A 70,602-nucleotide genomic window follows, 5' to 3' on the forward strand; every position below is an offset into this window, starting at 1 on the left:
CTCACCTCCCCCTGCTGGATAGAGGCAGAGAGCAGAGACCTGGTTGAGCAGACATAGATTTCCTTGTGATTCAGGCAGGTGCAAACCCCTGGAGTATCTGCTCATTGGAGGCAACTGTGTCACAGCCCTGCGGGGTTATCAGTGACTGGAGGTGTAATGTGGGGAAGGAGGCATCAACCTCCCCAGACTAATCTATTTGCTGGGTGGGTCCTCCTGACTTCACAGAGCACCGGAGCAAGTAATATCTAAGTTCTCACCAGACCCCTGCGATCCAGTTGCCAGAGACCTCTTAAACTCTCCCACCTGAGACAGGTGCTAACTGAGACAATTGACTTGGACCTTTTGAACTGAGTCAATTGCGAGGACTATTCAAGTGGTGCCCTGGGTGTGTGGTTGTAAGAAGGTTTGATTTTCCTTTTCCAATTGTTACCTGTGAGGGGTGGGGTGATTAATTGCTGATATTTCTCCACAGCTGAGACTTCAGGACAGAGTAACTGTTTCAATAGGGTTGGACAGAGACCAGCTAAAAACAAGACAGAGAGGGGAGACAAGATGGCGGACTGAAGCCAGCTTTCAACAAAGGCTCCCGTCCAGAAGGAGAGTTAAGGGACAGGAATTTAGTAAGTATCCTGGTGGACTTGAGCCTCACCAAGAGAGAAGGCTGAAGAACGCACATCAACACCGCTGAGGCAAGTTGTGATCACAAGGACGCAAACAAAAGGTACAAAATCCACCACCAAGCGGACGGGAGTCCCCCTCCCCCATGAGACCGGCTCTGTAGCCCCACAATTGAACAAGTGGGCAAAAATTAAAGCCCCTCCCACTACACTCCACGGGAGAGACCTTCTAAAAACTGGACCTACCTCCCCTACTGGGGTGCCGTGGCGTTCTCCTGCCGGACATAGGGCTGAATAAAACTTTGGGAATCCTTTGCCGGCAACCCTGAATCCCCGGCGCTCCCCTCCCGCCCACTGAGGTCCGGAGGCCTGTCCCCCAGGACTTCGGATCCTTGGGTGATTTCTCAAGGGGAGTGGACAGTCCCCGAGTGGCGACTGGTCAGCATTGACTCTGAGGCGCGCCGAGTGAGGAGAGGACACCGGGCTGAGGGGGAGTCACGCCTCGGGGCACTTCCCTGCGGTGCAGTGCACCAACCCTCCCCGGGCATACGGGGCCCAAGACTGAATAAGACTCTGGCCTCCCCGCTGAGAGCTGAGAACCCCTACTCTCACTCGGGGTCTGAGGGCCTATCCCCCAGGAGTTCGGCTCCTTGGGTGATTTCTCGAGGGGAGTGCACAGTGCCTGAGCTGCGTCAGGTCAGCGCTGACTCTGGGATACGTGAGCAAGGAGAGGGCACTCCGCTGAGGGGAAATCAAGCCTTGGCGGCACTTCCCTGCGGTGCAGTGCAGGAGCCCTCCCCGGGCACAAGACTGAATAAGACTCTGGCCTCCCCACTGAGAGCTGAGAGCCCCTACTCTCACTCGGGGTCTGAGGGCCTATCCCTCCGGAGTTCGGCTCCTTGGGTGATTTCTCGAGGGGAGTGCACAGTGCCTGAGCTGCGTCAGGTCAGCGCTGACTCTGGGATACGTGAGCGAGGAGAGGGCACTCTGCTGAGGGAAAATCAAGCCTTGGCGGCACTTCCCTGCGGTGCAGTGCAGGAGCCCTCCCCGGACCGTAGTATTGCGTGAAACTGAATGAAACTCTAGCTTCCCCCCGCCCCACTCCCAATCGGGGTCTGGGGGCCCATCCCCCAAGAGTTCTGATTCTTGGGGGATCTCTTAAGGGGTGTGGACCCAGCACAAACTGCGGCCGCTCAGTGCTGACTCTGGGGCGCGGGACAGAGGAGAAAAGGGTCGCCTGAGTGCCCACACCAGAGCAGCAGTTCCCTGGAGGTAGATCAACAGCCATTTTTTCTTTAACGGCAGAACGCTCACTTCTGGATATTCTGAGGCCACACCCCCTGTCTCCCTGGGCAACCAGAGGAGGCCACCGGTGTCACGGCTCACAAACCCAGAAGCCTCCAGGGCGGGGCCGACCCAGAGAGGTGTTCAGACGCAATTCTCCAGCAGCAAAGACGTTTGAACTCAAAACAGCCCGTCTCCTGTAGGCGACGACAGGAGCAGAGACAGAACCTCACAAAGTTGTCTGTTCTGTTCTGTTCTGTTAGCAGCATCCATCAGGGACGGGGCTAAGCCTGAGTGAACACCTCCTTCCCATCACCTGCATCAAACACTCAAAGATGTCAGGCCCCATCTCCTCCTGCTAGATAGCGGCAGTCTGCGGGGGCCTGGCAGACTTCCTCGCGATTCAGGCAGGTGCAAACCCCTGGAGTGTCTGTTCACTGCAGGCAACTGGGTTAGCCATCTGCAGAGATACCAGTGACTGGGTCCGACGGAGGGGCAAAGTGGGGAAGGAGACGTCAACCTTCCCAGACTACTCTGTTTGCGGGGTGGCTCCTCCTGACTCCACGCTGCACTGGGGTGAGCTGTCTCAGAGGAGTCACCAGGCCCCTGTGATCCAGTTCCCAGAGACCTCTTGAACCCTTCCACCTGAGACAAGTGCCGATTGAGACAGTTGATTCGGACCTTTTGAACTGGGCTAATAGACTGAGGACTTTTCAGGTGGTGCCCTGGGTGTGCGATTGTAGGAAGGTTTGATTCTCCTTTTCCAACTGGGGCCAGAGGTGGGCAGGCGGGGTGACTTAATTGCTGATTTTTCCACACAGCTGAGACTTCAAGCCAGAGTAGAAGTTGCAATAGGATCGAACAGAAACCAGCTGAAAACAAGACAGAAACACTTTGCTCCACCACACCAGACAGGGCCCCAGTTTCTCAGGCCACAACACTGTACGGGCCCTCGATAAAACCCCAGGGGAAAAACCAAAGGGAGTAAACCATGGGGCGGAATCAGCGGAAAAACTCTGGTAACATGAATAACCAGAATAGATCAACCCCCCCAAGAAAAGATACGGCAGATGTGATTGAAGATCCCATTCATAAACAACTGGCTGAGATGTCAGAAGTCGAATTCAGAATTTGGTTTGCAGACAAGATTAATAAAATGGAATTAGGAATTCGAGGAGAAATTCAAAAACTGTCTCAAGAATTTAACGAATTTAAAGACAAAACCACCAAAGACTTAGACACACTGAAACAAGAACTTACAGCCCTCAAAGATATGAAAAATACAGTAGAATCCCTCAGTAACAGAATGGAACAAGCAGAAGAAAGGATTTCTGACATTGAAGATAAAGTCTTCGAACGCTCCCAATCTCTCAAAGAGGAAGAGAAATGGAGAGCAAAAACGGATCACTCACTCAGAGAGCTCTCAGATAATTCGAAAAAAAATAACATAAGGGTTATAGGAATTTCGGAGGCTGATGACGTGGCAGCCAAGGGCACAGAGGCCCTTCTACATGAAATTATGAAAGAAAATTTTCCAGACATGCCTAGAGAATCTGAAATCCAGATAGCAGACAGCTTCAGAACCCCAGCACGATTCAACCCCAAAAAGCCATCTCCCAGACATATCATAATTAGCTTCACTAAAGTTAACATGAAAGAGAAGATTCTCAAAGCAGCCCGGCGAAAGAAAACTATAACGTACAAAGGTAAGAATATTAGAATAACTGCAGATCTCTCTGCTGAAACTTTTCAAGCAAGAAGAGGCTGGTCATCAACTTTTAATCTCCTAAAGCAAAAAAACTTTCAACCCAGGATCTTGTATCCAGCTAAACTGAGTTTCATCTATGATGGAGAAATTAAATACTTCAATGACATTCATATGTTGAAAAAATTTGCCATAAGTAAACCAGCTCTTCAGGATGTTCTCAGACCTATCCTCCACAATGACCAACCCAATCCTATACCACAAAAGTAAACTCACTCAGAAACTTCGGATCAAACTCCAACTTCCACACTGGCGAAAGGATTAAAAATGTCCACTGGACCTTTGAAAAACTCGATACCCAAAATTCCACCAGACTTATCCTTACTCTCCATCAATGTGAATGGCTTAAACTGTCCTCTAAAGAGGCATAGGTTAGCTGACTGGATACAAAAACTTAAGCCAGATATTTGTTGCATACAAGAGTCACATCTCAACTTAAAAGACAAATACAGACTCAGGGTGAAAGGATGGTCATCCATATTTCAGGCAAATGGTAATCAGAAAAAAGCAGGTGTTGCAATTTTATTTGCAGATACAGTAGGCTTTAAACCATCAAAAGTAAGGAAGGACAAGAATGGTCACTTCATATTTGTTAAGGGTAATACTCAATATGACGAGATCTCAATTATTAATATCTATGCACCCAACCAGAATGCACCTCAATTTATAAGAGAAACTCTAACAGACATGAGTAACTTGATTTCCTCCAGCTCCATAATCGTTGGAGATTTCAACACTCCCTTGGCAGTGTTGGATCGATCCTCCAGAAAGAAGCTGAGCAAAGAAATCTTAGATTTAAACCTAACCATCCAGTATTTAGATTTAGCAGACATCTACAGAACATTTCATCCCAACAAAACTGAATACACATACTTCTCATCAGCCCACGGAACTTACTCCAAAATTGATCACATTTTAGGTCACAAGTCTAACCTCAGTCAATTTAAAGGAATAGAAATTATTCCATGCATCTTCTCGGACCATCATGGAATAAAACTTGAATTGAGTAACAACAGGAATCTGCATACCCATACAAAAACATGGAAGTTAAATAACCTTATGCTGAATGATAGCTGGGTCAGAGATGAGATTAAGAAAGAAATCACCAATTTTTTGGAACAAAATGACAATGAAGACACAAGCTATCAGAACCTCTGGGACACTGCAAAGGCAGTTCTAAGAGGGAAATTTATAGCACTGCAAGCCTTCCTCAAGAGAACGGAAAGAGAGGAAGTTAACAACTTAATGGGACATCTCACGCAACTGGAAAAGGAAGAACATTCTAACCCCAAACCCAGTAGAAGAAAAGAAATAACCAAAATTAGAGCAGAATTAAATGAAATTGAAAACAAAAGAATAATACAACAGATCAATAAATCAAAAAGCTGGTTTTTTGAAAAGGTCAATAAAATAGATAAACCTCTGGCCAACCTAATCAGGAAAAAAAGAGTAAAATCTCTAATATCATCAATCAGAAACAACAAAGACAAAATAACCACAGACTCATCAGAAATCCAAAAAATCCTTAATGAATATTACAAGAAACTTTATTCTCAGAAATATGAAAATCTGAAGGAAATAGACCGATACTTGGAAGCACGCCACCTTCCAAGACTTAACCAGAATCAAGTGGAAATGTTGAACAGACCCATATCAAGTTCAGAAATAGCATCAACTATACAAAACCTCCCTAAAAAGAAAAGCCCGGGACCAGATGGTTTCACGTCAGAATTCTACCAAACCTTTAAAGAGGAATTAGTACCTATATTACTCAACCTGTTCCAAAATGTAGAAAAAGAAGGAAGACTACCCAACACGTTCTATGAAGCAAATATCACCCTGATCCCCAAACCAGGAAAAGACCCAACAAGAAAAGAAAATTATAGACCAATATCACTAATGAATATAGATGCAAAAATATTCAACAAGATCCTAACAAACAGAATCCAGCAACACATCAAACAAATTATACATCATGACCAAGTTGGTTTTATCCCAGGGTGTCAAGGCTGGTTCAATATACGTAAATCTATAAATGTAATTCAGCACATAAACAAATTAAAAAACAAAGACCATATGATTCTCTCAATTGATGCAGAAAAAGCTTTTGATAATATCCAGCATCCCTTCATGATCAGAACACTCAAAAAAATTGGTCTAGAAGGGACTTTTCTTAAACTGATAGAGGCTATCTACAGCAAACCCACAGCCAATATCATATCGAATGGAGTTAAATTGGAATCATTTCCACTCAGATCAGGAACCAGACAAGGCTGCCCATTGTCTCCATTGCTTTTCAACATTGTAATGGAAGTTTTAGCCACCGCAATTAGGGAAGAAAAGGCGATCAAGGGTATCCATATAGGGTCAGAAGAGATCAAACTCTCACTCTTCGCAGATGATATGATTGTGTATCTGGAAAACACTAGGGACTCTACTACAAAACTCCTAGAAGTGATCAAGGAATACAGAAGCGTCTCAGGTTACAAAATCAACATTCATAAATCGGTAGCCTTTATATACACCAACAACAGTCAAATTGAAAAAGCAGTTAAGGACTCTATCCCATTCACAGTAGTGCCAAAGAAGATGAAATATTTGGGAATTTACCTAACAAAAGACGTGAAAGATCTCTATAAAGAGAACTATGAAACTCTAAGAAAAGAAATAGCTGAAAATGTTAACAAATGGAAAAACATACCATGCTCATGGCTAGGAAGAATCAACATTATCAAAATGTCCATACTACCCAAAGCAATATATACTTTCAACGCACTCCCTATTAAAGCTCCACTGTCATATTTTAAAGATCTTGAAAAAACATTACTTCGTTTTATATGGAATCAGAAAAAACCTCGAATAGCCAAGACATTACTCAGAAATAAAAACAAAACAGGAGGAATCACACTACCAGACCTCAGACTTTACTACAAATTGATAGTGATCAAAACAGCATGGTATTGGCACAAAAACAGAGAAGTAGATATCTGGAATAGAATAGAGAACCAAGAGATGAATCCAGCTACTTACCGCTATTTGATTTTTGACAAGCCAATTAAAAACATTCAGTGGGGAAAAGATTCCCTATTTAACAAATGGTGCTGGGTGAACTGGCTGGCAACCTGCAGAAGACTGAAATTAGACCCACACCTTTCACCATTAACTAAGATAGACTCTCATTGGATTAAAGATTTAAACTTAAGACATGAAACTATAAAAATACTAGAGGAGAATGCAGGGAAAACCCTTGAAGAAATTGGTCTGGGTGAGTATTTCATGAGGAGAACCCCCCGGACAATTGAAGCAGCTTCAAAAATACACTACTGGGACTTGATCAAACTAAAAAGCTTCTGCACAGCTAAGAACACAGTAAGCAGAGCAAGCAGACAGCCCTCAGAATGGGAGAAGATATTTGCAGGGTATAACTCTGACAAAGGTTTAATAACCAGAATCCACAGAGAACTCAAACGCATCAGCAAGAAAAAAACAAGGGATCCCATCGCAGGCTGGGCAAGGGATTTGAAGAGAAACTTCTCTGAAGAAGACAGGAGCACGGCCTTCAGACATATGAAAAAATGCTCATCATCTTTAATCATCAGAGAAATGCAAATCAAAACTACTTTGAGATATCATCTAACTCCAATGAGACTAGCCTATATCACAAAATCTCAAGACCAGAGATGTTGGCGTGGATGCGGAGAAAAGGGAACACTTCTGCACTGCTGGTGGGAATGCAAATTAATACATTCCTTTTGGAGGGATATATGGAGAACACTCAGAGATCTAAAAATAGATCTGCCATTCAATCCTGTAATTCCTCTGCTGGGCATATACCCAGAAGACCAAAAATCACAACATAACAAAGATATTTGTACCAGAATGTTTATTGCAGCCCAATTCATAATTGCTAAGTCATGGAAAAAGCCGAAGTGCCCATCGATCCACGAATGGATTAATAAATTGTGGTATATGTATACCATGGAATACTATGCAGCCTTAAAGAAAGATGGAGACTTTACCTCTTTCATGTTTACATGGATGGAGCTGGAACATATTCTTCTTAGTAAAGTATCCCAAGAATGGAAGAAAAAATATCCAATGTACACAGCCCTACTATGAAACTAATTTGGGACTCTCACATGAAAGCTATAACCCAGCTACAACTTAACAATAGGGGGAAGTGGGAAAGGGGGGGTGGGTAGAGGGAGGGGAATCGGTGGGATCACACCTGTGGTGCATATTACAGGGGTATTTGCGAAACTTGGTAAATGTAGAATATAAATGTTTTGGCACAGTAACTGAGATAACGCCGGAAAGGCTATGTTAACCACTGGGATAAAAATGTGTCAAATGGTTTATGAAGTGAGTGTATGATGCCCCATAATCATATCATTGTATACACTTATGATTTAATAAAAAAAATTAAAAAAAAAAAAAACAAGACAGAGCCACTTAGCCCCACCACACCAAACATGTCCCCAGTTTCTCAGGCTGTGGCACTGTACGGGTCCTCGACAAACCTACAAGGGAAAAGTCAAACAGTGTAAAATAATCATGGGGCAGAATCAGTGGAAAAACTCTGGTAACATGAATAACCAGAATGGATCAACCCACCCAAGGAAAGATATGACAGATGTAACAGAAGATCCTACTCATAAACAGCTGGCTGAGATGTCAAAAATCAATTCAGAAATTGTATTGCAAACAAGATTAATAGAATGAAGGAAAAATTGGAATTAGAAATTCGAGGAGCAAATCAAAAGTTAGAATTAGAAATTCAAGGAGAAATTCAAAAGTTGTCTCAAGAATTTAACAAATTTAAAGACAAAACCACCAAAGATTTTGACACATTGAAGCAAGAATTTGCAGCCCTCAAAGATCTGAAAAATACAGTAGAATCCCTCAGTAACAGAGTAGAGCAAGCAAAAGGAAGGATTTCTGACATTGAAGACAAAGCCTTTGAACACTCCCAAACTCTCAAAGAGGAAGAGAAATGGAGAGCAAAAATGGATCATTCTCTCAGAGAGCTCTGGGATAATTCGAAGAAGGCTAATTATCCGCCTCATTGGAATCCCTGAAAGTGATGAAGTGGCCTCGCAAGGCACAGAGGCCCTTCTCCATGAAATTATGAAAGAGGTGAGGGAGAAAAGATGGCGGACTGAAGCCAGCTTTCAACAGAGGCTCCCATCCAGAAGGAGAGTTAAGGGACAGGAATTTAGTAAGTATCCTGGTGGACTTGAGCCACACCAAGAGAGAAGGTTGAAGAACGCACATCAACACCGCTGAGGCAAGCTGTGATCACAAGGACGCAAACAAAAGGTACAAAATCCACCACCAAGCGGATGGGAGTCCCCCTCCCCCATGAGACCGGCTCAAGAGCCCTACAATTAAACAAACGGGCAGAAATTAAAGGCCCTCCCACTACACTCCACGGAAGATACCTTCTAAAAACTGGACCTACGTCCCCTACTGGGGTGCCGTGGCGTTCTCCTGCCGGGCATAAAACTGAATAAAACTTTAAAAATCCTTTGCCGGCAACCCTGAATCCCCAACACTCCCCTCCCGCCCACTGAGGTCTGGAGGCCTGTCCCCCAGGAGTTCGGATTCTTGAGTGATTTCTCAAGGGGACTGGACAGTCCCCAAGTTGCGACTAGTCAGCATTGACTCTGAGGCACGCGAGTGAGAAGAGGGCACCGGGCTGAGGGGGAGTCATGCCTCGGCGGCACTTCCCTGTGGTGTGGTGCATCAATACGGCCAGGCATAAAACTGAATGAAACTCTAGCTTCCCCCCCACTCTCACTCGGGGTCTGGGGGCCTGTCCCCCAGGAGTTCGGATCCTTGGGTGATTTCTCAAGGGGAGCGCACAGTGCCCGAGCCGCGACTGGTCAGCGCAGACTCTGAGACATGCGAGCGAGGAGAGGGCACCGGGCTGAGGGGGAGTCATGCCTCGGCGGCACTTCCCTGCAGTGCGGTGCAGCAGCCCTCCCTGGGCAACATTACTACACAAAACTGAATAAAACTCTAGCTTCCCCGCTGAGCGCCCCTACTCTCATTGAGGGTCTGGAGGCCTATCCCCCAGGAGTTCGGATCCTTGGGTGATTTCTCGAGGGGCGTGCACAGTGCCCGAGCTGCGTCAGGTCAGCGCTGACTCTGAGACACGTGAGCGAGGAGAGGGCACTCTGCTGAGGGGAAATCAAGCCTTGGTGGCACTTCCCTGCGGTGTGGTGCAGCAGCCCTCCCCGGGCGGGCAACAGTACGGCCAGGCATAAAACTGAATGAAACTCTAGCTTCCCCCCCACTCCCACTCGGGGTCTGGGGGCCTGTCCCCCAAGAGTTCGGATTCTTGGGGGATCTCTCGAGGGGTGTGGACCCAGCATAAACTGCGGCTGCTCAGTGCTGACTCTGGGGCGCGAGACAGAGGAGAAAAGGGTCGGCTGAGTGCCCACACCAGAGCGGCAGTTCCCTGGAGGCAGAGCAACAGCCGTTTTTTCTTTAATGGCAGAACGGCTCACTTCTGGATATTCTGAGGCCACACCCCCTGTCTCCCTGGGCAACCAGAGGAGGCCACCGGTGATTGGGGGATTTCCTGACACTGCTCACAAACCCGGGAAGCTTCCAGGGCGGGGCCGACCCAGAGAGGTGATCGGACGCAAGCCTTCAGCAGCAAAGAGGACACAAACCTCCAGCAGCAAAGACGTTTGAACTCAGAACAGCCCGTCTTCTGTAGGCGATTTCGGCAGGAACAGAGACAGAACCCCACAAAGTTGTCTATTCTGTTCTGTTCTGTTAACAGCACCCATCAGGGACAGCACCCATCAGGGACCCACTAAGCCTGAGTGAACACCTCCTTCCCATCACCTGCATCAAGCACTCAAATATGTCAGGCCCCATCTCCTCCTGCTAAATAGCGGCAGTCTGCGGGGCCCTGGCAGACTTCCTTGCGATTCAGGCAGGTGCAAACCCCTGGAGTGTCTGTTCACTGCAGGCAACTGGGTTAGCCATCTGCAGAGATACCAGTGACTGGGTCCGACGGAGGAGCAAAGTGGGGAAGGAGACGTCAACCTTCCCAGACTGCTCTGTTTGCTGGGTGGCTCCTCCTGACTCCACGCTGCACTGGGATGAGCCGTGTCAGAGGAGTCACCAGGCCCCTGTGATCCAGTTCCCAGAGACCTCTTGAACTATCCCACCCGAGACAGGTGCTGATTGAGACAGTTGATTTGGACCTTTTGAACTGGGCTAATAGACTGAGGACTTCTCAGGTGGTGCCCTGGGTGTGCAGTTGTAGGAAGGTTTGATTCTCCTTTTCCAACTGGGGCCAGAGGGGTGCAGGCGGGGTGACTTAATTGCTGATTTTTCCACACAGCTGAGACTTCAAGCCAGAGTAGAAGTTGCAATAGGATCGAACAGAAACCAGCTGAAAACAAGACAGAAACACTTAACTCCACCACACAAGACAGGGCCCCAGTTTCTCAGGCCACAACACTGTACGGGCCCTTGATAAAGCCCCAGGGGAAAAATCAAAGGGAGTAAAATAACCATGGGGCGGAATCAGTGGAAAAACTCTGGTAACATGAATAACCAGAATAGATCAACCCCCCCAAGAAAAGATACGGCAGATGTGATTGAAGATCTCATTCATAAACAACTGGCTGAGATGTCAGAAATCGAATTCAGAATTTGGATTGCAGACAAGATTAATAAAATGGAATTAGGAATTCGAGGAGAAATTCAAAAGTTGTCTCAAGAATTTAACGAATTTAAAGACAAAACCACCAAAGACTTAGACACACTGAAGCAAGAATTTACAGCCCTCAAAGATATGAAAAATACAGTAGAATCCCTCAGCAACAGAATGGAGCAAGCAGAAGAAAGGATTTCTGACATTGAAGATAAAGTCTTCGAACGCTCCCAATCTCTCAAAGAGGAAGAGAAATGGAGAGCAAAAATGGATCACTCACTCAGAGAGCTCTCATTTAATTTGAAAAAAAGCAATTTACGAATTATTGGGATTTCTGAGAATGATGAAGTGACCTCGAAGGGCACAGAGGCCCTTCTGCATGAAATTATGAAAGAAAATTTGCCAGACATGCCTAGAGAATCTGAAATTCAGATAGCAGACAGCTTCAGAACCCCAGCACGATTCAACCCCAATAAGTCATCCCCCAGACATATCATAATTAGCTTCACTAAAGTTAACATGAAAGAGAAGATTCTCAAAGCAGCCCGGTGAAAGAAAACTATTACGTACAAAGGTAAGAATATTAGAATAACTGCAGATCTCTCTGCTGAAACTTTTCAAGCCAGAAGAGAGTGGTCATCAACTTTTAATCTCCTAAAGCAAAATAACTTTCAACCCAGGATCTTGTATCCAGCTAAACTGAGTTTCATCTATGATGGAGAAATTAAATACTTCAATGACATTCATATGTTGAAAAAATTTGCCATAAGTAAACCAGCTCTTCAGGATATTCTCAGACCTATACTCCACAATGACCAACCCAATCCTATACCACAAAAGTAAACTCACTCAGAAACTTTTGATCAAACTCCAACTTCCACACTGGTGAAAGGATTAAAAATGTCCACTGGACCTTTGAAAAACTCGATACCCAAAATTCCACCAGACTTATCAATACTCTCCATCAATGTGAATGGCTTAAACTGTCCTCTAAAGAGGCATAGGTTAGCTGACTGGATACAAAAACTCAAGCCAGATATTTGTTGCATACAAGAGTCACATCTTAACTTAAAAGACAAATACAGACTCAGGGTGAAAGGATGGTCATTCATATTTCAGGCAAATGGTAATCAGAAAAAAGCAGGTATTGCAATTTTATTTGCAGATACAGTAGGCTTTAAACCATCAAAAGTAAGGAAGGACAAGAATGGTCACTTCATATTTGTTAAGGGTAATACTCAACATGATGAGATCTCAATTATTAATATCTATGCACCCAACCAGAATGCACCTCAATTTGTAAGAGAAACTCTAACAGACATGAGTAACTTGATTTCCTCCAGCTCCATAATCGTCGGAGATTTCAACACTCCTTTGGCAGTGTTGGATCAATCCTCCAGCAAGAAGCTGAGCAAAGAAATCTTAGATTTAAACCTAACCATCCAATATTTAGATTTAGCAGACATCTACAGAACATTTCATCCCAACAAAACTGAATACACATACTTCTCATCAGCCCACGGAACTTACTCCAAAATTGACCACATTTTAGGTCACAAGTCTAACCTCAGTAAATTTAAAGGAATAGAAATTATTCCATGCATCTTCTCGGACCATCATGGAATAAAAGTAACAATTCCTGTTGAATTGAGTAACAACAGGAATCTGCATACTCATACAAAAACATGGAAGTTAAATAACCTTATGCTGAATGATAGCTGGGTCAGAGATGAGATTAAGAAAGAAATCGCCAATTTTTTGGAACAAAACGACAATGAAGACACAAACTATCAGAACCTCTGGGACACCGCTAAGACAGTGCTAAGAGGGAAATTTATAGCACTGCAAGCCTTCCTCAAGAGAACGGAAAGAGAGGAAGTTAACAACTTAATGGGACATCTCAAGCAACTGGAAAAGGAAGAACATTCCAACCTCAAACCCAGTAGAAGAAAAGAAATAACCAAAATTAGAGCAGAATTAAATGAAATTGAAAACAAAAGAATAATACAACAGATCAATAAATCAAAAAGCTGGTTTTTGGAAAAGGTCAATAAAATAGATAAACCTCTGGCCAACCTAATCAAGAAAAAAAAGAGTAAAATCTCTAATATCATCAATCAGAAACAACAAAGATGAAATAACAACAGACTCACCAGAAATCCAAAAAATCCTTAATGAATATTACAAGAAACTTTATTCTCAGAAATATGAAAATCTGAAGGAAATTGACCGATACTTGGAAGCACGCCACCTTCCAAGACTTAACCAGAATCAAGTGGAAATGTTGAACAGACCCATATCAAGTTCAGAAATAGCATCAACTATACAAAACCTCCCTAAAAAGAAAAGCCTGGGACCAGATGGTTTCACGTCAGAATTCTACCAAACCTTTAAAGAGGAATTAGTACCTATATTACTCAACCTGTTCCAAAATGTAGAAAAAGAAGGAAGACTACCCAACACGTTCTATGAAGCAAACCTCACCCTGATCCCCAAACCAGGAAAAGACCCAACAAGAAAAGAAAATTATAGACCAATATCACTAATGAATATAGATGCAAAAATATTCAACAAGATCCTAACAAACAGAATCCAGCAACACATCAAACAAATTATACATCATGACCAAGTTGGTTTTATCCCAGGGTGTCAAGGCTGGTTCAATATACGTAAATCTATAAATGTAATTCAGCACATAAACAAATTAAAAAACAAAGACCATATGATTCTCTCAATTGATGCAGAAAAAGCTTTTGATAATATCCAGCATCCTTCATGATCAGAACACTCAAGAAAATTGGTCTAGAAGGGACTTTTCTTAAACTGATAGAGGCCATCTACAGCAAACCCACAGCCAACATCATATTGAATGGAGTTAAATTGGAATCATTTCCACTCAGATCAGGAACCAGACAAGGCTGCCTATTGTCTCCATTGCTTTTCAACATTGTAATGGAAGTTTTAGCCACCGCAATTAGGGAAGAAAAGGCGATCAAGGGTATCCATATAGGGTCAGAAGAGATCAAACTTTTGCTCTTCGCAGATGATATGATTGTGTATCTGGAAAACACTAGGGACTCTACTACAAAACTCCTAGAAGTGATCAAGGAATACAGCAGCGTCTCAGGTTACAAAATCAACATCCATAAATCGGTAGCCTTTATATACACCAACAACAGTCAAGTTGAAAAAGCAGTTAAGGACTCTATCCCATTCACAGTAGTGCCAAAGAAGATGAAATATTTGGGAATTTACCTAACAAAAGACGTGAAAGATCTCTATAAAGAGAACTATGAAACTCTAAGAAAAGAAATAGCTGAAAATGTTAACAAATGGAAAAACATACCATGCTCATGGCTGGGAAGAATCAACATCGTCAAAATGTCCATACTACCCAAAGCAATATATAATTTCAACGCACTCCCTATTAAAGTTCCACTGTCATATTTTAAAGATCTTGAAAAAACAATACTTCGTTTTATATGGAATCAGAAAAAACCTTGAATAGCCAAGACATTACTCAGAAATAAAAACAAAACAGGAGGAATCATACTACCAGACCTCAGACTTTACTACAAATCGATAGTGATCAAAACAGCATGGTATTGGCACAAAAACAGAGAAGTAGATATCTGGAACAGAATAGAGAACCAAGAGATGAATCCAGCTACTTACCGTTATTTAATTTTTGACAAGCCAATTAAAAACATTCAGTGGGGAAAAGATTCCCTATTTAACAAATGGTGCTGGGTGAACTGGCTGGCAACCTGCAGAAGACTGAAACTGGACCCACACCTTTCACCATTAACTAAGATAGACTCTCATTGGATTAAAGATTTAAACTTAAGACATGAAACTATAAAAATACTAGAGGAGAATGCAGGGAAAACCCTTGAAGAAATTGGTCTGGGTGAGTATTTCATGAGGAGAACCCCCCGGGCAATTGAAGCAGCTTCAAAAATACACTACTGGGACTTGATCAAACTAAAAAGCTTCTGCACAGCTAAGAACACTGTAAGTAAAGCAAGCAAACAGCCCTCAGAATGGGAGAAGATATTTGCAGGGTATATCTCTGACAAAGGTTTAGTAACCGGAATCCACAGAGAACTCAAACGCATCAGCAAGAAAAAAACAAGGGATCCCATCGCAGGCTGGGCAAGGGATTTGAAGAGAAACTTCTCTGAAGAAGACAGGCGCACGGCCTTCAGACATATGAAAAAATGCTCATCATCTTTAATCATCAGAGAAATGCAAATCAAAACTACTTTGAGATATCATCTAACTCCACTGAGACTAGCCTATATCACAAAATCTCAAGACCAGAGATATTGGCGTGGATGCGGAGAAAAGAGAACACTTCTGCACTGCTGGTGGGAAAGCAAATTAATACATTCCTTTTGGAGAGATATATGGAGAACACTCAGAGATCTAAAAATAGATCTGCCATTCAATCCTGTAATTCCTCTGCTGGGCATATACCCAGAAGAACAAAAATCACAACATAACAAAGATATTTGTACCAGAATGTTTATTGCAGCCCAGTTCATAATTGCTAAGTCATGGAAAAAGCCCAAGTGCCCATTGATCCATGAATGGATTAATAAATTGTGGTATATGTACACCATGGAATACTATGCAGCCTTAAAGAAAGATGGAGACTTTACCTCTTTCATGTTTACATGGATGGAGCTGGAACATATTCTTCTTAGTAAAGTATCTCAAGAATGGAAGAAAAAGTACCCAATGTACTCAGCCCTACTATGAAACTAATTTGGGGCTCTCACATGAAAGCTATAACCCAGTTACAACCTAACAATAGGGGGAAGTGGGAAAGTGAGGGGAGGGTGGTGGGTAGAGGGAGGGGGATCGGTGGGATCACACCTGTGGTGCATCTTACAGGGGTATTTGCGAAACTTGGTAAATGTAGAATGTAAATGTTTTGGCACAGTAACTGAGATAACGCCGGAAAGGCTATGTTAACCATTGTGATAAAAATGTGTCAAATGGTCTATGAAGCGAGTGTATGATGCCCCATGATCATATCAATGTATACAGTTATGATTTAATAAAAAAAAAAAAAACAAGGGTACATGTGAAACTTAGTAAATGTAGAATATAAATGTCTTAACACAATAACTAAGAAAATGCCAGGAAGGCTGTTAACCAGTGTGATGAAAATATGTCAAATGGTCTATAAAACCAGTGTATGGTGCCCCATGATCGCATTAATGTACACAGCTATGATTTAATAATAAAATTAAAATAAATAAATAAATAAAAATAAAAAAATAAAAAAAGAAATTATGAAAGAGAATTTTCCAGACATGCCAAGAGATTCTGAAATTAGGATAGCAGACAGTTTCAGAACCCCAGCACGACTCAACCTGAATAAGACATCCCCCAAGCGTATCATAATTAACTTCACTAAAATTAATATGAAGGAGAAAATTCTGAAAGCAGCCAGATGTAAGAAATCCATTACCTACAAAGGGAAGAATATTAGAATGACTGCAGACCTCTCTACTGAAACTTTTTAAGCCAGAAGAGGATGGTCATTGACTTTTAAAGCAAAATATCTTTCAACCCCGGATACTGTATCCAGCTAAACTGAGTTTCATCTATGATGGAGAAATTAAATACTTTAATGACATTCATATGTTGAAGAAATTTGCCATCACCAAACCAGCTCTTCAGGATATCCTCAGACCTATCCTCCATAACGACCAACCCAATCCTCTACCACAAAAGTAAACTCACTCAGAAACTTTTGATCAAACTCCAACTTCCACAGTGGTGAAAGGATTAAAAATGTCCACTGGACTTTTGAAAAACTTGATACCCAAAATTTTACCAGACTTATTAATATTCTCCATTAATGTGAACAGCTTAAACTGTCCTCTAAAGAGGCACAGGTTAGTTGACTGGATATGAAAACTCAGGCTAGATAGTTGCTGCATACAAGAGTCACATCTTACCTTAAAAGATAAATATAGACTCAGGGTGAAAGGAAGGTTGTCCATATTTCAGGCAAATGGTAATCAGAGAAAAGCAGGTGTTGCCATTCTATTTGAAGACACAATAGGCTTTAAACCAACAAGAGTAAGGATGGATAAGAATGGTCACTTCATGTTTATTAAGAGTAATGTTCAATATGATAAGATTTCAATTATTAATATTTATGCACCCAACCAGAATGCACCTCAATTTATAAGAGAAATTCTAACAGACATGAGCAACTTGATTTCCTCCACCTCCATATTAGTCAGAGATTTCAACACTCCTTTGCCAGGGTTGGATAGATCCTCTGATAAGAAACTAAGCAAAGAAATTTTAGATTTAAACCTAACCATCCAACATTGGGATTTAGCAGACATCTACAGAACAATTCATCCCAACAAAACTGAATACACATACTTCTCATCAGCCCATGGAACATACTCCAAAATCAATCACATCTTAGGTCACGAGTCTAACTTCAGTAAATTTAAATAAATAAAAATTATTCCTTGCATCTTCTTGGACCACCATGTAATAAAAGTTGGACTCAGTAACAACAGGACTCTGCATACTCATACAAAAACATGGAAGTTAAATAACCTTATGCTGAATGATAGCTGGGTCAGAGATGAGATTAAGAAGGAAATTGCCAGATTTTTGGAACAAAACAACAATGAAGACACAAATTATCAGAACCTCTGGGATACCACAAAGGCAGTCCTAAGAGGGAAATTTATAGTACTGCAAGCCTTCCTCAAGAGAACGGAAAAAGGAAGTTAACAACTTAATGGGACATCTCAAGCAATTGGAAAAGGAAGAACATTCCAATTCCAAACCCAGTAGAAGAAAAGAAATAACCAAAATTAGAGCAAAATTAAATGAAATTGAAAACAAAAGAATTATAAAAGTTGATTTTTTGAAAAGGTCAATAAAATAGATAAACCTTTGGCTAACCTAACCAGGAAAAAAAGAGTAAAATCTCTAATTTCATCAATCAGAAATGACAAAGACGAAATAACAACAGACTCCTCAGAAATTAATAAAATCCTTAATGAATATTACAAGAAACTTTATTCTCAGAAATATGAAAATCTGAAGGAAATTGACCAATACTTGGAAGTATGTCACCTTCCAAGACTTAGCCAGAATCAAGTGCCAATGTTGAACAGGGCAATATCAAGTTCTGAAATAGCATCAATCATATGAAAATCTCCCTAAAAAGAAAAGTCCGGGACCAGATGGCTTCATGTCAGAATTCTACCAAACCTTTAAAGAGGAATTAGTACCTATATTATTCAACCTGTTCCAAAAGGTAGAAAAAGAAGTAAGACTACCCAACACGTTCTATGAAGCAAACATCACCCTGATCCCCAAACCAGGAAATAGACCCAACAAGAAAAGAAAATTATAGACCAATATCACTAATGAATATAGTTGCAAAAATATTCAACAAGATGCTAACAAACAGAATCCAGCAACACATCAAACAAATTATACATAATGACCAAGTCGGTTTTATTTTTCTCTTCTTTCTCCCTTCTTGCTCTTTACTCTTCTCTTCCTTTTGGCCTTACACCAAAAGGCCATTTTGATATCTAAGCTCTGAGATGAGGTAATTTAAAGTGAAGGAGGTAGTGAGAAGGAAAAAGTAGGGGAAGGAAGTGAATGAGGAGGGAGTTGTGTCCTTAATTAGCTTCTCATCTTGACTGTTATTGGTGTATGCAAAGTCTACTGACTTGTGGACATTAATTTTATATCCTGAAACATTACTGTATTTTTTGATGACTTCTAGGAGTCTTGTGATTGAGTCTTTGGGATTCTCTAAGTATAAGATCATGTCATCAGCAAAGAGGGAGAGTTTGACCTCCTCTGCTCCCATTTGGGTTCCCTTTATTTCCTTGTCTTGCCTAATTGTATTGGCTAAAACTTCCAGCACTATGTTGAATAGTAAAGGTGACAGAGGACAACCTTGTCTGGTTCCAGTTCTAAGAGGAAAAGCTTTCAGTTTTACTCCATTCAGTAAAATATTGGCTGTGGGTTTGTCATAGATAGCTTCAATCAGTTTCAGAAATGTGCCACCTAAGCCTATACTCTTTAGTGTTCTAATTAGAAAAGGATGCTGGATTTTATCAAATGCTTTTTCTGCATCTATTGAGAGGATCATATGATCTTTATTTTTGCCTTTTGTCCATAATGTTTATGGACATGCGTATGTTAAACCAGCCTTGCATCCCTGGGATGAAACCTACTTTTTAGTAATAAAAACAGAGGCATCATTCTGCCAGACAAGGTGATATTACAAGTCCACAATGATCAAAACGGCATGGTGGACGGCGCCTGTGGCACGGTGAGCAGGGCACTGGCCCCATATACCGATGGTGGTGGGTTCAAACCCTGCCCCGGCCAAACTCTAACAACAACAAAAAAAAAATAGCCGGGCATTGTGGCAGATGCCTGTAGTCCCAGCTACTGGGGAGGCTGAGGCAAGAGAATCGCCTAAACCCAGGATTGGAGGTTGCTGTGAGCTGTGATGTCATGGCACTCTACCAAGGGTGATAAAGTGAGACTCTGTCTCTAAAAAAAACAGCATGGTATTGGCACAGTGCCTGCCAAAACCAATGACTTTATCCACAGCCATGCTCACCCTCAAACCTCCTGCTGACTGGTCCAGAGTGGAGCCCTTGCCCCAGGAGCACAAGATCCATAGCCTGACCTGTAACCAGATCACTTTCTTATTAGGGATAATTAAAATTGGCTCAACAGACACAGTACTTTGCCATCAAGAAATGACACACATTTCTATTGTTCTATTGAATAATAATAGTGATGGTGAAGCTGGGCCATTCCCACAGCCTGAACTGCCCTCTCCCCTTTCCTTCTTTCCAAACAGTCCTCTGTCTATGTTTGGGCAAGCATAGTGCACTTCTCTGGGACGTTCCCCACCTTAGGCATTTCTGCATCCCCTTATCTCTGCCTTCTCTAACTCCTCATGCCTTTCCAGTCATCTCCTTGCAATGGAGAACCCCATCTAGGGTCTCTGGGCATAGCTCCCTTTGTGATGATCTTGTTTACACTTTGCTGTATAGTTCTGTTCCCTTGTGGTGCATCATATCACCAAGCTCAGTGGAGAACCAATTCAAAGTGTAGAGAGGTATCCGTAGTTCTGGGGATAACCATGTAACAGATTAAAATAGGGTATCTCATACTGGAGGACAGAGGTAGGCTGAACTTGGCTGGGTTAGGCTCCTGGAAAAAATTCACTAGCCTTGGCAGGCACTGTAGTGACATATCTCCTTGGGGTCCCCTGAAACTGAATTCAAAGATGCTAGCGCTGCAGGGAAGATGGTTCATGACTTTGATTGTCAAAGGAGCCTAGGTCCAGCTGAAGGTCAAGAACTACAGGTTTATAAAACCAATTTATGGTGCCCAATGATCATATTACTGTACACAGCTATGATCTAATACTAATAAAAACAATAAAGAAAGAAAGAAAGAACTACAGGCTGTGACCTCAGTCAAATCAACCTGCTGGCCCTATTCCCCTTGGTGCCTTTGAAATCAGGACAATTCAAGCAGGTTCATGAGGAAGAGAAAACATTTACTTGTTTCCAGAGATTTTCACACTTTGCTCCCTGTTCAGCCTGAGTTCCACATGCTGGTTTCCTGAAAAAAGCAAGTCATGAAATTTTCCTCATTTATAGCAAAATGTAATTTAATTAGTAGGATTATCATTTTTTAAATGTTACTATGTTTGAAAAAGTTACATATGCATATGATAAAACACTACAATGATTGCAATTGTTATTGTAAAACATTAAAATGGCATAATGCTTTTACACTGTCAACAATGATTTTGTTTTAAGTTTTTTGGTAGATATTTTTATGAGAATAAAGAAATTCCCTGCTATCAATAGTTTAAGACTTTCAAGTGCCATAAATGGGAGTTAAATATTATCAAATGTTTTTTCTAAAACAATTGAAATGTTCACATAACCTTTCTCTTTTAATTTGTTGATGAGTATCTTAGTGTTTATACTTTTCTATGTTAACCACCCTTGAGTCCCAGAGTTAAATCCAACTAGGTCAGGGCATATCATCTTTTGATCACTGTTGAATTTGGTTTGCTACTATTTAGTTAGGATTTTTGCTCATGAGTGAGACAACAAATCTACCTTTGTTGACCTGGCTTTTGACTGTTTTAGGGGGTGTGGATGTTGTTCTCATGTGTGATGTCCTCTTTTTCCCATCTCTGGATTGATGTGACACTTGGATTCACCTCTGTAGTATCAGCCTCTAGATGACCCTCAATGGTCCCTGTCATCTAGTCATTATGCCCCTACTTAAGCGCTCTTCTTTCTGGTATTCTAGTAGGCTGGGGCATCTGTATTGTTTAATAGCTGCCCATGAGCGAGGATTGTAAACTTGCATCCTGGTTTGACAGTCACTGGGTGTTCATCCATAGGAACCATGAGAATGCACAAGGGAGACCCTCCCCACAACCTGCCTGCTGAGGCTATGGAGGAAGCTCGTAGGGCAGATGATGGTTGACTCCTGAATGATCTTTACAAATTTATCAGAAGGAATATGGGTTTGGCCTACTCCAAGCTAAAGAACAATCTGTGCTGACAAAAAGAGATATGGGTATGTCACACTTGGGAAGCTTAAGAAGTGGCAAATCATTCCCTTTGTTTAAAATATCATGTACATATGAAGAAGTGGACTGAGACAGGATTGAAGAAGACAGCTGTGGCGGGTCTTGAGTTCTACCCAGAGGCATTGCAATTTTGTCCTGTGGGTGATAGGGGCAGTGGGAGGGATTTCAGAGAAGGAGGACTGTCACAAGGTCCATGTACTCTGTGGCTCTGTCTGGTAACTGGGAAGGGCATTCCCTGGAAAAGACCTGTCCAGGGTCAGGAAAAATAAGATGGGAGATTACTGCAATGATGAGAGTGAGATAGGCATAAACTTTGCTGCCCTATTGCAACACACTTATCTTTATATTTATCTCTTCTTTCAATGATTTTCTATTTCAATTATTCCCTTCTGTGTGGTCTTATGAAACTTTCCTCATATTTTCTGATTTCTCATTTACTTCATTGGTTTTATGACCTTTCAGTTTCTGCTTTCATGGCAACCCAAATGACTCTGATTACAACATGTCAGAACTATTTGCAACATCCCCATTTCTGCTAATAGCACAAATTCAGTGCATATACAAGTAATATGTAGAAGATGTGCATGTTGTTTTTGTCATCACAATCCATTAGATAGCACTTTCTACCTACACTGGCAGCGTGGGAAGGTATGATAGGGAATAGTTACCTTATGTGAGGCTGGCATTACCCATCAATTATTTTAGGAGGCCCCTTGGAATGCAAGCAAGTCTGCCACTGGTACAATCTGGAATCACAACATCTGGCTCCATGCTCTGGTTTCATGCTTTAACCACATGGGTAAATCTCTTCACATCTGTCTGTTTCTGCAACTATAAAGTGGGAATTAAAATCATCCCAGCCCCACTTTTCTCACAGAGCTTTTGTGAGAATCAACTAAGAGACATGGGAAAGAACTGTATGAACCATGAAGTGCCGTGGAGATGTTAGTGGTTAGTTTAGCAAGAAATAGATGCTCTGAAATAGAGTAGAAAGTGAGCAGCCATGACTAAGTCTTCCTCCTCCTCTTTCCTTTGCCTTAAAGTCCAGCAAGATGCTTATACTTCAGGGCCAGAAGGTAGAAAGGACCTTCCTCTGCCTCACCCCAGTGCTCATTGATGGCTTTTCTACAGAGTCTCAGCTTGTCTCTGTGTGGAGGGCAGAGCTCTGATCACTCCCCATGTAGAAGGCCTGGGCTACAGTGCTGGTCCCACAAGAATTCAGTGTGGCCTTGGCCAAAGCTGAGCCTGTGTTGGAGAATAAGGCCTTGGGTTTTAAAGTTGGAGGATTTAAATGTGAATCTTGGTTCTGCTAGTGATGTGATGTAACTTCAGATGGATTAATTAACAATTTGCTCACCTGTAAACTAAGGGTGATAACAATACTTATGTCATAGATTGAACCAGTTAATGTATGAAAAGTACTTAGAATGATATATATTAGCTATCACTAACTAAGGTAAGGTCTACATGTGTGTGTGTGTCAGTGTGTGAGTAGGTGGGTGTATGTGTGAGAAACCCTTTCTCTGCAATCCAGTTGAAAAGCCAGTTTAGAATATATTTCTCAGAGCAAGTTTATGTGTGTCTCTCACTGCACAGGGAAGCTAGAGTCCAGCAAGGGGAGTGGGTGGGTTCCAGCCCACAGCTGGCACAAAACCTACACATGAAATTCACCCATTTTCCTTGTTCACTGCCTGAATGAAGAGCTGGGTTCATATATTAATTAAACTTTATATGGCTCAACTATGGATTTTAACAGGTGTCTCTTGGCAAGCAACCCAAGCTCTCAAACAACAAAAAGAAGGCAGTAGGAGAGTTGTTCCTTAATACATTTTACCAGTGAGATGTCTGTCTGCTCAGGCCAATGTCAAGCTTCTCTGGGGACTTATAGGCCTGAGAGATGGGAAGAGTGGGCAAGGGGTGAGTAGCAGCTCTTGCAGTAGGCCTGAGAGTGGAAAAGGAAAAAACATAAGGAAGTGCACAGGCACAGCTGGAGGGTCTTCTATTTCTGTTGAGTTTTAAGAGCTTTGAGGTTTTATCACTCAATCTGGGATCTTTAGGCCACCTAGATATCAAACGTGGGGCCTTGTAGTGATAATGAACTGATAAATTTCTACAAGCTCATTTCTGATCTCTTCCATCAGGAATGCCTCTGGGGGCTCCGAGGTGGTAGTGACTGTCCGCTATTACAGGCCTCCTCCTTGCCAGTTCCTGGGGCCTGTTCTACTCAATTAGAAAATTCTCCACTCCTCAAAAAAGAGGCCATCTTCTTTGAACACACTGCCCACTTAGAAAGGCTCAGAGCATCTTTCTGGAATCCTAGAAACTGTGTGTACCTGTAGTGATCTCTACCCCATCACTGGTGGTGACAATGCTTGAGGTCCACCTGGCCACTGGGGCTGCTGTTCTCTTCTCTCTCCTCACACCCATTGTTTGCTGACCTGCAATCGGTCCAGAGAGAAGGCCCATTCATTATTCAAGAACCCATTTAGCTTGCTGTCTACTGCAGGGCAGAATTCCTGATGGTTTGCAGGAAGCAGCAGGAATAATGCTGTTTGTGCAGCCATTAACTCCATCTTGCCCACCCCTTCCTTCCTGTAAGAGCCCTCTTGCCTACAGAATCACAGCAGTTCCACATCAATGTGCAGAGATGCAGCTGAGGCACAGCCAAGCCCTCCTGCCATGTTAACAATCCAGGAAGATGGCGTGGTCACCACAGAGTCAGAGGAAGGGACACACAGGGCCCCAGCAGTTTCACCCAGCTCAACTCCGCCAGCCTCTCTGGATGCCCCCTGTATGTGAAGCACTCTGCTAGAGGCTGGGGACACAGGTGTGAATAATATCAGACTGTGCCCTGGAGAAGCTCATGCTCTGGTGAGGGACACAGACCCAGACACACACAGTGGTGACCATGGGTAGAGGAAACAATAGCAGAACTGCAGAATGGGACAGGATTGCCCAGAGAGGAAAGGAGCTATAGCTGTGTGGGGAGGTTGGGGAGGGAGGACTGTAACAGAAGGGCCTGTCTGGATTTAAACCATGAGTAGGAGTCCCCTAGAGGGAACAGGGTTAGTGAAGGCAGGGGAAACCATGTGGATAAGAGCTGTAGTTGTAGCTTGTCTCACATTGGATTTCAAGTATTTAAGAATAACAGCATCCATAGAGATGATAGCAGGTTAGAAGAGATTTTATGTCAATGTCTTGCACATGAGATTGTTTAAAAGCCCATAACCTCTGGACTTACAAATAACACTAATTGCATTGTTAATGATTTCCTAAGGAATATGAACTCAAAAGAGGTCAGTGTAGGAGCATCTGTGATGCTTTGCCAAGTGAGAAGATGGAGAAGGCTCCTCTGATGCAAGTGGGGCACAGGAGGCCCTGCTATTGGCTACAACTCCACATGCCACCTCCTTTCCCAGCCTATAAACATTCCAGCTGGCCTCACTGAATCACCTGGGCAAAGAAGGGAAGCTGCACTTACCAAGTCCAGTAAAGAACAGCACAAGCCAAGATAACAGCTCAGAGGAGAGAACTGAGGAAGCAAAGTGGAGATGGACCTCATCCCAGACTTTGCCATGGAAACCTGGGTTCTCCTGGCTGCTAGCCTAGTGCTGCTCTACCTGTAAGTAAATGTCCCTGCTCCACTCTTCTGTTACCCTGGATGTGTGATGCCAGTCAAGCCCCTCTCTTCCCTGACCATTTTGAAATTGAAAGAGGTATCAAGAGGAAGTGGCTGCTATAAGCACACAGGGGCTGTTGATCTTATCCACATCTGCTGAAGGAGTAAACAATAATCCCTGCACATCAGTATTCCAATATCAGTGACTAGGAGGGTTTATTGACAGTATTTTGTCCTAGTGATGATCTTGTGATTGGAAGTTTTGACCAAGACTAATTAACCAGAACATAGCAGAAAAAATTAGGCACCATGAATTGGGAACCTCACCCCAAATTCTGACGACTCTGAGGTCAAGAGGAGCTGGTTGAGTTTTTGTCGTATTATCTTCACTTTCAGAGTTCTGGGTCTGTTACAGGACATGTGTACAGGGATTATTCTCCGTGGACCTGTGTGGTTCCTGTTCCCCTGCCTTCTGCCCCAGGCATCACTGAGACAGGGCAGCAAAGGCACCTTAGACTTCACAGGAGGCCCTCACTTGGCCCTTTCCTGTTTTATGTGCCCTTCCTCTGGAACTTCTCTTCCTCATATAATTCAATTTATCTGCCCTGTTAGATGCAGAAACATCTAAGAGAAGAATATACAGAGCAGAGAAGATCTGGAGGAAGACTTCAAGTTTTACTCTCTTCTTTCACCTTTTCCTTCCAGGCTCTGGGCATAGAGTTGTTTTTTTTTTCTGCTCTGTATGTTTCTCCTACCAGCATGAGCAGGCCAGAGCTACAAATCCAACTTAAGTGATCTTAATCTCTCAGCACAGATTAGTAAACAAATGTGAACCAATAAGGATATAAAAGGCATCTAGACAGGAGTCAAGATTGAGTCTGAGAATACTCCTCACCACTCAGAAGCTCATAAGTTCTGGTCTGTTATGCAGGTACTTGAGGGCAGAAGGGTGGGTATCTCACCTGCTTGAAGCCTAGGCACAGGGACACATCGTGTCACTCCATGTGTGGTCTGTTTGATAGTAGGACTATCATCAGAGATCTGGGCAGCCAGACAAACAATACCTTAGCTCTAGAAGACACTAGTGCAGCCCAAGAGTCTGTAACTGTAGCACAGATAAGGCCCTTGTTATTTCAACACAATCATGATAGAAATGATTGCCTTCTTTGGTTAGCCTTCATTTTTACAAAAATGGGCATTACTATGCATAAGAGGAGAGCTAGAAGGAAGCTAAAAAATTCACCAAGCCCACCTTCTACCTTTGCAGGATACCATGTGAGTTTAGATGCTAGACTAGATGTTTCCTTGGGGGCCAATGCTATTGACAGATTAACTTCATTTCTTCATTTCATGGCTTCACTTGAGAGTTCCTGTAACATGTTAAAAGCTCAAAAGCAGAATTAGTTTATTGATTTTGCCATGGTTGTAACAACAAAGGAAGGAAGGCACTGAAGTGGGAAAGACTAAGGCTGTCCTGGGTTGGGCAGTTGGTGCACAGGCATCCCACTTGCTGTTCAGAGAAGGATCCAAATGCCAACTTGGGCTTAGACAAACTGCTCTTCTTGAGTCTTTCATTTTATTACATATTATTAGAAGAATTAGATTCGTACAGAATATTTGGAACCTCTAATTGCCTTAAAGTTTAACCTATAAAAAAGATGGGAGAAGTCTTAATTCAACTGTCTGGAACATGTTATTGTTACTTACATTATGTGGCATAATGCATCTTTTGCTATCAACAGGAAAGTACCTGAGGTTTGGAAGGCCCCTCTCTTTGAGCTGAAAGCACATGCAGGACATGTGGTACCATATATGCACACAATACTTTTCAGCCACACTTTCCCTATTTGCCTCTATGGGGCCAACATGGGCCCAACAGCTTCATGGTTAGATGTGTGAGTGGCAGCCCCTCCCCTCAGCCTCTCTTCTTCCTCCCATCTGCCTTCCCTCAGTAGCACTAGAGCAGGAAGGTCTCAGGGATCCATAATGCTCAGTTGGCAGAGTCTGTACATGACACACCAAAGATATCTGCACCAGTCTTTTGGGTTTTCCTACAGAGGGAGCTGATGTGCAGAGGCAGAAAAATGGATGCTTTGTGCCTGACCACTTCGGAAAGATGAGCGAGCCTGGCACTGTACTTCTTAGCATCACCTGTTGGAGGGCCAGATTCCATGAGGGCAGGAATGGCCTGAACATGGATTCCTTAGTCACTGGTCTCCTTGAAAAGTGTCATTATGGGAACATATGGATTAATCACCCTTCCATATAGCTGAAATTATCCAGATGATCTGATGACTGAGACTTGGGGTGAAGGTGAAAAGTGCTCAATTTTCTACAAGTCCAATGAAAGCTTTGAACAGAGTTGTCATTCCATAGAAATAAGAACACTGTGACTCCTCCAAGACCTCCCTGTGAAGGCAGAGTTAAAAAGGGCCAGATCCTAAAACAGGGTCAGTTTCAAGGGAAGGAAATGCATAAAAGCCTCTGAGGAAACTGTAAGAACCTTGTCACCATAGGCTCTCAGTAACCCTCAGTGACTGAGTGGATGCAATGATGCAAAATCTTATGATGGGATTGGAAGAAAAAAAATTTCTTGCCCTTTCCACCTAGAATGAAAGTATCCAAATTATAAATTAGCTAATTTATTAAACAAGCTTAAAAAAACAAAATGGTCTAGAAGAATTCCAGACCAAAGTTGTCAGGAGGACTCAATACATTTATAAAGAATTCACTTTAAAATTGGCACCATGAAAACTTCAGCTGCTTTAGATAATCATTGTGACTTTAGGGGCTGGAACGAGTCTAGAGAAGAAATGAGGAGTGAATGTAATTATTGCTGTTATTATTTGGTCTGCATGTTACCGTCCTCTGTTGTCTGTTCTGGCTCCTCAGTCAGTGACTGGCCCACCTCCAAATCTGTAAAATCACAATCCCTGTGACCTGGCTTTCTCTTTCACTTTATAGATATGGGACCCATTCACATGGACTTTTTAAGAAGCTGGGAATTCCTGGGCCCACACCTCTTCCCTTTTTTGGAACTTTTCTGAGCTACCACAGGGTGAGTGTCCTTTGATTCCCTCCTTATTTCTGATGGTTGCCAACACAGAGTTAGTGCATCAGTGCAAATGTCCCTCTCAAGAGGAAGTTATAAGATTTTACACTTTCAAAAATGATGTGTGTATCTCACCTAGATGGCCATGTTTACCTGGAACTCTCTTTGTTACTCTCAGGAGCCTCAGGTTTGCCCAGCTGAACAGTCCAGATCTCTGGCAGATCAACACTCGATGTTTGGGCTTGATGCCCAGACTTTGTGAGCATCATACTCAGGATTCTCCTTATGCCCAGTGCCAGTTCCCAGGAAGGTCCCATCATGGGACCTTAGTTAGCAATAGAAGAAAAGCAGAAAGTGTTGCCGCGGTAGTGGTCCATTAACCTGCATGTACCAGATTCAAACTTCTGTCTAGAGAGACAGCTCACAAGTAGTATATATTTTCCCCTTTCTTATCAACATCTTTGAAACTTCAGTTTATCAAGCAGCCCAAGAATTCACCACCAGGTAATTTGCACTTACTTGAATTCTCTCAAGAACTATTAAGTTCCCTGGAGGTATTGCCATAGCTGTACCCCCACTTTTGCTCCTCATGACATATTGGGGATCTGGGAGACATTATAAAATAGTTCTGCTTTGCTTCTTTTCCTTCAAAGGCAGCACCTCATAGGTGAGTGTGAGCGGGAATGAGTATAACTGAGACAACACCATAGTCATTTTTTGGCTTAGATCTTAAGCCAAATATGCGTTTTGGGTTTGTTTTTTTTTTTTAACCAAAGGCAGACTCACTGAACAAAATCGCTGAAAGAGGGTGAAGATTTGATGAATTTATCAACAATTTAACTCAAGTGAGTAAAATGACATATACCACACTGGGAATTTTAACCAGCCCAGAATGGCTAACCATGCTTTTCCCTTCATGGACATATACCATATACCAAGATTAAGCCATGAAGAAATATTAAGAATACCCAAATCAGACAAGGACACAACAGAAAAAACTACAGAACAATATTCCTGATGTACAGAGATGCAAAAATCCTCAGTAAAGTATTAGCAAACAGAATCCAAAAACACATTTAAAAGATACATCATGATCAAGTGGGATTTATGCCAGAAAGGCAAGGATGTTTCCACATAAGCAAATCAATAAATGTGATGTATCAAATACATAGAATGAAGGATAAAACCATATGATCATCTCAGTAGATGCAGAAAAATCTTTTAATAAAATTCAACATCCTTTCATGATAGAAACTCTCAACAGTTTAGGCACAGAAGGAAAATACCTCAATATATTAAAGGCCACATATAACAAATCTATATCTCCCACCCTACTGATCAAGGAAAAAGTTGGAAGTCTTCTAAGAACTGGGACAAGACAGGGATGCTCACACTCATCACTCTTATTCAACATAGTATGGCATTCCTAGCCACAGAAATCGAGCAAGAGAAAAAAATATAAGTCACCCACAGTAGAAAAGAAAAAGTCAACTGTCTCTCTTTGCAGATGACATGATCTTACATATTAAAGATATATTTTAAAATCCATCAAAAAACTGTTAGAATTGATAAATCCAGTAAAGTTTAGGGTACATAGTGAAGGTATAAAAATTAGCATTTTATACACCAATAATGAACTAGATGAAAAAGAAATAAAGAAAGTAATCTCATTTATAACATGATTTCCTAGGAAACTGCCTACAAAAATATATCTAGGAATTAATTTAACCAGGAAGTGAAAGACTTATACAACAAAAATCCAAAAACACTTTCATAAAAAAAAAAAAAAATACTAACAAATCGAAAGTCATCTCATGTTCATTAATCAGAAGAATTTCTATTGTTAAAATGATAATACCCAAAGCAATCTAATGATCCAATACAATCCCAATCAAAATACCAATGTCACAGAAATAGGAAAAAACAATCCTAAAATATGTATAGAACCAAAGAAGACTCTGAATAGACAAAGCATACTACAAAGTATAATAACCAAAAGAGTGTGGTAATGGTATTAAAACAGATACATAGACCAATAGAACAGAATTAAAAACCCAAAAATAAATGCATGTATGTGCAGCCAACTGATTTTCAACAATGATTTCAAGAACCTAGAGAAACGAAACCCTCATCAATAAATGATGCTGGGAAACTGAATATTTGTAAGAATAATGAAGCTATCTCTCACCATATACAAAAATCACCTTGATATTGATCCAAGACTTTATCATAAGACTGAAACTATAAAACTACTAGAAGAAAACATAGAGGAAACACTTCAGGACTTTGGTCTAGGCAAAAAAAAAAAAATATGTCTAAGAACACAAAAAACACAGGCAACAAAAATAAAACTAGACAAATGGCATTAAACCAAAAACCTTCACAACAAAGAAAACAATTGGCAGCATGAAGAGACAACTTGTGGAATGGGAAAAAATGCTTTGTAACTATTCATCCAATAAGGGACTAATGTCTGGAATATATAAGGAACTCAAACAAGTCAATAGCAAAAAAAAAGAAGAAGAAGAAACAATCCCATTAAAAATTAGATAAAGTAGCTGAATAAACATTTCCCAAAAGAAGACATAAAATGGGGCAGTGCCTGTGGCTCAGCGGGTAGGGCGCCGGTCCCATATGCCGGAGGTGGCGGGTTCAAACCCAGCCCCGGCCAAATTAAAAAAAAAAAAAAAAAAGAAGACATAAAATGGCCAACAGATATACGAATATATGTCAAGCATTATTAATCATCAGGGAAATGCAAATCAAAACCATGATGAGACACAACTTTACCCCAAGTAGAGCAGTTTTTTTGTTTTTGGGGGGTGGGGGTTTGAGACAGAGTCTCAAGCTATCATCTTGGGTAGAGTACTGTGGTGTCATAGCTCACAGCAACCTCCAACTCTTGGGCTCAAGTGATCCTCTTGCCTCAGATTTTCTATTTTTAGTAGAGATGGGATCTTCCTTTTGCTCAGGCTGGTCCTGAACTCATGAGCTCAAGCAATCTACCCACCTTGGCCTCCCAGACTGCTAGGATTACAGGTGTGAGCCATCATGCACAGCCCCAAGTAGAGCAGTTATTATCATAAAAACAAAACAATAGATGCTGCTAAGGATGCAGAGAAAAAGAAACTTGTATACACTGTTTTTGGCAATGTAAATTAGTGAAGTTATTATGCTAAATACTACAGAAGTTTCTCAGAAAACTAATGACAAAATTGCCATATAATCCAGCAATGTCACTACTGGAAAGAAAATCAGTATATTGTATGGTGCCCCATGATCGCATTAATGTTACAAAGCTATGATTTAATAATAAAAAAAAGAAAACCAGTATATCAAAGTGATACTATATCCCTATGTTAATTGCAATGCTATTTACAATAGCCAAGATATGGAATCAAAATGTTCCTCAGAGGACAAATGGATGGTATACCACAAAAGGTGGTATATATACACAATAGAATACTATTCAAACATAAGAAAGAATAATATCCTGTCATTTGCAGTAACATAGATGGAACTGGATGTTATGTGAAATAAGCCAGACACATCTTCATGTCAGATATCAGATATTCTCATTTATATGTGGGAGCTACAAAAGTGGATTTCATAGAGGTAGAGAGTAGAATGATAGTGACTAGGGGCTGGAAAGGGTTGGGGTGGGGATGAATAAAGAGAATGATAAATGGATACAAACATACAGATAGATAGTTATAATAAGCTCTAGAGTTCAATAAAACTGTAGGGTGACTATAGTTAACAACAATATATTGTATATTTCAAAATGGCTAGGGGAGAATATTTGAAATCTTCCCAACACAAAGTAATAATAAACATTCAAGGTGATTTATATCTTAAGTACCCCAATTTGGTTATTACACATTATATGTATGTATCAAAATATCACATGTATCCTGTGTGTATATGTACAAATATGATGAATCAATTTAAAAATTAGGAAAAGTTATACCGATCTACCCTAATCAAGAGACAACAGTGGATCCCATCATGGATTCCTAAAATTCTAGGGCCTCATGGGCTGATGATATGGTTTAGTAGAGAATACTGAAGCTTTGTTCAGCCTTTCTCTTATTCAGGTACTATGAACATCAGAAAAAATAGATGTTTACTTTAAGTTGGATCAGTTAGAATGTTTGGGCTGAAAGTATAGACAATGCAACTCATAATTACACAAATAACACAGCAAGTCAACTCAGAATTATATACCCGAGAGACATGAAAAAATATGACCATACCAAGACTTGTACATATATGTTCCTAGCAGCATTATTCACAGTAGTCAAAAAGTGGAAACAGCTCAAGCTTCCATCAACTAATGAATGAATAAGCAAAATGTGCTATATCCATATAATGGAATATTATTCAACTACAAAAATGAATGAAGTGCTGATACACACTATAATGTGGATGAACCTTGAAAACATTCTGCTTAACAAAAGACCAATTTATTTTATGGTTCCCTATATTAAATAGCCATCATATGCAATTCCAGAGAGACAGAACTTAAGAGTTTCTAGAGCTGGTATGAATGAGAGAAGTGGAGTAAAAAGAAAAATACAGAGATCCCCAGTGTCTTCAACTTCCTAATTCCGCTAAAATTCAAGAGAGTTTGTGAGATAAAAGTAAAGGATTTTGAAGGAGGAGATAAAAAAATGTGCATCCCCTGAGACACTCACTGACTTTTTTTTTTATTGTTAAATCATAGCTGTATACATTACACTCACTGACTTACTCTCAGCCTCAGTTTCCTCATTTGCCCATGGAGGTGATAACTCAGAAGGTTCAGAGACTTTAGAGACAATGCCTGCAAGAGCAAAAACACTTCAGAAAGATGATGAGTTACCTTATTTTTGCCATGTATAGTACATTCTCATCTGTAATGCACTCCCATGTATAATTCCCACCCACATTTTTGGCCCAAACTTTCAGGAAAAAAACTTTCAATTTAATTTTTTAATTTAAATTTTTGTTTATATTTAGGTACCTGGTTTTTATTCTGTAAAATAATTTTAGCATTTATTTTTAACATAATATGGTACAAGACATTTTATGTATCAAAAACATAAGCTAGACTGCCATCTCCCGTGTAGTAAAGTGTACAAAAAGAAAAGTGTTGTTCTTCATCTGCTGAAAAGGTTTGGTTGCAAGTTCCTCATAAGTTCAACAAAACTGATTACCATATTCCGGGGTATTATTTTGCATATGGATTTTGTTGTTGCTTTCTAGTGTTATACTTTTACCACATAAGCATAAATAAAATAATTTAAAATATTTATTTAGATACAGAATTAGTACTACCCTTTGTATAATGCACGTCTTTATTTTTTCTCTCAAAAATTTGGGCAAAAAGTACATATTATACACAGCAAAATACAGTGCTTAGTATTCACAGACGAGAGGAAGTCATTTGGTATACATGAAACTCAAAGAAAATTACAGAATGACTTTAAATTCTTCATTTCAAATATCTTCTCTATGTTGTTCAATCCTTGCCTGTAAGATATCTTTGAATGAGAGCTTCCCTCTAACTTCCAGGGATAAACAGTAAGCCTGATTTCATTAGACTGAACTCTTTTTCGCCCCCAATTAGAGATTGGGTATGGTACATTTGGAATAATAATCAAATTGTATTTTGTTTCTCTTCTCAGGGTATTTGGGATTCTGACCTAGAATGTTATAAAAAGTATGGAAAAATGTGGGGGTGAGTATTCTGGAAGATTCCATTGCTGCTATGATGATGTACCCCACTGCAGGGAAGACAAGCTCAGTCTAGAGCCTCTTGGAGTTTATCTATTGTAAAGTTTTGGGAAGCTTGTCCCACCTAAGATCCCATAAGACCAGCTGTGAAGGTCTGCAGTCTGAATTGGACTTAGAACTTTGCAGGTTATAACTATTTCTGGAGATTTTGATGTCCTACAGACTCCTAGCCTCACTTTCTATCCAGTGTCTGGCTGTTGCCCTGTTTTCCATTTTTCCTTTCTGAGGTTACTTTTAATTGCATCAAATGCATTATCTCAGACTCTTTTAATATGTGCTCATAAATGCATAGCATAATCTCCTTTCTACATTGATTCACTTTTCATTAGAAGTAAAAATACTTTTTATTTAAATTTTGGCCATAGTATGTGTATTTGAGAACTGTGCTGGGAGATAAATAAACACATTGGGAAACCATTTATGCTCATTATTTTTTACATACTCTGAAAGTGTTGAAGTTTTTCTTTTAAGCTGATTTTCAATAGAAGTACAATATTTCCTTGTCTGCCCAATTCTGTTGACTTTAAAGAAAACATGTAGGATGGTGTAAACTATTGTGTTCCTTGTGCCTTGGTGGACTTTATGATTCTGTAATGTGTGGCCTCAGCCAACTATAGCAGCTGTTCCATTTCAAAAATGCTAGAGGTTTGGTGAGAGCAGCAAAAGAGGCACCATCATGTGGCTTGTATACTACCAGCAAGTAGGAGAAGGGTGTACCTCTTCATACTTGTTCATCTTCTCTCATTAAGTCCTCAAAAACCACAGCACTGGCCACAGTACTCTGCTGACTTGGCGTGGCCCATAAAGGCCACGTGACTGAGTAGAAAGAACACAGAGTGAGGGATCTCAATGGACATGATGCCAAATGCCCTTTACAACATTTAGTACTTGTGAGCACTTGATAATTGACTTGTTTCAATTTTTCATAGATGTAACATTCTTTTTGATAGTAAAATATTCTACACTTATAAAAAAATTGTGGGCTCAGCACCTGTAGCACAGTGGTTACGCTTGGCCACATACACTGAGGCTGGTGGGCTCGAACCCAGCCCATGCCTGCTAAACAACAATGACAACCTCAACAAAAAATAGCCGGGGACGGTGCCTGTGGCTCAGTGAGTAGGGCTCCAGCCCCAGCCAAACTGCAACAACAACAACAAAATAGCCAGGCTTTGTGGTGGGAGCCTGTAGTCCCAGCTACTTGGGAGGCTGAGGCAAGAGAATTGCTTAAGCCCAAGAGTTTGAAGTTGCTGTGAGCACTCTACCTAGGGCGACATAATGACACTCTGTCTCAAAAAAAAAAAAAATTATGGAGAATGGTACAGGAAGTAAGCATGTATTCCCACCTAGACTTAAATGTTTCCTGTTATTTCTAACCATGATCTGTTTGAAGAGCTATTTTGTCCTTAAATGTCTATTTCCTGCTTGAGCCATGTTACCCTTTATTGTATGAAGACTCGCATGACTTTGCTGATCAGAATCTTCTCCGTGTCAGGTCAGTAAGGATTTAATTTTGAACGGACCTAATGTTGCTATGTATTGTACCACTAGGGGTACGGATTGCTTGACATCAGGATCATTGTTTGGAATCCTGGGCGTGGCTCCAGCTGCAGAATCTGTGGGGTTTATTTGGCTCTTTTTTCCTGACACAGGTTGTATGATGGCCGACAGCCTGTGGTGGCGATCACGGATCCCGAAATGATCAAAACAGTGCTAGTGAAAGAATGTCATTCTGTCTTTACTAACCGGCGGGTAGGCATCCATTGCAAAGAATTTAAAGAATGTATATTTATGTTTTATTTTGAAATAATTATATATTCACAGAACATTACCCAAAAAATGTACAGGGAAATTCCATGAACTCTTCATCCTATTTCCCCAGGGGCAGTGTCTTACATAATTATACATACAGCAAAAGAAAATTGATGTTGATGCAATCCACAGAGCTTATTACTATTTCCTCAGTTTTGTGTGCCCTTATTTGTGTGTTGGTGTGTGTACGTCACTCTGTGCAAATTTATCAGATGCAAGAATGTGTATGTCTACTGGCACAATCAAGACTCAGAACAGTTCCATCACCCTGAGACTTCCTTTGGCTGTTTTCCATAGTCATGATGTGTGGCTTGTATATCTGAGCAAACTGTTTTTTTTTTATTTTAAGGAGGCCAGTTTATTAGTTTTTTCTTCCATAGACTGTGCTTTCAATGTCATATCTGGAAATTCTTCCCTAGCCCACTTCCATGTTAATTTTTTTTCTAAGGCAATATATTTGGATGCTTTATATTTAAGTCTATGATCCACTTAGTATTAATTTTTGTATAATGTATGAGGTTTAGGTCAAGGTTCATTTTTTGTGGCCTTTGGCTGTATTACTGTTTTAATACCACTTTTGGAAAGAATACCCTCCTTCCACTGAATTGCTTTTGCACCTCAAAAAACATGTGAGCTTATTTGGGTGCATTTATTTCGTATTGTCTATTCTGTTCTCTGTATCACTGTGCCTGTCCCTTGACCAGTACCACAAGTGCTTTTTTTTAATAAATGGATTTGTTATGTAAAGTTTGGATTCACTTGGGGATCTGGAGGGTCATATGTGGCCCTAAAGCCACAGCTTTCCCATCCCTAGTAGTAGATGTATACTTAAGTCTTAACAGTAATTGTTTTAGCTGTCCTTTGCCTTTTTATACAAATTGAGAATAAGCTTGCTAATGTCTACAAACAAACTTACTGAGATTGTAAATAACTGTCTTAAATCTATAGGTCAATTTGGGGAAAATTCATATCTTTACTATGATGAGTCTTTCTATCCATGAACACAGTATGCCTATCCATTTCTTTGGTTTAGGAATGTGATTAATTTATCTGTGTTGGTCTTCTATCCTACAACCTTGATGAACTCACTTATTTGGCCTTGAGATACTTTTGTATATTCCTTCATATTTTTCACATTGATAATTATGTCACCTGAAAATAGAGACAATTCTGATTTTTCCTTTCCAATCTATGGGCTTTTTATTTCTTGTTCTTCTCTATTGCACTAGGAATTTCAATATGGTGTTTAAAAAGAGTGGTGAGAGTAGACATTTTTTAATTATTCCTGGCCTTTGGGGTAAAGCAGTCATTCACCATTAAGTGTGATTTAGTTGAAGGGTCCTTCTCCTCCTAGTTTGCTGAGTTTTATCACCAGTGAATGCTGGTAGCATCCATTTTAAAACAAAAAGGAGTTTTGGAAGATAGAAGAAAGTTACATGCAGAGTTTTGTTTCTTTTTTAATAGGCCAGTCTCAAGTTGGAAAACTGAGTTTCCTTTTGCCTTCTTTTCTTGGAGGAAAATTTAAAAGAAAAGAACTTTCATGTTATGTCATTTTTTTCAAAATAGATTTCTAATCATTTAAATATTACCTACTATTTAAAAAAAAATTATATCAAGGCATCCTTTTTTCAAGTTGCTCATACTATAGCAAGTTACACTATAGTACAGGTAAAGATGAAACTGGTTAAGGTAGCACACAGTCCACCAAGGCCAACTTTCCATCTGTTATCAGTCCCCTTCTACTCTATGCAAACCTACCAGAGGTAATAGATCTTGTTCCTGTCTATTCCCCTGGAAGAATAGGTCCTCTACCATGTGGAACATTTACATTTAAAAGAAGACTGGAAACCAAACAAGGAGCTGGGTGTTCCCACCCCCATACACATACTCAGAGTAGGGCAGGCATTTGGGATAAATCTTTACTGAGCATCTAGCATAGGGCTTGCTACCTAGTTAAATGTGCAGACTCAAGTCCCAGAATATTTGTTAAATAAGTGATGCCTATTTAACACATTTTCTACACATGTGGAAATCTGCAAAACTTATATACGACAAATGTTTTTGCTTTGGACTCTAGTCTTTTGGTCCAGTGGGATTTATGAAAAGTGCCATCTCTCTATCAGTTGATGATGAGTGGAAGAGAATACGAACGTTGCTGTCTCCAACCTTCAGCAGTGGGAAACTGAAGGAGGTATGAAAAGGACTTTCCAAGGGGTAATCCACTGAGTTTGGACTTCTTAGAAATGCTTTTTTATCTTTATATTTAAAAGAGAAAGTACCAAATTTATTATAAAATATCACTTACTGCTCTATGCTCTAAGAAAGTGATGTTCTTCTGGGACTTGAGTCTGCACATTTAACTACATGTGGTGTTGTTTTATGCTTAGATGTTCCCCATCATGAGCCAGTATGGAGACGTGTTGGTGAGAAACCTGAAGCAGGAGGCCGACAAAGGCAAGACCATCAACTTGAAAGAGTGAGTAGGAGTACAGTCTCTGGGTTCTGAGCTGCCATGAGACACTTTAGCTGTCTGCCACTGAGCTGATGTTACCAGTGTAGAATTTCTCCAGTGACCAGACAGAAGCAGGGTGTGGTGTTACAACTCTAGTGGGACTCCCAGAAGGGGTCAACTAGCACAGAGGCAGGGCAGCTGGGAGGAGAGGGGAGTGCAGGGAAGAGTCTTGTCCATTGTGCTGAGGAGCTGGGATTTACTTACTCTGATAAATTTTTGCCTTGATTATTCTGGAAAACAAAATAAATACTTTAGGAAAAAAGGGGGGGATTGGTTGGATTACACCTGCAGTGCATCTTACAGGGATATATGTGAAACTTAGTAGATGTGGAATGTAAATGTCTTGGCACAATAACTAGGAAAGTGCCAGGAAGGCTATGTTAACCATTGTGATGAAAATATGTCAAACGGTCTATGAAGCTAGTGTATGATGCCCCATGATCATATCTATGTACATAGCTATGATTTAATAAAATAAATAAATAATACAAATGTAAAAAAAAAAAAAAAGAAAAGTTTTGGGTCTAGAGAGCATGGAATGGTGGAGCATAAAAGCTCTTGGTACCAATTGGCTGGAATGAGTGGAGCAGGAATATGACAATGGGAAACTTGGGACAACTTTAATGCCTTCATGATTTAGTAAGAGGATACCACCAAAATGCTATTAAAACTTCCCACCACTTTTCTTTCCTCCACTCTCAAAAAAGAGAGGGCCCTCTAAAGACTATAAGGGTGATTGGTGGGATTACACCTACAGTGCATCTTACAAGGGTACATGTGAAACTTAGTATATGTAGAATATAAATGTCTTAACACAATAACTAAGAAAATGCCAGGAAGGCTATGTTAACCAGTGTGATGAAAATATGTCAAATGGTCTATAAAACCAGTGTATGGTGCCCTGTGATTGCATTAATGTACACAGCTAGGATTTAATAATAAAAAAAAAGTACTGAGACCCCCCAAAAAGGTACTGAGACTCTATAGGTAGAGTACCCCTGTCATTTACTATATAAGCAAGGATATTTTTGAATTACACAAAAACAACAGGTGCACACTGAGCCTTCCTACTGGGACACATGGTGTCTTAGCAATGGGGTCCCCTTATCAATTTTGGAGTGATCTATTTTTTTTTAAATTACTACTGTTCTTGGTTACTACATTTTATAGAGATGATCTGCCCTCAGGTTGATCTCAGATCACAAGAGTTAGGAAAAGTGGATCTTTCTGGAGAATTAGCAGGGAATATAGATGATAACGGGTGATACTTCTGGCAACTCATAACAAGATACTGCTGTTCTGTAAAGTGCAGAAGAGGAACCACCTCTTGGAGTAACTCTGTAGTGAGCCAAGACCTAGATCAAGGTCACCATTTTTGGCACCTGGCAAGAGTGAGTTATTCCACTCACTATTCTGCTGAAACATGGTGCTTACACCTGTGCTGACACCCACACTCAACACATGCTCCTGTATTTTACTTGACTCTCAGTCTCTGAACCCCTCTGAACTCCTTGAGTTTAGAGTTGGGTCTGACTCACCTTAGGGTCCCCATCACCCTCAGCACAGGGCCAGCAGCATCACTGCCACCAGATAACCACATCATGAGTAAGTAGGATGGGAAGTGATCCAGTAAGTAGTTCTGAAAGTCTGCAGTTCCTTACCTGTCCTAACCAGACATATGTATTTACACACACATCTTGCTGCACATGCACCACAAGAATGGTAAAGAAGTGCTAATTTCAGTTTTCACGTCTTTCTCTACTCAGCATCTTTGGGGCCTACAGCATGGATGTGATCACGGGCACCTCATTTGGAGTGAACATTGATTCCCTCAACAACCCACAGGATCCCTTTGTGGAAAACATCAAGAAATTCTTAAAATTTGATTTTGCCACTCCCTTCTTTCTCTCAATTTGTAAGTGGAGTGCTGTGTATCTCTCTTTCTCTCTCTCACTCAAAAAATAACAGATTTATTGAGATATAATTCACATACTATATAATTCCATCACTTAAAATGTACAATTCAGTGGTTATTAATACATTTAAAGATATGCGCAGCCATCACCATTATTAATTTAGAAACATTTTTGTCACCTGAGAAACCCCATACTATTTAACTGTCACTGCCTCTCATCCCCTCTAAGCTTTAAGCAACTACTAATCTACCTTCTATCTCTGTAGACCTGCTAATTCTGGACACATATGAATCGAATCATATATGTGGTTTGTGACTGGCTTCATTCGTTTAGCAATATATTTTCAAAGTTCATTATTGTTGAAGCATGGATCAGTATGTCCTTCTTTTTATAGCAAAATTATTTTCCATTCTATAGACAGCCTGCATTTTTGTTTATCCATCATAGTTGATGCACATTTCAGTTGTTTCCATCTTTTAGCTCTTGTGAATAGTGCTGCTGGGATAGTTGTTTACAACTTTATATTTGAATGTTTCTTTTCAGTTCTTTTGGATATATACTAAGGAGTGGAATTGCTGGGTTATACAGTAATTTTATGTTCAACTTGTTAAGGAACTGACAACTGTTTTCCACAATAGCTGTACCGTTTTATTAATGCATTCTCACCAAACATGCATGATGGTTGCGATTTCTCCACATTTTGACAACACTGGGTTTTAGATAGCTGACATCTTTTTTATTATATCCATCCTTGTGGGTGTGAAGTGGCATGTCATTGTGGTTTTTACCTGTATTTCCCTAATGGCTAATGATATTGACCAACATTGGCCATTTGTGTATCTTCTTTAGATAATTGTGTATTCGTCTATTACTCATAGATAATTGAATTATTTTTCTTTTTGTTGTTGAGTTTTAAGGGTTCTTAATATATTTAGATACAACACTTTATCAGAAATATGATTTGCAAAATTTTTCTCCTGTTCTGTAGGTGTCTTTTTACTTTATTGCTAGTGTTCTTTAACATACAAAATCTTTATTTTGATGATGTTCAACTTCTGTGTTTTGTTTTTGTTGCTTGTGCTTTTGGTATCAAATCTACAAATCCATTGCCAAATCTGTCATCGTGAAGATGTGTTCTCTTGAGTTTTTCTAATGTTTGCATAGTTTAAGCTCTTGAATTCAGGTTTTTGTTGCATCTTGAGTTAGGTTTTGTATACAGTGTTAGGTCCAACTTTATTCTCTTGCATGTGGCTATCCAGTTGTCCCAGCACCATTTGTTGAAAATACTATTTCTTCTTCATTCAGTAATCATGACAGTTTTCACAGAATTCAGAATTCAGTGGAGAGTAAGTATATACGTTATTTCGGGACTCTAAAGTGTATTTCATTGATCTTTGTGTCTATATAAATGTCAATACCATATTGTCTCATTATTTAAGTTTTGAAATTGGTAGTAGAAGTCTTACAACTCTATCCTTCTTTTTCAAGATTGCTGTGGCTATTTTAGGTCCCTTGAAATTCTACATGGTTTTTAAAGTTAACTTGACAGTTTCCACAAGGAAGCTAGCTACGATTCTGGTAAGGTGTTAAATCTGCAGATCAATTTCAGATAGTATTACCATATTGACAATATTAAGTTTTCTGGTCTATGAACATAGGATATTTTTGATTTTATTTAGATCCACTTTATTTCCACAATATTTTGTAGTTTTCAGAGCATAAGTCTGCTCCTAATTTTTTATTCTTTCTGATGCTATAGTAAATGGAAATATTTTCTTAATTTCACTTTTGGATTGTTTATTAAAACATGCAGAAACAGAAATTAATTTTGTATATTAATCTTGTATGTAAAAAGTATGTATATATTGCTAGATTGATACAGTTTGCTGGTATTTTTTTAAAGATTTGTGCATTTATATTTATTAGATATATTATAGTTTTTTTCTTGTGATATCTTTGCCTGGTTTAATATGTATAATACAGGCCTTATAATTAATTTGGAAGTGTTTCCTCATCTTTTACATTTTGAACATGTTTGTGAAGAATTGATATAGTTCTTCTTTAAGTATTTGGCAGAATTTACTATTGGAAACATCTGGGTCTGAGCTTGTCTTTGTGGGTAGTTTGTAGTTACTAATTTAATCTCTTTATATGTTATAGGTCTATTCAGATTGTCTACTTCATTCTGATTAGCTTCTGTAGTTTGTGCCTTTGAAGAAATTTGTACAGTCCATAAGTTATCTAATTTATATAATTTTTCTAATAATACAGTTATTAATAAATTTCTTTATAATACTTTTAATTTTTTAAAATGAGAGTAACATTTTCCTCTCCTTCATTTCTGAGGCTAGTAATGAGTCATCTTTCTTTTTTCTTTGGTCAATCTAGCTAAAATTTTTCTGATTTTAAAGATGTTTTCAAAGAACCAAATTTTGGTTTCACTGCTTTCCTCTATTGTTTTAAAATCTCTATGTCATTAGTTTATACTTTGATTTTATTATCTTCTTTCTGTTTGCCTTAGGCTTAGGTTGTTCTTCCCTTTTCAGTGTGTACAGTGTAAAATTAGACTACTGATTCAAGATCTTTATTTTTTTAATTTAAGCATTTACAACTATAAATTTCCCTCTGCACATGCCTTTGCTACTTCCAAAAAGGTCTGGCATAATGTGTTCTAATTCCTATTCGGCCTGAAACTATTTCTTCTTATTCTTTTGATTTCTTCTTTGACTCATGGGTTATTTAGAAGGGTATTATTTAATTTCCACATATTTGTGAGTTTCCCAGTCTTCTTTCTGTTATTGATTTCTAGGTTCATTCCATGGTAGTTGAAGGACTATGCTGTATTATTTCTATCCTGACTACACTTTCTTGAACAACACGATTGATTACAGCATGAGGCTATGATCTGGTTTGTCCATAAAAATTCTATTTCAATAGATAAAGACTTAAGAGGTTAAGGAATTTAATCCTGTTCCTTTGGTTAGGATTCTTCTGCACTCCAAAGTGAGAAGGGCCCCTGATCTCACAGCTATTGGTGTGGCCCCTAAGTGTGGACCTGCCCTTGATCCAGCATTGACCTAGAACAGAAGCAGAGGCCATAGAGAGAATGGCTCCTTGTTACAATCCTGAAGTCTTTTACTTTTCTGCTTCTTAGAGAAAATTATAATTGCATCAGGTAAATTTTGCATTTTACTGATGCTTTTCTATTTTTTTCTCCCTATAGTACTCTTTCCATTCCTTACCCCAGTTTTTGAAGCATTAAATATATTTGTGTTTCCGAAAGACGTTATGAATTTTTTAAAAAAATCCATTGAAAGGATAAAAGAAAGTCGACTCCAAGATAAACAAAAGGTAAAATCTGGTGGTGGTTACTTAATTCGGGGGTCTGTATACAGATAGTTTGTGAACTTAATCTGTATTTTTAAAGGAAAATAGAGAACTGACGTTTACAGGAGGAGTGTTTTGACACTTTGGCAGGAATGAATAAGGAGGAGGTTGGGAAGAAGATATGAGAATAAGTGAGACAGAGCAATTGAAATTTAATAATAGGTATAAAAATTAGTATATCATGGCATAGTATTGAGAAACACCTTACCACTTCCCCTCACTTCAATAAATTATCACAGGATAAAAATTGCTGTTTAAAAATTACTTTACAAATAATATAATTGCCTCAGATCTTAGATTGAAAAGGAATCATTTAAAGTCAAAGCCTGTTATTTTACTCATCATCTAGTGGAAGGTATTACCACATTACTGAAATATAGTCTATTTTAAATTAGAGCCCTCTCATGGCCAGGAGTGGGCAGGGGTCTTCTCTGGACATAAAGACTTCAAGCTGCCTGACATGGGTTTGCCATCATAAGCCCTGGAAACTACCTCAATGATGCCTACAGGTCAAGGAGGCAGGACTGGGTGTCCACCTGTTACTAAAGATTGTATAGAGTTTGGGGAATGTGGAGCACTTGAAGATGCTGCCACAAAAACTAATAAAAAGTTCTGAAAATGACAGGAGATTAATCTATGTGGCCATTGGTTAAGAATGAAAGCAAGAAGAAAAATAACATTGAAGTCCAGGACTTCTTCCTAAACAAGCAAGTAAGATTGGAAAAGCAGCAGGCAATTCTCAGGCAGAAAGCTGTGTCCAAAACCCAGAGAAGCTAAGGATCAGGGAGGACAATGACCAATACATAATTAGACACATTAGTATAGCTGAATTTCTATCAGGGAAACATCCTGGTCTCCAAGGTCTTACATGGATGCTTTTGTTCACTGGGGACTCAAGCAACACCTGCTAGATTCTGGACTTCAAAGGTCCATATTCTCAGAAGGGAGTTTGGGGATTGCATTCCTAATTTACTTCTGACTTCACAAGTCACTTGCTGTCACTGAAATTTCTCTTTCTGCTTCCAGCACCGAATAGATTTACTTCAGCTGATGATCGACTCCCAAAACTCCAAAGAAACAGAGTCCCATAAAGGTAACCAAGAAGGGTTTCCAGGGACTTCTGATAGGAAAGCCCCAAGGGAGAGGCTTGTTGTGAAAATGCACAGGAAGATGAGAATTTCTGCCACATTGTAGAATGACAAACATTCAGACATGGGCAGAGCCATTTAGCTATATTCAAAGCTAAATGTTTTTGAACAACCCTGAACTATGTTCAGCCCTGAATAAGCCTGTTATGCCCAGAAGTCAGCTGGTTTCTGTGGATCACCTACATGAGAACTAACGTCAGGTCTCAGGCTCCTCCAGATCCACACAGTATCAATAAGGGTGATTTTAACTGGAAATACTGGGTAAAAATGTGTTCACCAACTTAATCTACTATAAAATATTATTTGCTTTTTGTAATAAGTAATTTGTAGGGAAAATATTTGTGTATGCGTGACTATCCTGTTTCTCTTTAATCTAATACCTACTCATTTTATCATCCAGCAATGGTTTTGACTGAAACCATTATTACTAAGATGCTGCAATATGATAACCATGGTCAATTTCAAACCACCAAGTCAGACAACCATCTCACAAAAGTCCTGAATATGTAACAATTTATTCTAGAGCACAGGGGTAGACTAGCTCTAGCACAGCACTCTAAATATGTGTTTGTCTACCTCTATTTCCCTTTCTCTTTGCTATCTATCTATGTATCTATTCTAGTACAACTTTCTGTGATGAAGGAAATTGTCTTTCATTTTCCTCCTCAATATAGTAATCACTACACACATGTGGCTACTCAGCACTGGCATGTGGCTAAGGCCAGTAAAGGAAAATTTAAATTGTATTTAATTATAATTAATTTAAATAAAAATTTAAATAGCCATATGTGGTTAGTTGCTACTGCATTAGACAGCAGAACTCCAATCTCTGAGATTATAGTCCAATTTCAATTCAGTATCATGGGGTTCATTATAACTCAACAAAAGAATTTGATAGTTAAATTGACCCACAGCAGCATCACAGAAATCACTACTCTGTAGACCTGTTCCACACTCATTTTGTATTGTTCTTAGTTATGAATTACATGGATAGCACAGAAACCAAATGTATTATTTCAGTGGTCCAGGTGTCTAAATGTCTTAATTTGGTCTGAATCAAACAGATCAGTGCCTGATCTTGTTCAATTTCTCTCAGGAGAGAAATCAAGAGGGAGGCTTACTTATAATTGCAAGGGCTATTTGATGAGCATGAAGGAGAGCACAGAAAGGGCCATGGACTATGAAGAGGACATCAGGCCATGACTGAATAAGCAATACTAATTCTGCTTACTAGATCCTATTCTTCTATATTTCATGCTGACCAGTGTCCTTCCATAGACGCTTTCTTTCTTTTGCTATTTTAAAGCCATTCATTAGAATATGGTCAGTCACCACCCCTCCAGCTTTCTATCTCTGTAGTTTCTTTATATCCTGAGATCATCCACATGAAGACTTGTGCCCCAGGACTTCTAGTAGCTGATGCCTCTCAGAGGTATAACCATACTCCTCAGGCTGGGGTGTGCACCCAAATCACCATGTCTCCTGAAAGTTCAGATATTCATTCTATAATTCTAGGGTGGTGTTTGAAATTCTGCATTTCTAATAAGCTCCCAGATGCTGCTGGTGCTGCTGGTGCTGCTGATCCATGGACCACACTTTGAGCAGCAAGACTTTATCTGTAGCCCAATATTATTCCCTAAATTCCCTCAGACATGTTCAGAGGAAAGATCCACTCACATTCCCTATAATTTAAGCCTTAATATTGCAAACTCCCTCAAAAATTGAGTTTACGTCTGATTCACTTCTGATTTCACAAGTAGAGAAGAGAGGGAGAATGCTATCCCATATTTTACCCCTAACTAAAGTATTTTTGTGATTATCCAAAGTGCATACCTAGAACCCTGAGTACGTGAGATAGAAATGCTCTCTCTAGAAACTGCACATCTGTATTGGTGACGGGGATGACATAATGAGGAGTGGATAGTCTACAACCATATAGACCTTGGGACAAACCAAATTAAAGCAAGTTTGCCTTTTTTTCTACCTCTATAAGATAGCCATCAGATTAAAACCACCCCCATTGTGACTCAGAGTTACTTTTCCATTTTTGTCTCTAAAAATTTGGAAGCTCATTAGACTTTTCTTCCTCTAAACTGTGATGTTCCACATTAACAGGATTTACCTAAAATGTCTTTCCTTTCAGTTCTGTCTGATCTGGAGCTTGTGGCCCAGTCAATTATCTTCATTTTTGCTGGCTACGAGACCACCAGCAGTGCTCTTTCCTTCCTTATGTATGAACTGGCCACACACCCTGATGTCCAGCAGAAACTGCAGGATGAGATTGATGCAGCTTTGCCCAATAAGGTGAATGGATAAGGAGTGAGAATGTGACGCCTTCTCAAGAATGCCTGCTCACCACTTCCTAGGAGGGGTTTTGCAAAAATGGTTAGCAATGAATGGTTCTTCCATAAGCCCTAATTAAGAAGGATTTCAAGAGGAAAACAAAGGGAGAAACATGCTGCTTGTAGAAATATAAGATCTTTTTAAAACAGTACTCATCCTGGTGCATCCATTATTAGTTACCAAAATAATACCAAGTAAAAAAAATCTATAAAATTTCAGTGACATCTATCAGTAAGCATATACTGCTCATATGTCTGAATAGTTAACTTAGCAGGCAGTGGCTGTGCCTGGCCTTGGGCATGCTGGGCAAGTGGACCCAGCTCTGCCCACAACTGTCTCATGCTGCAGCCATGGGGCTAGTGGTAAAGAATCCAAGTAGAAACCAGGGTGTCTGGCTCCTGGGGAATCTCTTAAACTCTACACAATTGCCTCCAAATACAACACTTAGTGTTAGAGATGTATCCCCCATACTGTTTTCAGATCTCTATGCAGTTGGGATTCTTTATCGTGTGAAGAAACCTTGGCCTCTGTTGCTGGCAAGGCTGGTCTGGGACTGAGGTGAACACAAAGGGATCTTCTTCAGAGCTACAGTGAAGCTCTAACCAATAAGTGGGAGACTATTGGTTCCAGCAGGAGGATGGGGCAGAGTGTGCAATTTCTATCCTCTTCATAACTTTTACTAGAATTGATATTGTTTTCCCTGAAAACATGTAATTGCAACCTTCTTTTATCATATTTGTATTAGAAAGGGACTAATTTATCTCCAAATTATTTATAGTATTAATACTAGTGTTTTTATATAATATAGCATTTCTCGCTACATTATTCATATTTACATTTACACATGTAAAATAAAAAGAGATACCAAGGAGGTCTGCAACAAAAAACTTCATATGGAATAGGGTATTTGCTCTCTTTATGCTCTCATCTCATTTCAGATGTGTGGTCTCTCTTTTGTAAGATAAAAATGACATTGGCATATTTTACTTTATTTTACTGGTTATACTCCATTAATCATATGTCATTCACATGAAACAATAGATAGTATTACATGGTGATGCTCAGGATTTCAGTCCCTGGGTAGGAGATGGCCCTGCAGGTCTCCCACATCCAGAATATCTCCACATGTCTTCATGGGACCCTGAGCAGGACAGACACGATAGTTATTAAAATGCCTGGTAGAGGCAAAAGTCACTTATCAATGTGTTTCTTTCAATCCCCTAACACTTCAGTAGTACTAAATAGACTGCCTTGATGGTCAAGACAAAGTCTCCATGTATTCAAATCTGTTTATTTCTTCCCAGACACCTGCCACCTATGATGCCATGGTACAGATGGAGTATCTTGACATGGTGGTAAATGAAACTCTCAGATTATTCCCAATTGCTGGAAGACTTGAAAGGGCCTGTAAGAAAGACACTGAAATAAATGGGGTATTCATTCCCAAAGGAGCAATTGTGATGATACCAACCTATGCCCTTCACCGAGACCCAAAGCACTGGACAGAGCCTGAGGAGTTCCGCCCTGAAAGGTATGAAGTACTTGGGAGAGGGAGCCCACTCTGACATAGGCTGTTTTCAGCATATTCTGACATCTCTTAATATACATGACATCATATGATTGCACAATGATTTGCTTATAACTCTTTATTTGTATTAATTTTTATCACAAAAGTGACCTTGTCGTTCCAATTTTAGTATATGTGCTGCCAAAGCGAGCTCAGTGACCCTTGTCAATCTCTACAAATCATAGACTAGAAAAAGGAAAACTATAACTACCCACAGTCACAACATTGTAAGATAATCCTCATTAATATATGGTCTTGTATACATTTCTCTATGCCACATATTAAAAAAGAAATTTGAGACAGAATCTCATTCTGTTGCCCAAGCTAGACTACAGTGATGTCATCATAGCTCACTGCAACCACAAACTCCTGATCTCAAGGGATTCTCCTGCCTTGGCCTCCCAAGTAGCTGGAACTATAGCTATGCATCAGCACACCTAGCTAATTTTTATATTTTTGGTAAAGATGGAGTCTTTCTCTTGCTGAGGAAGGTCTCCAACTCCTGGCCTCAAGCAAAACTCCCACCTCAGCTTCCCAAAGTGCTAGGATTACAGATGTGAGTCACTACATCCAGCCAATATATGTTTGTATCTATTTTAAAACTACATTGGCATAAAATTTCATTTGTCTTTGATCTGTTGCTTCCTTTATTTAAGAGTAAACTATAAGCTATCTATTATATTTTTATTATTAATATGTATTTTAGGTATGCATATACTATAACTTGGGCATATTACTGTTTTCAGTTTTTCTGTGCTCTTCCTTTTAGTTATCTGAATTTACCACCAACTTTAGGAATTGTTTTCACATTTCATTTCAGTCAACATTGGTAGTTGTTTCTCAAGGGTGATTGTAAAAGTATAGGCTAAATTCCTGGGAAGTCTTGGTCCTAGATGGTTCAAGTTACCTCATTGAGGACACAGAAGAGCACAGGTCTTGACAGGACAGGATCGGTGTCTACAGTCCTGTGGCAGCTCCCTTATCCTCTTAGTAGTTAGTGATTCTTCCAAAGCAAAGTCATCAGCTCTCTGGGTATCTCAGACATTCTTCTTTCATGGTGTCTTGAGCTTGCTCTTCTTGGAATTCAGAGCCAAAGTCAGGCTTTGGGCACAGTTTATATTCTGCAAGTAGTTGATTCTTTTGCATTATTGCATTGCTAAGCAAAATTTAGAATAAAGTTTTTCAGGCACTGAATGCAGAAGCCTGGGATCTACTTTTATTGACACCCTCACTGCAATCCTGTTGAAGGCAGGGACCTTGTTTTGGTGGCTTTGGTGTCCCTCAGATGAGCATGAAGTCCTAATGCTTGTTGAAAGAGTAGGCCACAATTGACCAAGACTCTGATTTTCTGGATCAAGCTCTTTGCTTTTTCCTCCAGCTCCACCCTTCCATATCTTTTAGCTTCAGGAATATGAAATAAAAGAATTTATAAGATTCTTTTATAAATAAATAAAAGAATATGAAATAAAAGAATTTATAAGATTCTTTTATAAATAAATAAAAGAATATGAAATAAAAGATTTATTCAGTCACCAAGAAGTCTGTATGTCAGAGACTGGGCCAGCCTGTGGGAAATCCAAATGCTTGAAAAAAATCTGTATTATGGAGAATGGTCGCCATATGTACAAGTATTTTCTATAGAAAAAGTCCGTAGAGTACTTTTCATCCAGATTTACGTGTTCTCCCTTGCCCCAAGCACCATCAAACCGTGTCAGCCGCCTAATCCAAACACCAGCTCCCAGGTTCTTTTGAAGCAATCGCCCATGAAAATTTCAGAATATTCTCAAAAACATGATGACTTTTTTCAAAACACACAACCACAAAACAACATTTTGTCTGTAACACAATTAAATATGAAAAAAATATACTTGAAATAAACAGGTGTCTAATGGTACTTCAAGGCTTTTAATGCCTAGTAGGGAAAAATATCCAAGAAATTGATGATATTACAGTAGGGTAGTAACCTATGCCCAAGAAAATTTTGTGACTTAATTAATTATTTTTGGAGGGCAGAGGAAGAGCGGGTAAAAGCAAGACAGAAAAAGTATAGGAAGAGGAGGAAGGGAAGGAAGAGGAAGCAGATAAAAATAGAAGAGAGGAGAAAAGAGAAGAGAAAAAAAAGGAAAGAAAAAAATAACAATTTAAATAGTATGAGGCATATTCTCCTGCTCTTTCCTCAATGTGCCCATGACCAGCATAAGGCAGAGGTGGGGTATGAACCTACTTTCCTTCAATCACTCTTATTTCCTATGTGCCTATTAGAGTGTGAACATATCACAACCCTAAATATAATTTTAGTATTTAAAGATAAATTTTCTTTTACATAATATTCCTCTCATCTCTCCAAGATTGAAAACTTCTACAAGGTAAAGAAGATAGTGAAAAGAATCAGTAGATTATGATTCTCACAGCAAAGTAATAATAGCAAGACTTCAATGACCAGCCACAAATGTGTCCTACATCTACCTGGCTGGAAAGATCTGTGTAAGAACCCTTAAAGTGTAGCTCTTATGGCTGATATGTTTCCTTAGTTTGTTTTTAATCTTCTATGATGGATCCAGGTTCAGCAAGAAGAATAAGGACAGCATAGATCCTTACACATATATGCCCTTTGGATCTGGGCCCCGAAACTGCATTGGCATGAGGTTTGCTCTCATGAACATGAAACTTGCTCTTGTCAGAATCCTGAAGAACTTCTCCTTCAAGCCTTGTAAAGAAACACAGGTCAGTAAAATTATAAATGTTTGACTGAGTATGTTTTGTAACTGAAGGATTGGAAGTAAATATTCTTTCTCATTTATCTTTTAATAATGGGCTCTATGGGCCAAAGAAATACATGGACACATGTGAGCTCTAAGGGTGCTTCATCTCTGCAGGTTTAAACCTGTAGCTTTCTAAATACCAAGCTACAGAAAATCACCTGGACTCAATGCAGATTAGCGTGACATGAGTACATGCAGTCTCTGAACTCCAGCACAGTTTTCAGTCAAGTCTCCTGGAGATGGGAAGGGCTGTTCACAGTCATGCAGGGCAGTACTGACTCCTCATGACTGTCAAGTGCTGCTCCCTCCACCAGAACCACAGCAGCTTTCTAATGACAAGGGTTGTCAGCTAGGGCTCTACATTGGAATCACTGGGGGGATCTAAAACTTCATGATGCCTGAGTCATCTAGAAATTCTATAATAATTTGCACAGAATGTGGCTTTAAATGTCTTCCTACTATTTCTCATGTGAAGCCCAGGTTGAGAATCACTGATTTAAGGCATTTCTGCCAGACAAGAAGGATTCCCTCAGTCCAGGGCCCTCCTGTTTATCCTCACCTCACCCACCCTACCCCAGAATACTTGGGCTCCTTTTGAGCCCAATAACAACTCTGTGACTGTTCTTCTCTCTCTCCTCCTTATTCTGTTCTCATTCCTCCAGGGCCCATGCAGGGCTCTGCTATTGTTTACCACAATAACAGAAATTAGTGTTATTCCCATCTAATTTCATACTTTGCTTTTTAATCATCAAGTTTGTTCTTTATGTTTTTTCTATATGTAAGAATCTCTCCTCCCGGTCCCCTTGAAAATATTACCTCAATGGGGTCTTGTAAGGGACATTGTCCATTGCAAGCATTCAGTAAATGCTTAAGGAATAATTTGGAGATGACTTGGGGGGTTGGGATGTAAATTTTAATCCACTGAATTTTAAAATTTTACATGTGACATTTGTGTGTCTTGTGCATGTGTGTGAGTCTAGGTCTCGTGAAAATATGTTCATGCCATTTGAAATTTTAAAATAATGTCTTACATTTTCATAGAAAGATTTATATCTTTCATCTGAAGACCTTTACAGAAAAGTTGTCATTAATTCATATCAACCAAAGCACAATGAGTCTTATTTATAGGATTCATACCTTAAATACACAGCTCCTCCCCTTAAGTAGGTTTTCAGCATGTGAGAGGAGGAAGATAGACATGGTTTCCATCTTATTTTTGCCTTTGGACTGCTGTGTAGTTGCCCATTAAGTGTGTACTCAGGATGCTCAGGCCTGAGAAAGAACTGGCCTGTTTCTCTCCTGAGATGGAGAAGATACTCCCTGGCAAGTTCCCAGGCATCTGCAGGCTGGCACTTCTCAATCTCCAAGACAATCTTCTTGACTCTCACTCAACTGTGATTAGAAAGTTACTCTGTTGGCGGCTCTCCCAACAATATAGTTATGAAACCAGTGGGAATGGGGCTAAAAGTATTAGTCAAAACATTTTGAGATTTGATAATTTTCCCATTTGCACTACATTTGGAAACCAAGAGATTTAGAAAACCAAAGCATAATGCTTCCTGAAGGCCTTTTCTCATCAGGATATTGGACAGTTTCAGCTGGGAGGAGTTACAAGACTTTTTTCAAAGTCGAGAACTTCCCCTACAATTGAAATGTCTAATGCCTACTCAAGATTACCTTGTAAGTTTCAACATACATAATTAACTTTAGATGGCTTTTTATACCATTATGCTTAAGAAAAAACTCATCCTTTATATTTTAAATTTAAATCATAAAATCCATAGGCCAACAAAAATTTATCTCAGGTCTGGTACAAAATACATGCTCAATAAATATTTTGGGGGATGAACAGATGGATGAATGCTTACTACCCAATATTGACACTGTTGTAGAATAAGCATAAAGAATCCAAAAAATGTGATGTTAACAGAAATTAATTTATGGCTTTCATATGAAAGCTATAACCCAGTTATAACCTAAGAAAATGGGGAAGGGGGGAGGGAGGAAAAGGAGGAGGGAGGATGGGCAGAGGGAGGGTGATTGGTGGGATTATACCTACGGTGCCTCTTACAAGGGTACATGTGAAACTTAGTAAATGTAGAATATAAATGTCTTGGGCGGCGCCTGTGGCTCAAAGGGGTAGGGTGCCGGTCCCATATGCCGGAGGTGGTGGGTTCAAACCCAGCCCTGACCAAAAAAAAAAAAAAGAATATAAATGTCTTAACACAATAACTAAGAAAATGCCAGGAAGACTATGCTAACCAGTGTGATGAAAATATGTCAAATGGTCTATAAAATCAGTGTATGGTGCCCCGTGATTGCATTAATGTACACAGCTATGATTTAATAATAAATTTAAAAATATATATATATTATATATGTTTGCAAAGCATTATTGCCTTTAATTTATATTTTCTACTTTACTTGTGTCTTTTCTTGTTTTACTGCATTTATTGCTTCTCAATACTCTGTTTAACTGTTGCAGATCCCCCTGAAATTAAGCAAAAAAGGAATTCTTCAACCAGAAAAACCCATTGTTCTGAAGATTGAGTCAAGAGATGGGACCACAAAGGGAGCCTGACTTTCCCTTTGAACTTCTGCACTGTTTTTCTAAAAAGCTGTGTCCCAGAAAACAATAGACCCCAATTTTCTTTGATAATAAAACCCAAAAATGAAGATGAGCTTAACCTAGTGGACTTGAAGAATGAAAATGGATTCTGTGTGTTCACTGAGCTCTTTCAGTATCTATGTAGAGGATTGTATATCGTGTAACATAAAGGAAGCATTGAAACCAGTGTCAGATGCGTGGACTTTGCTTCTAGGAGATCTGTCCTCAGAGGATGATTTCCACCCAACCCCAGTTAGTATCATCAATTCCTCAGCTCTGAGCAGAGAATAAACATTTCTCAACAATTTTATAAATAATTTTTGCTGGAAATTAAATTATTTTTGTGACTCTAATAGTAACATTATATCCCATGTTCCATTAGTAATATTCTATACTGTTTTACACTGAGAAGGTCAATAAAAACCTCTTTTAAAAATATTGTCTGACTCCTTCATGTACTTTATCTAAAGTAGTAAATCTAAAGAAGTAAATCATTGAGAACTGGAAAAAATATTTTAGATCATTATAATCACTGGCTCTATGAGACCTTTCTAGGGCTCCAATATGACTATTAAGATAGGTGAGTTATAACTCTACTGTGACTTTGCCCATTGCTTAGAATGTATATTCATAGTTTAATTCTGCTTTTTTTAAAGCACTTTTTTAAATACTTGACTATGGTACTTATATTTATGTTTTTATCCCATCTCCCCTGACAGTTCTGGAAGGCAGTAAGCATACTTTCTTATACCTCTTGTATTACAGCTTCAATTCCCAAAAGTTAAAACAATGAAACTGAATAAAAATAGTCAATTGGTCAATTGACTGAGCAACAAGGCCACAAGTGCTAGTCGGCTTCAGCTGGTATCAGATGCTGCCCAGCAGCCTTCCTTTTCCTTTTCTGCTCCTTCTCAAAGAATTGGATTACATACTTCCAAAATATCAGAGTAGTGTTGATATCTTGATCTCTCATGAATCATAAAAGTTCTAATGGCATAAGGACTGGCAAATCCTTTCAGAAGGTTTCAATTTACTTTGCACAGATCCAGCAAAGGAAGCATCATCCATGGAAGCCGCAGCCATAGGAAATATATTTTGTAGCTAATAAGACTTGAAAGTCACTTATTCCTTGACCTATGGCCCTCAAAGTGGATATAGTCAAAGCAGGCATAAAAAAAAAAAAAAAAAAAAAACATTAATCTCCTCCTACATCTCCATCAGAGCCCTTGGGTGACTAGGTACATTGTCAGTGAGTAGCACCATTTTGAAAGGAATCTTTTTTTTTTTTTTTCTAAGCAATAGTTCTTGACAGTGAATTGTAAACATGCATACTGTCATCCAGGCTTTATTTTTATATTATATTGCACAGACAGAGTAGATTTGTCATAATTCTTCAGGATTCTACTACTTTGGAATTGTAAAAGAACACTGGCTTCAACTTAACATCACCAGCTACATTAGCCCCTATCAAGAGAGTCAGGCTGTCCTTTGAAGCTTTGAAGACAAGTACTGAATTTTCCTCTCTAGCTACAAAAGTCCTAGATGGCACCTTCTTCCAATAGAAGACTGTTTTGTGCATATTGGAAATCTGTGGTTTAGCATAGCCACCTTTATCAATGACCTAAGCTACATCTTCTGGATAACTTCCTGCAGCTTCTACATCAACATTTGCTGGATCATCTTACACTTTTATGCTCTAGACATGGCTTCCTTCCTTAAACCTCTGCTAGCTTTACACTTTTTTTACTTCAGCTTCCTTATCTTTCTCACCTTTCTTGCCTGAGCTCAGGAGTGTGATACAAGCCTGAGTAATAAGGTGACTCTGTCTACTAAAAATGGAAAAACTACCTGGCCTGAGGAAAGAGAATAACTTGAGCCCAAGAGTGTGAGGTTCCTGTGTGCTATGACACCATGGCACTCTACCCAGGCTAGAGTGAGACTATATATATATAGCACACTAACTTTATGGACACCGTATATATTCTCTTATTTATTTATTTATTTTTTTGAGACAGAATCTCACTACGTCACCCTTGGTAGAGTGCCGTGGCATCACAGGTCATAGCAACTTCAAACTCTTGGGCTTAAGCAATTTTCTTTCTTCAGCCTCCCAAGTTAACTGGAACTACAGGCACCCGCCATAACGCCCAGCTATTTTTGTTGTTGTTGTTGCTGTTGTTGGTGATGTTTGGCAGGCCCAGGGCTGGGTTCAAACCCGCCAACCCTGGTATACAGGGCCAGTGCCCTAGCCGCTGAGCTACAGGCGCTGAGCCTCTTATTATCATTTTAATATCAGTAGAATCTATAATGATGCCACCACCTCTCTCATTACTGATATTAGTAATCTGTGTCTTCTCTCTTTTTCCTTGATCATATTGGTTAAAGCTATATCAACTTTATTGATCGTCTCAAAGCACTAGCCTTTGGGTTCACTGGTTTCTCTGTTAATTTTTATTCTATTGCATTGATTTCTGCTCTAATTTTTATCATTTCCATTTTTCTGTTTACTTTGAGCTTTCCTTACTCTCCTTTCTCTAGTGTCTAAAAGTGGAAGCTGAAGTAATCAATTAGAGACTTTTACCTTTCTAATATAGGGAGTTAGAAGAGATAGGACTTAAATCAGCAAGGATATAGTAGACTTGAAAACATTATCAATTAACTTGACCTAACTAATATTTATAGGCCACTCCACCCAATAAAGCAAGCAGACAGCCCTCAGAATGGAGAGGATATTTGCAGGTTGTGCATTTAACAAAGGTTTGATAACCAGAATCCACAGAAAACTCAAACTTACTCATAAAAAAGAACAAGTAATCCCATTTCATTGTGGGCAAAGGACTTGACCAGAAGCTTCTCTGGTCAAGAGAAGAAAGGTATATGGCCTACAGACACCTGAAAAAATGCTCATCATCTTTAATCATCAGAGAAATGCAAACCAAAACCACTTTGAGATATCATCTAACTCCAGTAAGAGTGGCTCACATAACAAAACCCCAAAACTACAGATGCCTCTCTATTGTTAGGAAATGACCTTTATCTCTGCTAATAATCCTTGCTCTGCAATCTATTTTGATACTAATATAGATACTCCAGATTTCTTTTCATCAATATTAACATGATATATAATTTGTGGAGAAAAGGGAACACTTCTGCACTGCTGGTGGGAGTGCAAGCTAATATGTCCCTTTTGGAAAGAAGTATGGAGAATACTCAGGGATCTAAAAGTAGATGTGCCATTTGATCCTGCAATTCTTCTACTAGGTGTATATCCAAATGACCAAAAATCACTTTATAACAAAGATATTTGCACCAGATTGTTCATTGCAGCTCAATTCATAATAGTCAAGTCATGGAAGAAGCCCAAGTGCCCATCGACCCATGAATGGATTAATAAATTGTGGTATATGTATACCATGGACTACTATGCAGCCTTAAAAAATGGAGACTTTACCTCTTTTATGTTTACCTGGATGGAACTGGAACATATACAACTTAGTAAAGTATCTCAAGAATGAAAGAAAAAATATCCAATGTACTCAGTACTATTATGAATCTAATTTACAATCACTCACACTTTCATATGAAGAATAGATCACAACTATAGCCCAGGATGAAGGAGGGAGGAGGGAAGATGGGATGGGAGGGGGGAGGTTAGATTTAGGGAGGGTGAATGGTGAGATCACATCTATGGTGCATAATGCAAGGGTACTTGTTGGATTTACTAAGTATAGAATATAAATGTCTTAATAATTAAGTAAATGACATGAGGTTTATATTAACCAGTATGATCTAAATGCTCCTAATTCTATATGAAATCAACACATTGTACCCCATACATGCATCAATGTATACATAATCTATGCAATGAAGATTTAATAAATAAAAAAATAAAAAATAAAATAAGGTCTTAAAAACTCCCACTGTAATTGTGGTTTTGTCTATTCTGCTTTGCACCTTTACTCGTTCTTGCCTTATACATTTTGAAATTCTGTTATGAGGTACATAAGTATTTAGAATTGTTTACCTCTCTCTATTGTTAGGAAATGACCTTTATCTCTGCTAATAATCCTTGCTCTGCAATCTACTTTGATACTAATATAGATACTCCAGATTTCTTTTCATCAATATTAACATGATATATAATTTTCCATTCTTTTTCTATAATCATGTTCTTTATGTTTAATGTGTTACCTGCAACATATAGCTGAGTTTTGTTTTTTTACCCAATCCAACCAATCTTTGTCTTTTGATTAGAGTATTCAGAACATTTACATTTAATGTGATTATGAATATGATGTGCCTAATTCAGAGGTGCCTAATGCCTGTCAGCATTCCTGATAAGGCATAGCTGTGTGTGCAGGGAGAGACAGAGGAATCAAAGAAAACACCACCTCTCGTCAACTGGAATGTAAGAGGTCAGTCCACATACTTCTTGAACTCTTTTGTCACTCATACCACAAATTCATCCTAAGTCTTCAACCATTTGGGTAATTGAATTGTTGTAGATCTTTACTTCAGGCCATTTCTCCTTTAGGCAAACTGGATAATGAGTTTCACTTTCAGAACTTTTCCCAGTGGGATTTTTTAGTCACTATGCTTGAGGGCTCCCCTAGAGACAAGATAAAGCATTACATTATTTACTTTTGACATGCAAGTATTGCACAAATAATGAAAACTTTTCAAGATTGTTTCCTTCTCAAGTAACTTTATAGCATTCCTGATAAGGCATAGTTGTGTGTGCAGAGAGAGACAGCAATCAAAGAAAACACCACCTCTCTTCAACTGGAATTATGAACTAGCAGTTTATGCAAGTCCCTTTTGCCTTTAGAAACAACCCAGGCACAAAATCTGTAAAAATTAACTCTACTTAATGTTGGAGTGTTTAGAGGGTAAATCCAAGCTTAGGACCAGGAGAGTTGAATGACACCCAACTCATGATGGGTGACTCATCATATACAAAATAACAAAAAGTTATTTCTCATTTCGCCAATGGAAAATGCTTGTCAAAGAAGGCAGAACTTTACTCCCAAATCTTCCTGAAGATGCTCTCAGAGCTTCATGGTTTTTTTAAACTAGTACAGAAGGCAAGATAAAGAATTTGTCCTTTATTATGGAATTCTAAAGACCACTAGACTACACCCAGGAAAGATCACTGACATGTCAGGCCTCTGTGTTTGTATGGGTATAATCTCTGGCTATTTGAGATGAGTAAGTCTTACCAAGGCATTGATACATTATTCCTTTTTATGTTTCTCCCTCTCAAATTAAGTATCATTAATGCCATGTGTGATAATACAGTGATCTAGATCACTTTAATTTATTAATTCATAAGGCAAATAGTTAATGAGCACTTATTCTGTGACTGGCTCTTTTCCTAGCACTGGTGAGACAATAGTAAACAAAGCCAGGGCCTTGCCCTCATGGAGCTTACACTCTAGGAAAATAGACGCTGGCTATAATACAAATAACATAATATTGTACTACATCAAGAAAGTAGTATTAGAAAGGGAAGAATGGACAGATAATGAAGAGTGCTGCTGTAGACACGGTAGTCAGGGAAGCCCATTTTGGCAAGGTAGCATTTCAGAAGCAATCAAAAGGACATGAGAGAGTGTCTAGAAGTTCGAAGGCCTAGAAAACAATATGTGCAAAGATCAAGTGAAAGCTGCCACGTCTAAGAAGTGGCAAGGGGTCAAACGTGACTAGCATAAAGTAAGCAAGGAGTAGGAGATAAAATGGGAGAAATAGACTGGGCATGGTGGCTCACGCCTATAGTCCCAGTGCTGTGGGAGGCTAAGGCGGGTGGATTGCGTAAGCTCAGAGGTTCAAGACCAGTATGAGCAGGAGTGAGCCAGAGTGAAACCCCATCTCTACCAAAAAAAAAAAAAAAAAAAAAGCCAGGCGTTGTGGCAGGCACCTGTAATCCCAGCTACTTGAGAGGCAAAGAGAAGAGAACAGCTAAAGGAAGAACAAAAAAAAAAAAAAAAGAAAGAAAGAAAAAAAAAGTCAAACTGAGAAGATTCTGAAAGCCAGCTGAAATTGAAAGCAAAAATAAAATAAAATAAAAAATTAAAATGGGAGGGAGAGGCGGAGCAAGATGGCAGCTGAGTAACAGCTTCCTTGCATCTGGGCACCGTGAGTCTGGGGAGATAGGACTCCAGGCATCTCTGGCTGGTGGGAACTGCCTATCATCACCCCTGAGAGGATACAGGGAGTCAGCAAGAGACTTCTGGACCCCAAGAGGAGGACTAAAACAGGGGAAAACCAGCAAGTGGTCGCATGTGTTCAAACCGTCTAAACACACCTGCAACTGTAAGTTCAGTAGCAGCAAGACTGCAAACCAGAAAGGCCTTACCTGTGAACTGTTTTGGTGTCTTTGGACTTGGCACTCAGCTGAACTGCCTTGGGGAGAGCCTGAGCGGGAGTGCGGAGAACTTTGGCCTTTGTCTAGGGCCCCCGTCTGAGCCGCTGAGCCAGACGGAGCTAATAGTGTTTGGCTCTGGGTCACAGGCAGCCATTGTGAGCGATCTGCCCCGGCAAGCTCCACCCTCAATGTCGCAGAGCTAGAATTGGGTGGGAGCTGATAACCCAGGGACCAAGTAGCCTAAGGGCGGGGTCGGAGCTGCCTTGCAGCCCTAACCCTCGGGGGCAGAGGGAGACCAGTTTTGGCACACAGGGTAAGTGGATAGCCACTTCAGCAGTGATTCCAGCGACAAGCACTTCCCTGGGAAAGCTTCTGCTCAGCAAGTGAACAAGTTCAAAGTGCCTTTTAAGTGGGCTGAAGAGAGATTTAGGGTGTCTACCTGCTGGGGTTTGAGAAACTAGCAGCCTCCAGTCGTATCAGAACTGTGATTAACATCTCATACCCCAGAAGACCACGTGTTGCCCAGACAATACTCAATGACATATACATACTGCTTTGTTTTTGGTTGTGTTTTTTTTTTTTTTTTGGTTTGGTTGTTTTTTTTGTTTATTTTGTTGTTGTTGATTGTTGTTTTGTTTTTTATGTTCAACCTTTTCCATACAGATCCTTTTTCTTTCTCAATTTTTCTAGTTCAATTATAATTTCCCATTGCTGCCTATTTCAATAATTAGAACTTCATTTTTGTTAGTGTTTCTACCGCTATTATTTGTTTTTCCACCCAATTTTATCCCGTAAAGTTTTCTGTTTGCTTGTTTTGGTTTGATTTACAGCATTTTTGTCTTTCCTCTCTCCTTGGTGGAGGTGGGGTACTGTGTCTGATCAGGTTAGCAAAGAGCTGCTGACCTCAAGGGAACCACGCAACTGGGCACCCCCAGAAGGTGGTTTTATTTTTCAGATTGTATCAAAGTACCCTACTGTACACCTATATTGCTCTGTCTCCCTCTTTCTGTGCCTCTCTTCTTTTTGTCAATATTCCTTTTACCCACCCCCTCTCCTTTCTCTATTTTTCTTTTTTTTTCTTATCACTCGGTCCTCCTTTCTTTCATCCCTTTTTTGCTCCTCAACCTTCTCACCCTTCTGGTCCTGTAACCCTTAGTCCACAGGCACGAGAACATAAAGAGCAAGAGGAAGTGAAAGGAAAATTAGGGCAAGGAAACAGATAAAAGAAATCACTCATGAGGAAGAATCAGCAGAAAACTCCAGGCAACATGAAGAACCAGTCCAGAACAACCCCGCCAAGGGACCATGAGGTAGCTACTGCAGAGGATTCCACCTATAAAGAAATGTTAGGAATGACAGAAAGGGAAATTAGAATACACATGTTGAAAACAATGAAAGAAATGATGGAAACGATGAAGGAAACTGCTAATGAAGTCGAAAGTAACCAAAAGGAAATTCAAAAACAGAATCAAATAAGAGATGAACGATATGAAGAATATAAAAAGGATATAGCAGAGCTGAAGGAAATGAAACAGTCAATTAGGGAACTTAAAGATGCAATGGAAAGTATCAGCAACAGGTTAGACCATGCAGAAGAAAGAATTTCAGAGGTAGAAGACAAAGTTCTTGAGATAACTCAGATAGTAAAAGAGGCAGAAAAGAAGAGAGAAAGCAGAACGTTCACTGTCAGAATTATGGGACTTTATGAAGTGTTCCAACATACGAGTTATAGGAATTCCAGAAGGGGAAGAAGAATGCCCCAGAGGAATGGAAGCCATACTAGAGAATATTATAAAAGAAAATTTCCCAAATATCACCAAAGATTCTGACACACTGCTTTCAGAGGGCTATCGGACCCCAGGTCACCTCAACTCTAACCGAGCTTCTCCAAGACACATTGTGATGAACCTGTCCAAAGTCAAGACAAAAGAAAAGATTCTGCAAGCTGCCAGGAGTAAGCGCCAGTTGACCTACAGGGGCAAATTCATCAGAGTGACCGCAGACTTCTCTAATGAAACTTTCCAAGCAAGAAGACAATGGTCATCTACCTTTAATCTACTTAAACAGAACAATTTCCAGCCCAGAATTCTGTACCCTGCTAAGCTAAGCTTCAAAATTGACGGAGAAATCAAATCATTTATGGATATACAAACATTGAGGAAATTCGCCACAACAAGACCGGCTCTACAGGAAATACTTCAACCTGTTCTGCACACTGACCACCACAATGGATCAGCAGCAAAGTAAGAATTCAGAAATTAAAGGACAGAACCAAACCTCCACACTGATGCAAAAGATAAAACTAAGCAATGGACTCTCACCAAATAAGACGAATAAAATACTACCACACTTATCAATTATCTCAATAAATGTTAATGGCTTGAATTCCCCACTGAAGAGACATAGATTGGTTGACTGGATTAAAAAACACAAGCCATCCATTTGCTGTCTGCAAGAAACACACCTGGCTTCAAAAGACAAATTAAAGCTCCGAGTCAAGGGTTGGAAGACAATTTTTCAGGCAAATGGAATTCAGAAGAAAAGAGGAGTTGCAATCTTATTTTCAGATACATGTGGATTTAAAGCAACTAAAGTCAAAAAAGACAAAGATGGTCACTTTATATTGGTCAAGGGAAAAATACAACAAGAAGACATTTCAATTCTAAATATCTATGCACCCAATTTAAATGCTCCCAGATTCTTGAAACAGACCTTACTCAGTCTGAGCAATATGATATCTGATAATACCATCATAACAGGGGACCTTAACACTCCTCTTACAGAGCTGGACAGATCCTCTAAACAGAAATTAAACAAGGATGTAAGAGACTTAAATGAGACCCTAGAACAACTGTGCTTGATAGACGCATATAGAACACTCCATCCCAAAGATAAAGAATATACATTCTTCTCATCACCCCATGGAACATTCTCCAAAATTGATCATATCCTGGGACACAAAACAAATATCAACAGAATCAAAAGAATTGAAATTTTACCTTGTATCTTCTCAGACCATAAGGCACTAAAGGTGGAACTCAACTCTAACAAAAATGCTCGACCCCACCCAAAGGCATGGAAACTAAACAACCTTCTGTTGAATAACAGATGGGTGAAGGAAGAAATAAAACAGGAAATCATTAACTTCCTTGAACATAATAACAATGAAGACACAAGCTACCAAAACCTGTGGGATACTGCAAAAGCAGTTTTGAGAGGAAAATTCATCACTTTAGATGCCTACATTCGAAAAACAGAAAGAGAGCACATCAATAATCTCACAAGAGATCTTATGGAATTGGAAAAAGAAGAACAATCTAAGCCTAAACTCAGTAGAAGAAAAGAAATATCCAAAATCAAATCAGAGATCAATGAAATTGAAAACAAAAGAATCATTCAGAAAATTAATGAAACAAGCCGTTGGTTTTTTGAAAAAATAAATAAAATAGATAAACCATTGGCCAGACTAACGAGGAATAGAAAAGTAAAATCTCTAGTAACCTCAATCAGAAATGATAAAGGGGAAATAACAACTGATCCCACAGAGATACAAGAGATCATCTCTGAATACTACCAGAAACTCTATGCCCAGAAATTTGACAATGTGAAGGAAATGGATCAATATTTGGAATCACACCCTATCCCTAGACTCAGCCAGGAAGAAATAGAGCTTCTGAACAGACCAATTTTAAGCACTGAGATCAAAGAAACAATAAAAAATCCTCCAACCAAAAAATGCCCTGGTCCAGATGGCTTCACTCCAGAATTCTATCAAACCTTCAAGGAAGAGCTTATTCCTGTACTGCAGAAATTTTTCCAAAAAATTGAGGAAGAAGGAATCTTCCCCAACACATTCTATGAAGCAAACATCACCCTGATACCAAAACCAGGAAAAGACCCAAACAAAAAAGAGAATTTCAGACCAATCTCACTCATGAATATGGATGCAAAAATTCTCAACAAAATCCTAGCCAATAGATTACAGCTTATCATCAAAAAAGTCATTCATCGACCTCCTGGTACTTACCACAGGCTGTGTTCTTACACTGACTGTATAGAAAGAGGAGGCAGAATAAACCTACCCTATGTACACCCCAGCCCAGGCCCCATGCCTGGTCTGTATTGTGAATGGGGGAACATGGAGAAAAAAAAAAAAAAAAAAGTCATTCATCATGATCAAGTAGCTTCATCCCAGGGATGCAAGGCTGGTTTAACATACGCAAGTCTATAAACGTTATCCACTATATTAACAGAGGCAAAAATAAAGATCACATGATCCTCTCAATAGATGCAGAAAAAGCATTTGATAAAATCCAGCATCCTTTTCTAATTAGAACACTGAAGAGTATAGGCATAGGTGGCACATTTCTAAAACTGATTGAAGCTATCTATGACAAACCCACACCAATATTTTACTGAGTGGAGTAAAACTGAAAGCTTTTCCTCTTAGAACTGGAACCAGACAAGGTTGTCCTCTGTCACCTTTACTATTCAACATAGTGCTGGAAGTTTTAGCCAATACAATTAGGCAAGACAAGGAAATCAAGGGAATCCAAATGGGAGCAGAGGAGGTCAAACTCTCCCTCTTTGCTGATGACATGATCTTATACTTAGAGAACCCCAACGACTCAACCACAAGACTCCTAGAAGTGATCAAAAAATACAGTAATGTTTCAGGATATAAAATCAATGTCCACAAGTCAGTAGCCTTTGTGTACACCAATAACAGTCAAGATGAGAAGCTAATTAAGGACACAACTCCCTTCACCATAGTCTCAAAGAAAATGAAATACCTAGGAATATACCTAACGAAGGAGGTGAAGGACCTCTATAAAGAAAACTATGAAATCCTCAGAAAGGAAATAGCAGAGGATATTAACAAATGGAAGAACATACCATGCTCATGGATGGGAAGAATCAACATTGTTAAAATGTCTATACTTCCCAAAGCAATCTACCTATTCAATGCCATTCCTATCAAAGTACCAACATCGTACTCAAGATTTGGAAAAAATGATTCTGCGTTTTGTATGGAACTGGAAAAACCCTGTATAGCTAAGGCAGTTCTCTGTAACAAAAATAAAGCTGGGGGCATCAGCATACCAGATTTTAGTCTGTACTACAAAGCCATAGTGCTCAAGACAGCACGGTACTAGCACAAAAACAGAGACATAGACACTTGGAATCGAATTGAAAACCAAGAAATGAAACTAACATCTTACAACCATCTAATCTTTGATAAACCAAAGAAGAACGTACCTTGGGGGAAAGACTCCCTATTCAATAAATGGTGTTGGGAGAACTGGATGTCTCCATGTAAAAGACTGAAACTGGACCCACACCTTTCCCCACTCACAAAAATTGATTCAAGATGGATAAAGGACTTAAATTTAAGGCATGAAACAATAAAAATCCTCCAAGAAAGCATAGGAAAAACACTGGAAGATATTGGCCTGGGGAAAGACTTCATGAAGAAGACTGCTATGGCAATTCCAACAACAACAAAAATAAACAAATGGGACTTCATTAAACTGAAAAGCTTCTGTACAGCTAAGGAGACAATAACCAAAGCAAAGAGACAACCTACACAATGGGAAAGGATATTTGCATATTTTCAATCAGACAAAAGCTTGATAACTAGGATCTATAGAGAACTCAAATTAATCCACATGAAAAAAGCCAACAATCCCTTATACCAATGGGCAAGAGACATGAATAGAACTTTCTCTAAAGACGACAGACGAATGGCTAACAAACACATGGAAAAATGTTCATCATCTCTATATATTAGAGAAATGCAAATCAAAACAACCCTGAGATATCTTCTAACCCCAGTGAGAATGGCCCACATCACAAAATCTCAAAACTGCAGATGCTGGCGTGGATGTGGAGAGAAGGGAACACTTTTACACTGCTGGTGGGACTGCAAACTAGTACAACCTTTCTGGAAGGAAGTATGGAGAAACCTCAAAGCACTCAAGCTAGACCTCCCATTTGATCCTGCAATCCCATTACTGGGCATCTACCCAGAAGGAAAGAAATCCTTTTATCATAAGGACACTTGTACTAGACTGTTTATTGCAGCTCAATTTACAATCGCCAAAATGTGGAAACAGCCTAAATGCCCACCAACCCAGGAATGGATTAACAAGCTGTGGTATATGTATACCATGGAATACTATTCAGCCATTAAAAAAAATGGAGACTTTACATCCTTCGTATTAACCTGGATGGACATGGAAGACATTATTCTTAGTAAAGCATCACAAGAATGGAGAAGCATGAATCCTATGTACTCAATTTTGATATGAGGCCAATTAATGACAATTAAGGTTATGCGGGGGGAAACAGAAAGAGGGAAGCAGGGAGGGGGGTGGGGCCTTGGTGTGTGTCACGCTTTATGGGGGCAAGACATGATTGCAAGAGGGACTTCACCTAACAATTGCAATCATTGTAACCTGGCTTATTGTACCCTCAATGAATCCCCAACAATAAAAAAAAAAAAAAAAGGAAAAAACAAAAAGAATGATGTCAAAAAAAAAAAAAAATTAAAATGGGAGAAACAGCCAGGGGCTAGGTCATATAGGCCTATGGATTTTATCTAAGTAGGACATAAAAAGAATTTTTAGTACTAGAATGAAATGAGCTGTTTTTCAAGAATCATTCTACCCTTTAGTATAAAAAAAGAGGATACAACTTAGGAGGCTATTACGATAGTTCAGAAAGGATATTATGGTGAACATGTTGACGCACAGTCATTGTGTTAGTTCATGATGCAATGACAAAAATACTATAGACTAAATGGCCTAAAAAATAGTCATTTCACACAGTTCTGCAGGCTGGGAAGTCCAAGTCCAAGACCAAGATGCCACCAATTCGGAGTCCTATTGGGGCCTGCTTTTTAGTTCATAGGTGGCCATGTTCTCACTGTGTCAACATGTGAAGGAAGGGGCAAGAGAGTTCTCCAAGGCCTGTTTCATATGGGCAATCATCTCATATAAGGGCTCTACTTTCCTGACCCAATCACTCTCAAAGTCCCCACTTCCTAATACTCTCATATTGGGGGCCAAGATTTCAATTTGAATTTGGGGGCAAGATAAATATACAGTCCATAATAGTCATATCTGGAATTATTTTGAAAATAAAACCAACAGGATATGGAGTGTGAGTGAAAAGGAAGCCAATGACTCCAAAGCTCTTGACCTCTAACAACTGAGTTAATTTTGGTATCATTTCCTTGGAAAGGAAACTCTGAAAGAAAATAGTATTTTGGGGTTGACTTTGGTTTTTAGACATACTAGGTTTGATCTGTTTATAAGAAAGCTGAAGGGAAATGTAGAGTTGGAAATTTTATATATGAGTCTGCAGTTCCAAGGGAAGGTAAGAAAGAAAACATATATTTAAAATAACAAAACCATTAAGATTACTTGGGAAATGAATGATTCTTAGGGCAATCAAACATTAAAGAAGTTACAATGATGAGAAACTTGAAGGGCCAATGAATTTAAGGTTGATTTGAGCATAGTATCCAGTAAAGAAAGTGCTTCAAAGAGGAAGGCATAACCAACTTTGTGAAAGGCTACTGGGTGAATTGAAAATTGATCATTGGGTGTATCAACATAAAGACAATATGTGCTATTCATACTAATGATTTCCATAGAATGACAATGATAAAAAGTCCACTAAACTGAGCTTCAGTGAGAAAGGAAGCAGAAAACGTGGAACTATTCATTGGGTGGGGGCAGGGAGGACCTGTCTCAAGGAATTTTTCTGTAAAACTCTTTAGGCTTTGCAGGATTGAGGAGAGGTTTCTTTATAATATGACAACTGTAGAAATATGCTATGTGTAGGCTGATAATATTGATCAAGTAGAGTGGGAAAATTAATGATGCAGAGGATAAAAGGTAGAGATAGATAAGCGATTTCCTACTCAGATGGTCATGATTACAGTCTTAGTCTTTTTTCATGTTGTTACCGAAATAATCTTGTCCCCAGTGGATAAATTCCACTATTGTCTGTGCTTGGGCTTATTCTGTGGATGATTTGGCAGGAGGTAGATATGGTCAATTGTCTCCAACTTGATTTCTTCAGCACTGTCACTGATTGTCATCTTCCCAGCCTCCCTTCAATAGAATTATTTTCTGCTTTTATCATTCAGAGTCCAGTCCCGTTGCTTGAAACTAACACCCACAACTAACATAGAATCTCAGATAACCCTATTTTTTCCATTAAACATATGAGATTACCAATGCCTAGAGAGGTTAAGTAACTTACCATGTATCACATTGTTAGCAGGTAAGATACTGGCCTCATCTAAATCGTTCTGATTCAGAATCTGAAGGCTAGAAACCCTCAGGAAACAGAAAGATGTTTTCAGCCTGTGAAATAAGAAAAGTTAATATCCCTAACTAATATGGCAGACCAAAGAAAGACACAGTCTATGTTTTTACAGTTAAGTTTCATAAGGGCAGATTCCAAACACCTAGTTTAGCACCAGGATCACACATGTCTCAAAACTTTCGTAGTGACCCATGTAGGAGGCACTTCATAAATATCTGTAAAATATTATAATATTTGTAATTCATATTACTTGATTATCTATTAATTCCTTCTGAATTCTTACACATTGTGATTCAAGAAACTCTAAGGGTCTCTGATTGTAACTTTTCCATCCCTTCTTTCAAACAGCTTTTAATCACCCTTAATTTCCCACACTTCCAATATGAAGCAACATCCTGCAATTTTATACTCCACAAAAACTCTCTGGTGGCATGTTTCATATAAATGTTTGTTAACAAAGGTAATAATAGGAGGGGGCGGAGACAAGATGGCTGACTGAAGCCAGCTTTCCACAGAGGCTCCCATCCAGAAGGAGTTAAAGGACAGAAATTTAGCAAGTAACCTGGTGGATTAGAGCTGCACCAAGAGAGAAGGTTGAAGAACGCACATCAACCCCGATGAGGTGAGCTGCGACCACAAGGAAACAAACAAAAGGTACAAAATCCATCACCAAGCAGACAGGAGTCCCTCCCCCATGAGAACAGCTCGGAGTGCCCCACAAACAAACAAGAAGAGTTCAAAGGTCCTCCCACTACACTCCACGAGAGAGACCCTCTAAAAACTGGACCTACCTCCCCTACTGGGTGCCACGGCATTCTCCTGCCAGGCATAAAACTGTATATATTCTATACCTGCAATTCTGAGCTCCCAGCACTCCCCTCCACTCTCACTCCGAGGTTTGGAGGCCTGTCCCCCAGGAGTCCAGATTCTTGGGTGATTTCTCCAGGGGTGTGGACAGGGCCTAGACTGCAGCTGGTCAGTGCTGATTCTGCAGCACAGGAGTGAGGAGAGGATGATAGGCTGAGAGGGAACCACACCCAAGCAGCGGAACCCAAGGCACAGAGAAGCAGCCATTTTTGGCAACTATATGGCTCACTCCCGGATATTCCCAAGCCACACCCCCTGTCTCCCTGGGCAACCAGAGGAGTCTGGACATCTTCTCAGGTGGAAACCACCAAGGAACAGATCTGGGATGGAAACACAGGCCCCATGAGTAAAGGGTTTGCCTGAGGTGGTACCGGCCTGGGTGGACCGTGGGGACTAGAAAATGCATGCGCAGAGCCATGAAATTCCCAGGGCAGGGCTGACCCAGAGGACTGCTTTAATGAGGCTAACATGCACCCAGCCCTCAGGGGATCATCAGCCTATAGACAAAGGAAGGAAGGAGGCTAGAACTGAC

General features: G+C 39.7%; 1 protein-coding gene and 1 non-coding gene across 2 annotated transcripts; both read left to right on the forward strand.

The window, feature by feature from the left end:
- The first annotated feature begins 25,443 nt into the window (after positions 1-25,443).
- On the forward strand, positions 25,444-54,938 carry LOC128561596 (cytochrome P450 3A4-like). The gene is made up of 13 exons (XM_053556037.1): positions 25,444-25,617; positions 28,579-28,672; positions 34,336-34,388; positions 36,097-36,196; positions 38,334-38,447; positions 38,644-38,732; positions 40,535-40,683; positions 43,908-44,035; positions 45,098-45,164; positions 47,363-47,523; positions 48,867-49,093; positions 51,691-51,853; positions 54,377-54,938. Exons 1-13 carry the CDS (start codon positions 25,547-25,549, stop codon positions 54,470-54,472), a joined length of 1,512 nt encoding a protein of 503 aa, XP_053412012.1. The 5' UTR covers positions 25,444-25,546; the 3' UTR covers positions 54,473-54,938.
- A 9,935-nt stretch (positions 54,939-64,873) lies between these two features.
- Positions 64,874-65,005, forward strand: LOC128563010 (small nucleolar RNA SNORA51). The gene has a single exon (XR_008373687.1). It is a non-coding gene; the product is annotated as a small nucleolar RNA SNORA51 (small nucleolar RNA).
- The last annotated feature ends 5,597 nt before the right edge of the window (positions 65,006-70,602 follow it).

This window comes from Nycticebus coucang, chromosome 12 (genome assembly GCF_027406575.1).
Source record: "Nycticebus coucang isolate mNycCou1 chromosome 12, mNycCou1.pri, whole genome shotgun sequence".
In the NCBI taxonomy this organism is placed as follows: Eukaryota; Metazoa; Chordata; class Mammalia; order Primates; family Lorisidae; genus Nycticebus; species Nycticebus coucang.

What these genes read in the sequence shown, in the direction of transcription:
- LOC128561596 (XM_053556037.1), top strand. Translation starts at nt 25,547, where the DNA reads ATGGACCTCATCCCAGACTTTGCCATGGAAACCTGGGTTCTCCTGGCT. An exon ending in GACTCCAAGATAAACAAAAG is followed by an intron (nt 44,036 to 45,097) that starts GTAAAATCTGGT and finishes TTCTGCTTCCAG; the next exon opens with CACCGAATAGATTTACTTCA. An exon ending in AGCCTTGTAAAGAAACACAG is followed by an intron (nt 51,854 to 54,376) that starts GTCAGTAAAATT and finishes TAACTGTTGCAG; the next exon opens with ATCCCCCTGAAATTAAGCAA.